We start from the raw sequence: 72,089 nt of genomic DNA, 5'->3' as shown, positions 1-72,089 counted from the left end.
AAGCAGCAATGCGAGTCACAAGCTCCACGTCTTGGAGGAAGAGGGCAAGGGGGGAAGCGAGACTTATCCCTCTTCATTTGCTACATTGATCTCAAAGTAATACCTCTCCCCCTTGATGTCACATTATTTCTCTCAGGATTGTTAAATGTCTGTGTGAAGCCATTTAACATCATCCGCAAGTGGCTGTGGTCACTTTGAACCCAAGACTTTTACTGGTGCCTTGTCTGTATGTTTTAACTGGCCCGGAAAAAAAACATCAACAGGCGTTTCAGTTTGCCTTGAACATGCCAAGGAATAGATCCAGTCTGCATTGTTGCGGATTTCATATGTGAGAGACTTTTGATGTCAGCTTAGCTTTTGCCCTCTTCCTCTGTTTGCTTCTTCCCCACTCTCATGGCCTCCTTCTGCCCTCTCATCTACTCTGGCCTATCCGATGCGTCTCCCTTCTCCCCTCTCAGCTGTTCTGGCCTCAAACAGAAAAGCATTCATATTTGTATCAACTAATGTAATCACTAGATCTAACTCACTGCTCTCTGATAGGCTATATCAACTTGACCGTGGTATTCTATATAGTCACAATGCTGTCTTGACAGCCTACAGACACACAAACAGGCTTGCAAAGTATGAATACAGTCTACACAGGAACCACTGTGCAGAAATGTGGTCAAAGCTAACATTCTGGTATTTTCAGACTGTGTATGAAAGCATTGTGTGCTCAACACAGATGTGTCTTCTCAGGGTTACCAGAGAGATGCCCCACGATGTCCCTGAAGGGCACAGACAGCAGAAACAGCTGAGTTCATGGTTTGGATGATGTTAGCTGGGACACTGACCTCAGAGGCTGCTAGGTATTGTATTTTTAATGAAGGCAATGACCCAGTGCTAAATATAACCGTCAGAAGAGTTATAACACACCTATAGAGGAAGGCCCCCCCCCCCCCCCCAAGCAAATGTATCAACTCTTCCTCTGTGTTATAATGTATCAACTCTTCCTCTGTGTTATAATGTATCAACTCTTCCTCTGTGTTATAATGTATCAACTCTTCCTCTGTGTTATAATGTATCAACTCTTCCTCTGTGTTATAATGTATCAACTCTTCCTCTGTGTTATAACTCTTCTGACTCTTCTGACTCTCTGACTCTTCTGACGGTTATATTTAGCACTGGGTCATTGCCTTCATTAAAAAAGTGTGGGCAAACACTGTCAGGCCATATTGCCATTTAGGTTTTAGCATGAAATTATTCCTCTTGCGTTTCAAGCAGCCACTTCTACAATGAAAAAAGGGTTTGTGAAATATGCAGCATACAGTATATAATGCTCACAGGCAGGCACGGACTTCAGTACTGTTTTGTACAAGGCTAGTGACGGGTCCGTTAGACGTAGGCTAACTGGGATTGGAAATGTGGGGATCAATTTGCGGAAGCTTTTCTTGGATTTAATGATGGGATGATGGGATCAATAGTTGGCTGTTCATTAACGTAATCCCTTGATTGTGATTGAGATTGTGATTTCTTGCATTGAAGGAAGTCACCCATTTCTTGATTAGAATTTAATCCAGCTATTCTTTAGTTCTTTCTTTTTAGTTCACATAGGACAGTAGAGATTGATTGGAAATGAGTGGGAGAGAGATACGGGAGAATTATTTTTTTTGGGAATGGGTTGAATCCGGGCCTGGTTCCCCGTGGGTACTTGGACCCGAATGAGGTTGGGCTGTTTTCGCTTGCTCCACAGCTCCCCAGTATTTAATCCAGCAGGTTTTTTTTTTTTAAGATTTGTTTTTGGGCTTTTTATGCCTTTAATGGACAGAGCAGTGACGATTGTGACAGGAAATGAGAGGGAGAAGAGGTGGGGAGTGGACAGGAGAAATGGCATTGGGCCAGATTAGAACCAGTGACCTCCTTGAGCGTCAAGCTCGAATGTGGTCGGGGCTACTGTTTAAGCCACCGTGCCCCCCTTAATCCAGCAGTTTGACCCCTTATGACAGCAGAACATTGCCAGATGACAGATGTGGAGGCGGAGCTGGTGAATCCATTCTATAATGCCACATAAGGATTGTGTAGATCAGCAGCATGACTGACAGCATGACATGCTTTCAAGCTCCTCCCCCACCCTGGGTCCTCAGGGATAGAAATAGCGTTTGATGTGTGAATGTCTTTGACTTGTGCATGTCTCATAACCAAGGGGATCTGCTTGAAGGGACTGGATACTTCCCCTACACTACACACACGTCACACTTTGGTATTACATGTCCATAGATGACGTTACATCCAAATGCTTAGTCAGTGCCTTTTGGACAGCAGCCCTACTGTCCAACACACATAGTCCACTGCTGATGGCTCTCCTCTCACTCCTCTTACCCCTCTCTCCCTGTCTCACACCCTATTTTTCTTTTTCTCTTTCTTACTATGTTGCTGGTGAATAAATAATGCTGAATGAATTATGTATAGGCTAGAATAGACTTAATTCCAGGGGTCTTTGCTCAAGGGATACAAAGAGAAATGGTTGCATCACATGGTACTTTGCAGAGGGTCCACTAAGAAGGCCTTCAGATTTCTTATCTGAATCTTTGCATTGTCTCTTTGTGCTTAGCCCCAAGTGAGGTACCCAACTCCTGCCTTGCATGTAGGGATAATGGGGACATTGCATATTAGTTGAGACCTTTTAAGTATAAAAAAAATGTACTGTCCTTTTAACCTCACTCACGTAGACAGAAAATGCCTTACTGATCTACAGGCCTACTCACTTATATAAAGGGGTCAATGATTTTCTAAAGGAAAAGATGTAAACAAAAATGTGTGTAATGTTCACTGATCTCTGTTTATCGAAATATATGACCATATTGAGGGCATTACAATTCTAAGGAATTAATAGACTTTGAAGTCGCAAAATATCATATTGGATAACAGTCTGGACCTGAGAAATGCAAAAAAAGCAAAACAAAAAAAGGCAAAAACATAGAATATACTCTCAAATAGGAATTATTACATTACGTTTCCATGTACTAAAATATAAAAAACTGATTGCATCCAGTTTATTGGGCCAATTGGCCAATGTTATCTGGTTTAATGAAGCATCTGGCTTCTTTTTCCAATGGCATGCTGCATGTGCATGTAATGCCGTTTCACGCCCACTAGCCCCATTTTTATCTTTGTTGTGGTTGTTAGGCTTTCACGATGACATACACAAAATAGCCAGTGGGTGGGCAAGGGAGTCCAACCTGTTGTTGGCTTCACACCAGTCAGATCAGAAGTACTGTCTCTCCAAGATATGAGGAATTACTGGTATTAACAGACGAAGGGGCTTTCTGACTAAATGTTAAAAAAAAAAAAACAGGATTTTGTGCAGAAACATGCCATATTTCTAACTTCATGTTTATGGCTTTTCAACTTTGAAAAGTAATTTTAAACTTTGACAACTGTGTACAGTATACACTATTTGCTCATCCAAAAAGAGCATCTCATTAATGGAGATGGTTTTAAAGCTCCTCAGAGGACAACAGAGGCCTCATTTTGAACAGTTTAATATCATACTCCGGTAAGCCCACAGCAACTTGGCCATTATTATCTGCAAAGTCGAGGAATCTTTTGATTGTCTGCCAGCAGCTCAGGGGCATGACACTTGCCACGCAATCTATTCAGGTGCTGGTGCTGCCCCAATGTCTGCGAGTGTTTGGTCAGCCATACACAGACATATAGAGGGCTATTTACAGTCGTGGCCAAAAGTTTTGAGGATGACACAAATATGCATTTTCACAAAGTTTGCTGCTTCAGTGTGTTTAGATATTTTTGTCAGATGTTACTATGGAAGGCTGAAGTATAATTACAAATATTTAATAAGTGCCACTGGCTTTTATTGGCAATTACATGAAGTTAATGCAAAAAGTCAATATGTGCAGTTTTGACCCTTCTTTTTCGAGACCTCTGCAATCCGCCCTGGCATGCTGTCAATTAACTTCTGGGCCACGTCCTGACTGATGGCGGCCCATTCTTGCATAATCAATGCTTGGAGTTTGTCAGAAATAGTTTTTTTTGTTTGTCCACCCGCCTCTTGAGGATTGACCACAAGTTCTCAATGGGATTAAGGTCTGGGGAGTTTCCTGGCCAATGGACCCAAAATATCAATGTTTTGTTCCCCGAGCCACTTAGTTATCACTTTTGCCTTATGGCAAGGTGCTCCATCATGCTGGGAAAGGCATTGTTCATCACCAAACTGTTCCTGGATGGTTGGGAGGAGTGGCTCTCGGAGGATGTTTTGGTCCAGCAAGCGCCAGGACCGTCTCCTAAACATGATTCAGCTGCGGGATCAGGTCACCTCCAGCACAGAGCTTGCTCAGGAATGGCAGCAGGCAGGTGTGAGTGCATCTGCGCGCCCAGTGTGAGGCGAAGACTTTTGGAGGATAGCCTGGTGTCAAGAAGGGCAGCAAAGAAGCCATTCTCTCCATGAAAAACATCAGGGACAGACTCATATTCTGCAAAAGGTACAGGGATTGAACTGCTGAGGACTGGGGTAAAGTCATTTTCACTGATGAATCCCCTTTCCGATTGTTTGGGGCATCTGCAAATAAGCTTATCCGGAGAAGGTGAGAGCTACCATCAGTCCTGTGTCAAGCCAACAGTAAAGCATCCTTAGACCCTTCATGTGTGGGGTTGCTCCTCAGCCAAGGGAGTGGGCTCGCTCATAATTTTGCCTAAGAACACAGCCATGAATAAAGAATGGTACCAAAACATCCTCCGAGAGCCACTTCTCCCAACCATACAGGAACAGTTTGGTGATGAACAATGCCTTTCCCAGCATGATGGAGCACCTTGCCATAAGGCAAAAGTGATAACTAAGTGGCTCGGGGAACAAAACATTGATATTTTGGGTCCATTGGCCAGGAAACTCCCCAGACCTTTATCCCATTGAGAACTTGTGGTCAATCCTCAAGAGGCGGGTGGACAAACAAAAAAAAAATATTTCTGACAAACTCCAAGCATTGATTATGCAAGAATGGGCCGCCATCAGTCAGGATGTGGCCCATAAGTTAATTGACAGCATGCCAGGGCGGATTGCAGAGGTCTTGAAAAAAATATTGAGTGCACATATTGACTTTTTGCATTAACTTCATGTAATTGCCAATAAAAGCCAGTGACACTTATTAAACATATTTAATTATACTTCAGCCTTCCATAGTAACATCTGACAAAAATATCTAAAGACACTGAAGCAGCAAACTTTGTGAAAATGCATATTTGTGTCATTCTCAAAACTTTTGGCCACGACTGTACATTCAATGGCTTGCTAGGATCTACTTGAACCGAGTACAGATTGGTTTGCTTTGCAATATTTTTTCCAAAGCTTCTCTAATATGAAGACCTTGAAAGTAGTTGATTGGCTTTGATGAGAACTGGAAGAATAGTTTTCCTCCTTTACCATTTTAGTTTTTTTTAGCCTTATCCACTAATGGAGGAGCCTCTAATTCCTTCTCATCTGAAATGGAAATGTGGATTAAAAAGCCATAAAGGCCAGATTATCGTTCTTAAACTTCCCACTGTCTTTCACACTGTTGCACCATCCATTTCACTCAAACATGCATGAAAAACACCTGTAACCTAAGTGTAATAGAGAATATACCTGTCTCTTCCTCCACTGTCAGTTAAATCTGACTCTCCCTCATCTTCCTAATCTCTGAACCTTAACTCACCCTCAGTTCCAATGGGAGGCATAGCCACCTGTACCCTACTCTTGCATGAAGGGGCCTTTAAACAACATCTGTTCACAGTGAAAAGGTAATTAGCTCAGCAGAGAAGAAAGATTAAAGACTGACTCTGGTCGAGCTCTATACCTTGTATAATGAAGAGGTGGGGAAAGAGCTGATCATGTCTTTAAGTTTGTACGTCTGCAACCCTTTTTTTGTAACATATCCTAACTTATCCTGATACAAAAACAAAACTGAACACCTGTGCTTGACCTTATTCATGTAAATATTGAGCTGCCGGCACAAAAATGGTTCATATTGGGGCGGTGCACACCATAAGCGTCTCTACACCTCTTGACACGTGCAGCATGTGATTGGTCCGTGTATGTCTATGTTTCTGTCAGGATCAAACAACATGGCAGCAATGGACCTGGAAAAGGTGCAAGGACGTCAAGTCATATATCAACTTTGGGAAGAGTCACAGCCTTTAACAAAGGATTGGATTTACTGACAAAGCACCACTTGGGATGTATCAATCAGCCGGAGGAATGCGAAGGTTAAAATATAAAAAAAAATACTGTGGTTAAAAAAAACTTTCAGGCAACATAGGTATGAGACTGCAGCTTTATTCACGGCACCGTGGAAAGTTACTAAAACCACAAGGTTCCAGCAACAAGTCCAAAGCCCTGTGGGGCAAGGCCCCTTCTTATTACAAACTCAACTCATGTCACACATACAGTCCCTTTAGTTCAGTTAAAGCCACATGGCTCACAGACATATGACCAAACCAGTCACATAGGAAAGAGTGATGACTCAAGGGGGGTTTCACAATGCACCATACATCCTTCTGTTTTCCACTTGTTTTCAACACATGCTCCATTCCATGGGGTAAATTATGTATGTCAGCATCCTTCCTCTTACTGTTTAGGCCATGTATGTTACATTGAGGCTTATGGGTCCCCATGGTCCTGCTAATATGTTTGTAATGTTCCTCGTTAGGAATTTGTGTATGTAACAAAAGAAAGTTGCAGTCATAAGGCCTCAGGGACAGGAAGGAAGAGCATATCTTTCAAACTAACACACAATCTCCTCCAAACTCTTTAAGGTGTAATATCACAAAAATAAACCTACAGTACCTCCTCAGTTTCAGCAGTGATGCACTGCTACTGCCATGACCCCTCATTTCAGTTTCTTGTGTTTCAACAACAGTATTCATTATAACTACTGCACAGGTTAAGAGGGTGACATCAGTATTTACTATAAGTACTGCATAGGTAAAGAGGGTGACGACAGTATTTACTATAAGTACTGCACAGGTTAGGAGGGTGACAACAGTATTTACTATAAGTACTGCATAGGTAAAGAGGGTGACGACAGTATTTACTATAAGTACTGCATAGGTTAGGAGGGTGACAACAGTATTCACTATAAGTACTGCACAGGTAAAGAGGGTGACATCAGTATTTACTATAAGTACTGCATAGGTAAAGAGGGTGACGACAGTATTTACTATAAGTACTGCACAGGTAAAGAGGGTGACAACAGTATTTACTATAAGTACTGCATAGGTAAAGAGGGTGACGACAGTATTTACTATAAGTACTGCACAGGTTAAGAGGGTGACATCAGTATTTACTATAAGTACTGCATAGGTGAAGAGGGTGACAACAGTATTTACTATAAGTACTGCAAAGGTAAAGAGGGTGACAACAGTATTTACTATAAGTACTGCACAGGTAAAGAGGGTGACAACAGTATTTACTATAAGTACTGCATAGGTTAGGAGGGTGACAACAGTATTTACTATAAGTACTGCACAGGTAAAGAGGGTGACAACAGTATTTACTATAAGTACTGCATAGGTTAAGAGGGTGACAAATGGTGGTTGAAAAATGTTTTCTTAGGAATAAACTGGATAGGTGAATATATTGAAAGTCAATCAATCAATAAAATCAATATGCACACTTTTTATATCATTTATTGTCTATTGCAGAGAACCTTTGTTTACCAGATGATTATTCAAACAACATTATGTCCCATCTTGATCAGAATTATGATGATAGTTAATCAGAAATCAGTAATTTCCACCAGTAACAGCCATTTGCAACACCAGTTTAATGTTATCTTGGTGAATAAACATATACATTTCTGTCGAAGCCAGTAATCTCTGAGAGAGATGGACTTTTAAATACTAGTCAGTGCTATTGTTATTGCATGAGTGGAGAAAAGCATTTGAGAATGTGCCCTACGGACAGCTGTTTGCATACTGTGTTTGGGGGCCTGGAAAATGTTGTTTTTTTTTTTTTAGAGGTAAAGGCTGGCTAGTGCGTGGGTGCAGATCAAAATACACTGGAGGAAGGACTCCATTACCATAGTCTGGCAGAGCACATTGTGTGTGTGTGTGTGTGTGTGTGTGTGTGTGTGTGTGTGTGTTTACTGCTTGTATAATGAAGAGGTGGGGAAAGAGCCACAATATAGGCCACAATATTATAGAATAGCCTATTCTTAGTCCTGACATACATTTGTGCATTCCCTCACACACACACACACACACACACACACACACACACACACACACACTCACACACACAGACACATGCTTCCTTTAAGTTGTTTTGGTCTTTTGGTGTATGTACTACATAAAGAGATGCACACTGCGGGCAGCAAAGAAGGTCATTGCGTACCACTTCTTTGAAATGTAACCTGCATTTTGGTCTGGCAGGCACATCTGACCTAACACAGTTTCACAGCATAACATTGATCACTCCGTGGTCATTTAGCTCAACAAAATGTATTACCAAAAGGATACACAGGCTATGTCACTACACTGCACAGGCCTGATATCAGAATGAGTGCAATGGGATAATTCTGTAAAATAACTGTTAGATTTTCACTGTTCATTAAATATGTTTTATTGCTAACACAGGCTACTGTCACTAGCATATGAGTTGGCATTACGCAGCGGGTCTTTCCGAGTTCAGTAATGTTGTTTGAATTAGTAGGACCAACCCAGGGCTGTAGTCTACGTGATACGCAGGTATACGCCGTATTACCACCTAAAACGTTCGTGGGTTTGCGTATATCCACTAAAACCTAGGTCAAGATACGTATCAAAAGTCTCTGAAACCATCCAATCAGTCATCATTCATCAGTTAGAAGAGACGATGGATTGACTCAAAAAACGATCGGTTGACAACCAATCAATATTCTAGAATTCGTCTAAGATTTAGTTACCAGGCAGGAACTGAAAACACCATTTATTTGATTGGCTATTACCAGGACCTCTACTTTTTTCACTTAGCTACAACGAAATTGCCTGACTTTAATGGGGTGTCACGTTTAACGCTGATGTTAAACATTAAAAGCAACTGAATAACATGTTTGTTAGGTGTAATCTGTAGCGGTAAATAACAACATAAACGACAATAACGTGAGTGATTGATAAAGGACTTATGTTACACTTCACAAACACACATAATCGATGTTTTTTTATTTGAGAATAACGTAATTGGTTAGCTTATTTTATGCGAGGGATAATTGACCTAGCTGGCTACGGTGTTTTGGTTAGCTCAGGCTAGCTATATGGTGTTTTGGTTAGCTCAAGCTAGCAATCTCACAGATACAATAAGTGATAAACTCAGCCCCCATTGTCAGTAATCTTGATATTCTGTGGTGTTTACTGTTTTGTTTGTATTTAAGTGAAACACATGGTGTAAATGTCTATCCATTAAACTTCATTTCCAGATGCAGTAAGATAGTAATACATATACTATTGCATGCTTTTGAAATAAAGGCTTCAATTAATTGAAAAATGTATCCCTTCTGCTGAAATATTTGTGAATCTTTTAATCCCCACCCCTTTTTTTACAGTGTGTGGTGGATAAAATGCATCTAAATTGTGGTCAATATTAGCATGTGTATTGTAAGCTATTTTGCATCTTTATTTTCTAACATATTTATTTATTGGGGAAGGGCTTGTGGGCCGCGGGGGGGGGGGGGGGGGGGGGGGGGATGGCTGTGGCACCGACCCATCACAGACAGTATACCCACCACAGAAAACTAGACTACAGCACTGGACCAACCACATCAAAGCTGTGTTTATGTAGGGGAGAAGAGGGTACAGTTGTGACAAGGGGACAGTTGTAACATGTTTCATTTCTCAGCTCATGTTTAAACATAATGTGATGAAATTCATGACAACTCGATGTGATGTCAAAAATGTCATCTTGTGTCTCGAAAGTTAAAAACAGAAGTGAAGTGGGAAATTTGTAACTTTTTTTCGTTTGCTTTTTAAGATTGTCACTGCACAATTGATGCGTTTTGACAGGAACACAAGTAACGGTTGTTTTGTGATCAGTGATTTCTGATCTAGAAACTAGAAGCCAATTGTAACAACAAGCATTACAAGCAATCAGTCGCAAAAGCAAGCATAGCCAGCAAGTGTTTGCTGATTTTCCTCAGCCACTGTTACAACTCATAGCATTTAGATGAAAATTATAGAATGGGCAAGGCACATGCTTGAATTGAGTAAATGTATATCTGTTAAAATGAAAGCAGTCTTTTCTGCTATGGCCAAACAAAAAGTGCTACAACTATACCGAGTCCCCTCCACCTGTGTTTCATGGACGTCTGAGCTGTAACTCAATTTAATAAATTGGGAATTGTGGGATCATTAACTTTTTTGCGTTCTTCTGTTGGAGTATGGCTGGGACTATTACACTATAGTATTTTGTTCTGTATTTTGTGGGAATGTTTTGAAGGGGAAATTAAACAATCCATCCCTACTAACCTCTTCACTTACCGTTCCTCTATATTCTAAATGATTTCCGTAATGTCTCAGCCTACCATCATGCATGTTTATAAGTAGAGCTGTGTTGAAAAAAACATTTTCCGATTTTTAATCGATTCGCATGTTAATGACCGATTATCGATTCGTACGTCCAAAGATCGATTTTTTTTTCTTTTCTTTTTTTAAGGAATCCACTGTTGCAGATATAGTCACCTCAATGATGTCCTCCATTTATTGTCCTGAATTATCTTTCTTGAAGGTAGATTGACCCTTAACCTTTTCATCAGTCTTCCAGCCATCAGTAACTACCAATACTTGTAAGATTTGCTGTTTAATATTGATATAATACTAGTTTTAATATGTTGCTTCTCTACACAGTCATGAAGTGAAGGAAACGGTTCAAATACATTTTTCATTTTTAATAACATTAACCCCCGGATCGAATCGAAATCTGATCGAATCGGAAATCAGATCGAAATCGGATCGAATCGGATGGAATCTGAGAAAATCGCAAAAAATCGATTCTGAAACTTAAAAATCGGAATCGAATCGATTCTTGAAATATGAATGGAAACCCAGCTCTATTTATAAGGCCAATATCATTAGGCCTTTTACAGATTTAACATTTAAATATTTTGCACAGATGCATGATACATGCAAAGATGTCTGTTGGACTTGAACCAAACAAATGATGAGTGGCTGGCTTGTCATCACATCATGTCAGAATTCCTGCTGATATGATTTGGTCGGAAAAAAAACAAACTCAGCGGCACACCCAGAAATGACTATGCCGTTTCAACTGTCCCAGTACTCTAGCCTCCTACAATGAGGATGAGTACACAACTTATTTTCAACTCCTCCCTATGATGTTGTGCCCTTTGTGGATTATCATTACCACATGCACGCTGCACAGCTGTCAATGCCCTCTGAGGGCCCTGTGTTTTTGATTGATGAAGACACATGCATTGCATGCACACATGCATTGTTCATTGGTTCAGGCTCTGGGCTCTGTTAAGCGCCGAGAGGCAATTGTATTGTTATGGCGCTATACAAATAAAATTGAATTGAATTGAATTGAATTGAATTGAATTGAATTGAATTGAATTGTCTTTGAATATCCGTGTCCTACACAGACACGGATTGTGTTTGTAATAAGCTGAGATCTCATCCTTAGTTTTGTTGTTAAATAACATGGCTTTCCTCCATTTCAATGCATTTCTCCAGTGTGGGAGAGAGAGGAGCGAGAACCAGGATCTGACTTTGTTGTTGTTGTGCTTTTTACCTGTCGGATGAGGGGGTTTTCTCACCTTTTCTCAAAGACCCTTACGTCCCTTTCTAGAATACCAGCAATTCTGTATTTTCTTGGGGGGAAAAAGTTGTTGAGAGTTCGTAGATGTGCATATGTGTTTGTATGTGTGTGTAGAGAGAGTTTAAAAGTTATGTGAGATCACAGCCATGCTTATCCCTTGACCTTCATTCTCTAGTCATCTCTTTCTTTTCTTGTTCTCTTATACCTCCTCTCCTTACTCTTCTCTTGCCACCTTTTCATGATGCCTGTCCTGGTGATGGGAACGATTTTCTGTCTCTGTAATGCTCTCAGCCCACACACACACACACACACACACACACACACACACACACACACAGGTGCATCTAAAAAAAAAAAGTGAATATTGAGGAAAGTGACACCTTTTATATATTCTAGACTCATTACACATAAAGTGCCATGTTTCAACCCTTTTTTGTTTAAATCTTGATGATAACGGCTTATTAGATCCACCAGATCCAACAATACAGACGAGCTGAAGGCTGCTATCAAAGCTACTGGGCCGCCATAACACCTCAGCAGTGCCACAGGCTGATTGCCTCCCTGCCACGCTGGATTGATGCAGTCATTTGTGCAAAAGAAGCCCCGACCCAAGTATTGAGTGCATAAATGAACATACTTTTAAGAAGGTCAACATTTCTGTATTGTAAATGTTTTATTCAAATATTTTGAGGTTCTGGATTTTTGATTTCCATGAGTTGATTTAAAACAAAAAAAGGCTTGAAACATGCCACCTTATGTGTATTGATTCTAGAATATATGTCACTTCTGAATTAAAATACAGGGGGGAAAATGAACCTTTCCACGATACTCAAATGTTTTGAGATGCACTCGTGTGTGTAGATAAGCATCAGCAGCAAACGGGCATACTCCCTTTCTCTGCCCACCTACCCATCCAATCACGTCGTGCATTTGCGTGTTTGTGTACCCTACAAGTTAAGGCCGGGGATGCTGTAGGCTTATTTTGATCAAACACATGACCTTTCTTCAGCATTCATTTTCCGCCGCCTCGGCATGCCAAATGTGTCTGCTTTATGGATGTACAATGCAGGGGTGGGCTTCTGTATTGCCACGTAGCATGTAGTTGATTGTGCCATATCTGTCTCTCTCACACACACACACACACTTATACTGTTCTTGCATACAAATTTGTCCATCTATAAAAAGAACTGCTGAGTCACAGATCGGCTTAATTAGCTTCCCTGCTTCAATATATAATTGTATGCATGTCGTGTGTATATGCATGCTGGTGTAGCCCATATTATTGATTGTGTGTATATGTGTGTGTCTGTGGTGTGGTGTGTCTGTGGTGTGTTTGTGAGTGTGTGTGTGTGAAGGTGACATTAACCTTGGCAGAGGATTGATCAGTCATGAAGAACAAATTGCTTCATCATGCCTCCCCATCATTTGGTTATATCTTTATCAATGTCACCCATCGTAAAGCTTTATGACCACTCCCCCCAGATGCTTGCAACCTGTTTTCATTTGTGTGTGTGAGTGTGTTTTCGCGTGTTTGCGTGTGTGCGTGTGTGCGTGTGTGTGTGTGTGAGTGTGCACTTGCAGAAGCAGCTCAGGCCAAAGCTATTGTGATTCAAATCACTGTTGTTTGCTCTAATGTCATGTCTTGTATCTTGTGTATGTTGTGCCTTACGCTTTATGAGTACAACCATGAATACACACATGTTTTTCCAGTGGTGTTGGACATTCTAGAAGTTTTGTGTGGGGTTGAAGTGTAACTTCTCCTCAGGAAGGGATATGAGGCACAATTGTGTTTGTTTGTCCAGGGTATACGCAGGTATATGGAGTACCCACTTATTTTTCAGTCAGCATTGCGTATACCCACTTCTCAAAACAGGGCGTTTATTCTTTGCTGTATGGTCTGCTTAGAAAAAACTTAAGAGTATACCCACTTCTCCAGGGACCACTACACCACTGCCTACGGCCAATGAGGCTCTGCCCGGTTGTGTTGGACATTCCTATACATTTTACTCATCAGCCTAAGATCCATGAGCGGTAGAGAAGGCTTTGAAGTATGTATATGTGTAGGTCGCAGAGAGCTGACTAGTCCAGGAAGCCACAGACGTGCAACACCTAACATGGAAATATAACCACAAGGCAAAACTCCTCACAGAATTAGCTTTCTTATAAATATAAGGATTGAATTGGTAAATGTAGTCTATATACCTTTCAAGCAGAAATACAAAGCATCTCCATTTGATGTTGAGGTTCAGCAAATGTCAAGAATAACAGAAAACGGAGTTACAGACATAATAGGTTCTTTCTGACTGTTTACTTAGATGCCCTGCCTCGTTTTTCATTTAAATAATTTCAATAATCTAGACTAGAGGAAATGGTCCCATTTGAGCCTACGATGGTAGTTGGGTACTGTAGGAATAGATGCGCTTTGCGGCACGCATGTCACCACCACTTGAGAGAAAGAGAGAGGAGTGTTCTCTCCTCATCCATCCTCATTCCCATTCGCTGCCTATGTGTGCAGCCGTCAGCCTCCTCGGTGTTCTCGAGTTACATCTCAGCTTGCGGTTGCCAAGACGATCTCGGGGCGGCTGTCCACCATAGAATTCCATCTTGTTCCGTCGTGTCACTGGATGGAATGTCGAGCTCCAGAAAGGAGTTCGATGTGAAGCAAATCCTTCGAATCCGATGGAGATGGTTCGGTCACCCCACATCACCACCACCACACAACCAGCCCCCTTTGGGAGAGTTCTTCACTGGGAGAGGAACGGCAGGAACCTCTGGCGACCTACCTTCCGTTAGTGGCTGTTCCCCTTCCACTGGTGGTGCCAGTAACAGCAACGGCACGGGCTCGAGTAGTGCAAGCAACGGGGGCGGCTCTGCGGGCAACCTTAACAACAACAGAAAGTTTGGAGACACGAGAAGGCAAAGTAACGGGCCAGTGCCCACGGGCGCCACAGCTTGCCCTCGCTCTCTTAGTCAGCAGGAGTGTCGAAGTCCCCCGGCTTTACCCTGGATGCCTCCGCCACATTCTCGCTCGGTTCTTGGTGTGACTACTGAGGTCGCCGCGACGTCTTCATCGGTGGAAAACGCCACGGGTGTGGAGGAAAACAACAACAACGTGGATTCCGATAGCAGTTCATGCAAGTAAATGGGCCAGTTTGTCTAGTAATAAGACGTACATTTTCAGTGTTATAAACCGAGTCATAGAGCCTTGCGGTCTAGGAACAGATGTACAGGCAGATGTTTGCAATTGAATCTTTGTTCAACTTGGTTTTATGTTACCTCTAGCGTAGGGAAGCAGTAGGCTATGTATCAAATTTCAGATATTAGACGGATATTGTCATGGCACAGGGCGTTTAGAACGTCTGGGCGTGAACTTTTAGCTACTTTAAGATAAGCTTGAAATGCAATCATTCTAGTTAGTGTACATGCGTTTCAGCATATCGTTTTTGCTTGTCTGAGGCTTTCAGCATTGGGCATACACCCACCTTGTTTAGCAAATCGTTTCATATTAGAATATGCCATCTGTTATCAGAGAGCGGGGTTATGGCATGCATATAGGATCAAAACCATAGACTATGTCTGAGAACTGAGTCATAGTCTAAAACTGACTTCACAGCCTGAGAGACAACGGTTGTTTTTCCATATATCGTGACGAAACACCCTTCGCAGCCACCCGGCAGGAAAGCCTTCATACTTTCAACGCAGGCATATCTTTAATGTCTCAGCGGCGTGGTTTTCATATTAAGTCTAGTGAGTTAATGGATCATCTAATGGGTGTGGCGTTTGCAATTCCATTCTCACCTGATTTTCATTAATCTAGTTACTTTTGTAGATTAAAATCTTCTTAAAATGGAGGGTGCGATAGGGTGCATATTTGTGCTGTGTTTCGAAGTAATGATTTATCCGCTATACTCTTGATTGAAAGTGTTTTAATCAGGTATGAGTGTCTGACAAGGCAGGGTCTTGAAATCCAAAGAAAACGAAGAGCCATCGAAATGTTATGTTCCTATCAGGAGAAAAAATATATTGTAACGATATGATCGCTATGAACACAAATCGGCGTCCTCATTCAGCATTTTTACCACTTGCCCTGCCCTCGACGGTTGCTTCCCATATGTACAGGCAATTCATCCAGTCACAAGAGTCACATTCATACGCTGTCACCTCACACACAGGTCCTATTGCACCATACGGAACCTCTAAAGCCTGACGTATTTATAGCGGACTCATCATGGCTGAATTCAATGATTTATTGTTTGACCATTTGAAGACATGGCTTTGTACTGTATTGCTCCACATTGCCTGTTTCTTGTCTGAGCTGTTCTCTTAGATACATGTTTACTCTTAGATTATGTTTGTATCCGTGCAATGTACAGAAATAGACATCAATTTCATTTTTTTAGCATCAATTTGTGGAAAAGGTAATACAGCAGATTATGCATATACACACAGGCTACAAATCCTAATCACAAGGCTACTCTAATCTCCTGCATTTTATCTATATGATTATATTGTATGTTATCTGTGTTCTTTACTGTAGACTACAGTTCATTCATGCAGATTCATGATATAAGTGAACTGATATCAGCATGTAGACAGAAGCAGAAGCCTCTCTGTGAACAAAGCCCATTGGAGGACCATTGGGAGTGTTTGTGTATCAGTCTTGAAGGGAATCATTAGTCACTATGTGATTGACGGCAGAAGCTTGAGGACAAGTGTGACTAGTCTCTGACCTCATTAGGTCTCTGACGCTCAACACTGATTTGCATCATCTCTCCCTGAGTGTCTGCATATTTGTGGGGTTGGTGTTTAGCTAATGTCATTTGGGCGTGTTCATGTAGGGTATGACACAGCCTAATGGTCCTTTAACTGATATGAAGGAGTGCATCAATCAGCAGGGGGTCAGCTTGATGTAGTGAGAGTGACTGAAAACTGTCAAACACACAGACCCATTATGTAGCAGCAGTGCTTTCTTCTTTTCTCTGTGTTGTGTTCAATGATGGTAGAAGTCAAGTGATGCCATAACTGGACTGAACCTGCTGTGCTTTTTTTGCTCTATGATTATAAGAAAAGAAAGGAAATTCACAGAGGGAGTATGCCAGTCACACACAGTACAGGTCCTCTACAACAGGAGGGTCCCAAAAGAGAGAGATTACTCGTGTAACGATACGACTGCTTCTCACCACAAACGCAAACGCACGTTAATTAGCTATATACACAAATACTCATGAACAATTACAAATTACTAACAAATAATTATTAAAACAAATAATTCAAATACAATACATTTGTGGCATACCAGATTTCAGGATTTCAAAATACGCAATTATACTATTTGTACAGCTCATGCATCACACAGAAAACCACAATATAGACCAGTATGTAAAGGGTTCTACCTCTTTAGTGGGACAAAAGTGGTAAAGCAGGGGGTAACATCAAAACAGGATTATTTAGGCTATTTCTTTTTGTGAAAAGGAGCAATATGTAGACGGGACACCAAGCGGGATTCCAAACTGAGAGCGCTGTCTCACTCCCCAGACTCAAAGCTCAGGCTGGTTTGATTTTTTTTATACTCTGTCAGTGTTAGCTAGATGCATGGCTGGCTATGTATGTTAAGCAATGCCAAGTCTGTACTTCCAAAAACAAGACCACTGCTCTGAAAATAGGCTACACACTGGTGTTGGAGTTGAGACCTGACGGGTATGGTCCTGGTCCAAGATGCAGAGTAGAGAAGCACAGTCAAACATGATCTCTGTTGGTCCAGTTCGTTTGCTTACTTTCTTGGCGGTCGCACGCTGTGTTTGTGTCGTTATCTGGCAACCCATGGTACTGGAGAAATGGGTTTGTGTCTTTATCTGGCAGCCCAGGGTGACAAAATGGTACTGGAGAAATGGACCGTGGACAGAATCCCTCAGGCCAAAACATGAACAGACATTCTGCTCTGGAACAGAAACTTCAAAGTAGAATATACTGCCTGTAGCATTGTTGTCAGCGAATCCAGTATTTCAGTTTAGCATGTTTCCTTAATCTCTGATGACATATCATGTTGGTTTTATGATTCAGTACAGTACATTTATTCTGCATTGGTCCTGTAATCGCTGACCTGTATTGTGTTCACTGTATTGAGTCTGTTTAACATGTTAAGCTGACTGAACTGATCAAATGTTCTCCTTCTCATGGTGTAATGATGATAATAATAATAATAATAATAATGATAATACTTTATTTATATAGCACTTTTCATGCAAAAGAATGCAGCTCAAAGTGCTTTACAGCAAATACATGTGATGTGAAGTGTAAGACTAGGTGTGTATGTGTAATTTGGCTGCTAACGTGTGGCCAGTGTGTCTGATAGTGTATGAACAGTAAGTCTCATAAAAGAAGGAGCGGTGGTTTGGGGGGAGACTAATTTGTTTTCATAGATAGTTTCCTGCGGATTTGCTGTACCAGTGAGGCCATAATCAATCAAGTTCTTTGTTATTAAGGTTATGTGGAGCTCATAAGTTGTGTGTGTGTGTCATGTCCTTCCCATTACTTTTAGTGTGTGTATCCAGGGCTTTAGTGTGATTGTAATTGGTATTGTGCTTTTGCTCCCAGGATGAATTTTGCATTACCTTCAGTATCAAGCCCTGGCTTTTCAAGGGAACCAGGACATTTGTGTCGCTGTGTGTGTGTTAGAGATGCGCGGATGGGCTATTATTTCATCCGCAACCGCATCACAAAACGCATGATCCGTCCGCTATCCATCCGCACCAATTTTTTTGACCAATTTTCAAAACCGCACCCGCCCGCCATCCGCCTGTTGTTTTTAGATATAGGCGCTGCTGACGCGAGGCCAAAAAAGTTATTGCCTGTTCTTGAAAGGAGACTGATCCAATGCCGCAAAGATATTTAAAGGATAAAGTCCCTAGTATGAAAGCCTATTGGCTATGTTGTAGCCTATCCCCAGAATATCATCAGTGAAGTGACGTCTGTCTCCGATCGATGCACAGGGAGAAACTTTAAAATAGCCAAGCACATCGGCAAACCTGACCTTACAATAGGCTAGTAGGCCTACACTTTTTTATCATTGTAATAAAACGCAATTTGGTATACCATTTTAATATGGTAATATAGCCTACTGTTTTTTTTTTTCAAAATGAAAGAGAGCCTATTAAGGAAACGCCGACACGAGTCTATTAATTCCGAAATTCGACCGCATTGTAGGCTTTATACTGTAACAACCCCAACACTTGCCTGCTTGCCTTGCAAATCAAAGTTTTCCGACTACTTTTCTTACCTTCTTTCTTAGCTGGTGATGTTACTGAGCTAGAAGTTTAACTTGCGCTGCCAATGCCCAATGACACTTCTGAATCAAATCACTCCATCATCTCTTTGAAATTCCTTATTCCACGAGTGGTAGGCTACAATGACTGGCTGTTTTAAAATATAACTAATAGCCTAACGAAACAAAATAACCCAGGCAGTTCCATCTACGACACGTTAAGGCTTCTTCCAATACTGACAGCTGACTCAAAGCTTGCAGGTTTGCGCTGCAAGGAGACGCGAAATGAGAGGGAACGTCACTTAATTTAAACTTTTTTTAAATCCTTTGCTTGCTTTATATGCACGGAACTAGGCCAATTTACTGCCTGATGAAAATTGGATTATTTCAAAATGTGCTTGAATGTAGGTAATGACATTTAACAATGTGTAGATATTTTGAATTTCGTTGGGTAAACCGCCACCCGCCCGAATTTAATTAAAATATTATTTTTTGTCACGTCACCCGAGTCCGCGGGTGCAACCGCCAACCGCGCATCTCTAGTGTGTGTGTGTGTGTGTGTTGTATCTGGTGCCATATGCTAGCCTATTTTATGAGGGGAACCTCATTGCACAGTGTAGAGTGCAACATTGAGTGTGCAGACTGTCACCAGAGTAGAGAGAACCAGTGATTATGAAGAGAGCGATGAAAGGCTGTAGAAGACAATGGAGATGGCAGGTGTTCCATTCTGCAGCGAAAGATCTCTTGAGAGGTAGAGAGCCCAGCAGTGTTGTGACCTTCTAAGAAAGACTACTGGTGTATTATGCTTCATCCCTGACCTTTTGTACTGGTCACCCAATGATCTCCCAGCCCTTTGACATGGTACTCTCTCACCTTCACCCAATGATCTCCCAGCCCTTAGACATGGTACTCTCTCACCTTCACCCAATGATCTCCCAGCCCTTAGACATGGTACTCTCTCACCTTCACCCAATGATCTCCCAGCCCTTTGACATGGTCCTCTCTCACCTTCACCCAATGATCTCCCAGCCCTTAGACATGGTACTCTCTCACCTTCACCCAATGATCTCCCAGCCCTTAGACATGGTACTCTCTCACCTTCACCCAATGATCTCCCAGCCCTTAGACATGGTACTCTCTCACCTTCACCCAATGATCTCCCAGCCCTTAGACATGGTACTCTCTCACCTTCACCCAATGATCTCCCAGCCCTTAGACATGGTACTCTCTCACCTTCCTCCACTGATATCCAGCACGTCATTCTTCCTCACTTCCTCTTGTCTTCCACATAGTCCAAACACATGCACGTTTAGAGTGGACATATTTGAAAGGAATAAAGAGGAACATTAAGGGTTGTTGTGCTCTCATATTGTTCCTTCTGGAGGGCCCATAGAGTAATGTGACCTTTTACATACAATTGTAATGTCCCTGCCTCTAGCAGCAGTCAGTGGAATGACTCCGCTCTTCATAAATAATTTACTAAGGATGATCATTAAGACATTTTGCAGAGCATCGGAATGATGTGTGAAGTGTGTGCTTAAGTATGAATGAACGATAGCATGGGAATGAATGGGACTTAGCAGTGGAGGATGTGATTTGAGTGAATGTTGGCCTTGGGTGCTACTTTGATGTGACGTCTGTAGGAGTCAGACAGACTCATTGAGCCATTAGGGAGGTGTGCTTCTCCATCTCAGAGCTTTTAGCACTAACACAGCCCAGAAGGAAGACACTGGAAGGGCCAGACCCCCCTCCCATCCCTCAGCCCTCGTAGACTCAATTATCACTTTCTCTCGCTACCCCCTCTCCGTCTTTTGGTCTCTCTATTAGTCTTCAATTGTCTTTAAATGGCTGGCACTGAATCATGCAAGAAATTAACTATCTCTTTGACTTTTATGTCTTAAAGATTATGCTCATTTTCAGTGTCCATAAATGTGTTTTAGGGTCTACTATAAAATATTAACATGCTTCAATCTTGATGAGCCTAGTATGCTCTGTTTGGTCAGTTAGGTGGGCAATAAGGATTGTGTTATGAGATTGCGTCATCTTGTAACACAGGTTTCAGGCAGCTGACTAAAGTGGTTTCTGTCAGCCAGACTGAGGGGAGGCATGTTGGGTTGCTTTGCCCGCCCAATCCATCAGAATATCTTCTTTTTATTGCCAGATCATCTGATGTATTTCATTGCTGTCAGGATTTAAAGAGAATTTCAAGAATGATATCAAAAATGCGTCTACCATAAATCGCCTACCCTGCCTTTAGATGTTTGTGAGCGTGGGTCCATAAATAGAGTAGCTCTTCACAGTGATATTTTATTTTAATGCAAATGCAATTTGTGTGTGTGTGTGTTTTGGCCCAGGACGTCCAACAGCAGTCAGACGCTGTCCTCATGCGCCTCGATGGAGCCGTGTGTCCCCGAAGAGACGTTCCAGGCGCTGAGCCACGCCGAGCACACCTTCAGACGCATGGAGACGTACCTCAGGACACGGCAGCTGTGTGACGTGGTGCTGATCGCCGGAGACCGCAGAATACCGGCGCACAGGTAGCATACAGACACACACACACACACACACACACACACACACACACACACACACACACACACACACACACACACACACACACACACACACACACAGGATACGAAATATATTACACCTATGTGACGGACCGAGCCTCGGTTGCCGTCGAAAATGTGGGTTTGGCCGAAAGCTCAGAGACAGAGTGATTGTTTAACAATAAATGGTTATTTAGGCATCCAATATCCTGGAGGACTGCTAAGCCTCTGAATTAGTAGAAAACTAAAAGCAACAGTCTCCATATATACATCACCTGCTAAGCCTCTATATGCAGAGGAGAACATTCTGCAGGCTAAAAACACAACAGAACCTGCTAAGCCTCTATATGGGTAGAGGACAAAATGCAGCAGTAAAACAGCTCAATTAAAATACCTGCTAGCCTCTAAATGGGGTAGAGGACAAAAATCAGCAGTACACCAGGTCCACATAAATGCCCATACCTGTCAAGACTTATGTAGCTGAACAAGACAGAACAATGAACATTTATACCCCTGGCAGCCAGCACCATTTTTACACACGGGGGTAGACACAAAAACTGAACAATACAAAATGACAACACAGACCCCGAGACACAAACATAGCCCCTCCTCACCATCATAAAACAAAGAGAAAGCTATGTAATAAATAATGTCTCATGGTTTGTAAAAAACCAACCACTTTATCCAGGTGGTCTGGCCCAAACCGTTCTTTGTGTCCCCTCTGCCAGTCTAGGCGATAAGCCATCTCCATCAAGTGGATCCAATTGCAATCAGTGGTATGAGTGTTTGTGTGTGCGTGTGTGTGCAAACCATGTCTGTTTGGGTGCGCTAGTGGTTGCAATGATGGGGAGAAGTGAGAGTTCATGTGCGGGCGCACCACGGCCGTCACACCCTACAGGTGTGGTCCTGCACTCTCTCAAGCAAACACGTGCATGGGTAGTGGGAGGAGGCCACCTTTAACTCACAGACAGGACTCTCTTCCTAACGGGGTTCACTGGTCAAAAACAAGATCTCTTGCCTGATCAAAAAATTATGACCGCTACTGCAACCTCTTTCCCCGATCATCATAACCAGTTCAGTAACACACACACACACACACACACACACACACACACACACACACACACACACAATTATTTTGACTAGTCTGTTTTTATGTAGAGTGGATAATGCTGTATTGTAGATAAAAACATTTTGTCTCAAAGTGTGCTTACAATGTAGCTTAGCAGTGCACAGGTTTATGCAATCAAAATTTACTGAGAAGCAGTTTTAAGGAGATCAGTACTTTTAAAATGGAAGTCAATTAACTCAAAAAACAACAACAACTCACATCCATTGAGGCATTGTGAAGCTCATAGAGCAGCAGCTGGTGCTCTACAGGCAGGAACACAGCCCTGGGGAGTAACAGCTTCAGGAATCAAAGAACTGATGAGGGGAGAGGAGAGGAGAGGAGAGGAGAGGAGAGGAAAGAGGGGGAGAAGAGAGGAGAGGAGAGGAGAGGAGAGGAGAGGAGAGGAGAGGAGAGGAGGGGAGGGGAGGGGAGGGGAGAGGCTCTCAGCTCGTGCTCCAAATGGCCTAATGTTTCACTGGCCAGAATGTTGGTGTGCGGCCCCTCGGATCCAGCTACTAAAGCTCCAAATGATTCATCTTTTTTTTTTCTGTCAGTTGAAACGATACAGACCGAGAGCGCAACAGTGCGTTCTTCATTGACAGCACGTGCAATGCGTTGATTATATGGCAATAGCTCTGTGACTGTGTCTGCTGACAAAGCATCTGGTAACATGTGACATTAGAACAGAGTTGACCTCTGCAGGATGTCGGGTCTCGGCAGTTTGATGTGGCTTGCAGAGAGTCCAAACCGCTCCAGTGGGGAAGAGATAATGGGTTAGGTTTATCTAGCCGTGCTCTGGAAAATGTGTATACATCCTCCTTGTAAGTCGCTTTGGATAAAAAGCGTCTGCTAAATGACGAAATGTTTGTCATTATTTCACACAGGCTCATATTCATAGAGAAGATTTCATATGCATATATCGGCACATTCTGAACCTAAATTCTGTACCTAAAAACTACAAACACACTTTTTAGACCACTATGGAGTTTTTTCCCCCTATGTTAAACCAATGTCCCAAATCTATAATCTCTCAATTTGAGAGCGTTATCTATTCTTTTCATGTTCAGATTTTGTAATGTTTTCCCTCAAAACCCCTGTTCGCGTTTGAATGTGCTCTGCAGTTGCACAAATGTCCTTGTCCTGTCATTTAATAGGGTCATTTCACAGCAATCTAAAAGGGAGCACAGAAATCTGTGAGCAGAAGACGTGCCTGAGTGTGAGGAGGAGGGTGAGGACTCAAAAAGAAGACATTTGTGCAAGCAACGGCATATCCGAGTGCAGACAAACAGTTTTGAGCAGGAACAGAGAAAATATGCACGCAAGCAGGGCTTTTGAGGGGAAAGCATCCGAACATGGAATAAATAAATAATGCTCTCAAATTGAAAGACCATGCTCTTGATTTAAAGATAGGACAATGAACTCCATAGACCACTAGCTAAACATGGTTCCATATTGCTTGATTCTTTGTAGTTCAATATCATTATTCATTATTCATTATCATTATTCATCATTATCATATTCATTATCTACCATTAATTCATTATGTATTTTAATTATTAAGTTCTACACATTACATGTCGGCATCTCATGACACACAGACACTGAGCAGTAGTGAACTCTCTCTTCCTTTACTTCTTCCCTCTTTCTTTTCTTCCCTCTTTCTTTTCTTCCCTCTTTCTTTTCTGTCTCCCATTCCCACGTACAGGCTGGTCCTGTCCTCCGTGTCCGACTACTTTGCTGCCATGTTTACCAGTGATGTGCGCGAAGCCAAACAGGAGGAGGTTAAGATGGAAGGTGTGGACCCAGATGCATTGTGGGTCTTGGTTCAGTATGCCTACACAGGTAAGGCTTCAAAGCTCAATCGTCAGCAGTGTCAGCACAAAATACATTTTCCACTGTTATGAGGTCAAGCACACCAGTTATACTGAATATAAATTCAGCAGTTTAAGAGAGTTAAGATCAGTCATTCAGGGGGATCAGGACACCCTTCAGACTTGAGATGAAAAGAGCCCCCCCCACCCCCCACCCCCCTCTTCCTTTTATTCCTTTTATCTCCAACCAGAGCCCCATTTCCTCTAACATGCTCCACCTATAATTGCAACGGCAGACTTCTGCGAGCAGTGAGCAAGCAAACATGCCCTCCTTTTTCTGCAGCTCACCCCAGTCATTAGACACAACCGTCTTACATATGGAACATGTTCTGCTGCATACGCATACATATTTCACACACATGTTAACGAGAAGACGCATCTCATCTCTTCAGGCAGGAATTCAGAATTAAAGCTTTTAATCCGTTGGATTTATATCTAACTGTTCTCTTTAGCAGAGAGGCATGTTGATGCCATTTTGTGTACAGATACGTTTCTATGTAACAGAGTGGGAAATATGTTTACACATTCAGAAAGACTGAACAGGGTAAAAAAAAAATGTCAAATCAATATTTCGACTACATTATGAATCTTTATATAAATGTTTACTACTTTATAGGTCATTATTGGCAATACAAAATCTACACTTACATTATTGAAGATTTTAAAGATGTGACTATTTTCCATAGTGAAACAATAGTGTTTGTCTTGCTGTAGACTGTTTTAAAGTCCACACACACATACACAAACACAAACACACACACATACACAAACACAAACACACACACACACACACACACACACACACACTCACACACACACACACACTCACACACACTCACACCCAGTGTGCTGTGTTTGTGAGCAGGGCGTCTGGAGCTGCGAGAGGACACCATTGAGAGCCTGCTGTCTGCCTCCTGTCTGCTGCAGCTCTCTGCAGTGGTGCAGGCCTGCTGCTCCTTCCTCATGAAGCAGCTGCACCCCTCCAACTGCCTGGGCATCAGGTCCTTCGCCGACGCACAAGGCTGCCAGGACCTGCACAAAGTAGCACACAACTACACTATGGTGAGATACACTCTCTATGGTGAGACACACTCTCACAAATACACACACGCAAACACACACACGCATGCAGGTCAAATGGCACCCACAGTGATGCAGCCGAGTGAATTATAAATGGTACATTTCCACTTGACCCTTGCTAATGTGAGGCTGTAAAACTGTGATAAACATTTTCCAGTGCTCAGTCAGTGGAACAGTGCTGCTGGCTCTGTGTAATATGTCAAAGCAGCCAGGGTTTCTTCTCTCTCGCTGTGTGTGTGTGTGTGTGTGTGTATGTGTGTGTGCGCATGAGTGAGTTTGTGTATGTATTTTGGGTCAGACAAGTCTGGCTATGTCCTGTTTGATGTTGTTTTGCTCTGGAAAGAATCTCATTCAGAAATATAACACATAATAGCACACTCAGAGTTACCAGTGGGGTTACCATGGAAACTGTGGGGGGGGGAACACTTAATTTACCCTATTTCTTCTCCATCTCCTCTGTTTTCTCCGTCTCGTGTCGTGGCTGTTTTTCAGGCTTGTATTTTAATGATGTGTGTGTTTCTTTTTTTTTTCTTTTCCTGTTTTCTTACCCTATACTTGTTCTGTATGTATTTCTGTCGTTCTCTCTCTCTCTCTCTCTACACTCTCTTGTTTACACAACAGCCATGTCCTTTCTCTCCCTCTCCCACTATGCTTTCAGTTCTGGTGCTGTAACCACTGGAGTTGCACGTCACATTTAAACTCGAACATCTCAGTTTGGCCACCACCTCTGTTCCATTTTAAAACCTTGCTGAGGGGTTCCATTTATATATTGATTGTGATTGTACTCTGTAATACTGGCTGGTGGGGGGTGGGGATGTGGGGGCTAGTTCTGGGGAGCATTGTTGGAGTGTGCATGGTTGTGTCTGTTTGTGTTTGTCTCTGTGTTTATGTGTTAGAATTATGTGTAGTACTTACTCCCGACTATCTTTTGTATTGTTTGTTAATATTGGAAGGACCCCCCTCGAAAATGAGATGGTACATCTCAAGGGGCTATCCTTGAAATAAAGAATAAAGAATAAAAACCTATTTTCTGTAAAGGCCGTCACTCCAGCTAGATCTCATATAAATGCGCCCAGAAACCTGATAGTCTTGCTGTCTCCGTCTCCGTCTCTGCAGGAGCACTTCCTGGATGTGATGCGTAATCAGGAGTTCCTGCTGCTCCCTCCGTGTGACATTGAGAAGCTGCTGGCGTCTGATGACATGAACGTGCCGGAGGAGGAGACCGTGGTCCAGGCCCTGCTCAGCTGGGTGCGTTACGACTGCACCGCCCGCCAGCACCACCTCCCCAACCTGCTGGCCCACATCCGCCTGCCGCTGCTGCACCCACAGGTCAGACAGGAGGAGAGGAGTATAGCATTCACTTCAGCTCATAAAACACACTCATTTACACAGCCTATACAATCAACACCCAACCACAGATCTCAGGTCAGACAGAAGGAGAGGAGTATAGCGTTCACTTCAGCTCATAAAACTCACTCATTTACCCAGCCTATACAATCAACACCCAACCACAGATCTCAGGTCAGACAGGAGGAGAGGAGTATAGCATTCACTTCAGCTCATAAAACTCACTCATTTACCCAGCCTATACAATCAACACCCAACCACAGATCTCAGGTCAGACAGGAGGAGAGGAGTATAGCATTCACTTCAGCTCATAAAACACACTCATTTACCCAGCCTATACAATCAACACCCAACCACAGATCTCAGGTCAGACAGGAGGAGTCAAGTTTCAGTTTGTTTATTTGATGAAGAGGGACAGTGTACATTAATAAACATAAAAATGTAAATGCACCTAATTGTAGCCAAAAGGCTAGTTTCCATTGGCAGTCCCCCTGCCAGAGTGAAAATGGCTAAACAACTTAAAAAAGCCAGTAACATATATATCAAACATAACATTGACATTGAGTATAGCATTCACTTCAGCTCACAAAACACACAGGGACTCACTCACTCATTTACCCAGCCCATACAATCAACACCCAACCACAGATCTCACCATCTCATGCAAATTCAACATGAATTCACACTATATGATCAGCCTTCTGTGTGTGTGAATGGACGTGATTTTTATTTGATCACATCCAGATTCATACCTTTACACACCAGAAAATGAGACGTCTGATTCGCACCGGGGTGTGTTTATGTCCTTAGAAAGAGAGATTATGTGCGCGTGTGTGTGCTTGTGTGTGGATTTTGCTTGTGTGTTGTGTTTTGGTGCTTGCTGTGTTATCAGTCTTTTTGAAGGCTTGAGAGGATGGTGTACTCTACTACCCCGTTTCCTTTCTCTGTTGCTCTCTCTCTCTCTCTCTCTCTCTTGCTCTCTCTCTCTCTCGCTCTCTCTCTCTCTCTCTCTCTCTCTCTCTTGCTCTCTCTCCCCCCCCCCCCCTCCCTCATCTCCCCACACCGAACCCAAGCAGAGACACTGTGCTAACCTGCTCCTGCTCTTTCATCCTCCACTGGAGGTCTAAAGAGGATTTCCTTATCATGCACACTCACTGCCTCAGGAATCTATCAAGTGCAGAGCTAAGAAAACAAACCACACAAACACACACACACACACATTTCACGTTCACCACACACACAAACACACACACAGCTTACATTCACCCCCCACACAACCACACACACAGTTTACATTCACCACACACACAGTTTACATTCACCACACACAAACACACACACACACACAGTTTACATTCACCACACACACAGTTTACATTCACCACACACAAACACACACACACACACAGTTTACATTTACCACACACACAGTTTACATTTACCACACACACAAACACACACATACAGTTTACATTCACCACACACACACACACACACACACACACAGTTTACATTTACCACACACAAACACACACACAGTTTACATTCACCACACACACACACACAGTTTACATTCACCACACACACAAACACACACATACAGTATACATTCACCACACACACAAACACACACACAGCATACATTTACCACACACAAACAAACACACACATACAGTATACATTCACCACACACACAAACACACACACAGTATACATTTACCACACAAACACACACACACACACACACACACACACACACACTGAAAAGGTTGCAGTATACAAATAAAACTCACTGGATCTGCATCAGCAGTATGAGTCACATTGTCATTGGAAAGCTCCAAGCACACTGACCATGTGTCTGTTTTACCACACTAGCGTTTAGAATTGATGCGGGTTGCACTCCCGCCACAGCATCTCTGCACTGATGGACTGATATGAAGTTTTTCCACATTGACCTTCACTGTGTTGACAGTTTTTGTGACAGAGAATAAATGGAGGTCAAGCAAGACTGCTGTCGGCTCTGCACTGCCTCTCTGTCATAATGTGATTGATCCGTGGGGAAGGTCACCTGGAAAGTAAACAAGTCTCATAGCTGGAACTCCCAAAAAAATATAAATGATGGCTTTCTGAGGCCCTGTGGCCCACTGCTGAATGTTGTGTTTGCGTGTGTGTCTGTGTGTGTGTGTGTGTGTGTTTGTGTTTGCGTGTGTGTGTGTGTTTTTGTTTGCGTGGTGTGTGTGTTTGTGTGTGTGTCTGTGTGTGTTTGCGTGTGTGTCTGCGTGTGTTTGTGTGTGTCTGTGTGTGTGCAGCGTGCGTGAGTGTGTGTGTGTGTACAGCGTCTGTGTGTGTGTGCAGCGTCTGTGTTTGTGTGTGTGTGTCTGTGTGTGTGGTTTCCAGTGTGTGTGTCTTTGTTTGTGTGTGTGTGTGTGTGTGTGTGTGTTTGCCAGTGTGTGTGTCTGTGTGAGTGTGTCCAGCGTCTGTGTGTGTGATTGTGTGTGTGAGTGTGTCCAGCGTCTGTGTGTGTGAGTGTGTCCAGCGTCTGTGTGTGTGTGTGTGTGGTTCGCTCCACAGTGCAGCTCCAATAAAAATGTAAATCCACTGTTCTCCGGTCCCTGGCTGGCATGGCAGCTTTATATTCTCTTCTGTAGCCATTAGATCGTTTCTCATTTCTCCTGTGTGCATTATTTATGCATTATTTATGGATTCATATATATTTATGTTTGGGCTGAAGCCGTTCCTCCGTGGAGCACAGCTCTGAAGGTGACAGCCTCTGCTGCTGCGTAGATGCTAATGAGCATGTTCCGTGGGCCCCGGCTACGTGACCTCATCACATTTGGGTTTCAAAAGAAAGGGATGAGAAATGAGGAGAGAGTAGGGTGGAGGGGGGGGGGGGGTGATGGATGGATGGGTCGACAGAACGGCTGGATGGAGTGATGGATTAATGGATAGATAGACGGGGGGTTGTAAATATGACAGTGTGACAGAGTGAGGAGCCGACTGACGAGCTGACGGAAGAGATGTGTGATGTGACTATGTTGGTGGTGAATAGAGTAGATTGGATGAAGAGGTTACGTTAAGGGAGTGGAACATGACATAGATGACTTGCTGAATCAAGGGACTGAGGAACAGAGGGCCCAAATGAAGTGACTGGCCACTGTTGAGAATGGGAAGGGACAGAGACACTATAGGAGCCTGAAGGGACTTGGGCCGAGGTTGTTTTTTACAGCTTTAGATGGATAGATAGATAGATGGATGGATACTTTATTGATCCCAAGGGAAATTAAGGTCATCCCGTAGCTTATACACTTAACTCACAAACATACATGCATGAATCACAATTTTAAAAATTAAAAAAAAAAAATTATAATTGTGAAACAAAAGGATGAATAGAACCATTGCATTCACCAAATGACTGTTTTTCTCTCACACACTATCTCTGTCCCTCAGTCTGTCTGTTTATCTATGTGTCTGTCTACCTATCTATGTTTTCCTGTCTCTCTGTAGCCCAAACTAGAGGTGGAAGGGCTAGTCTGTGTGTAAAGGTTGTTATTCATTAGGAGAGGATCAGAGCAGCAGAGCGGCTTTTCTGTAATTAAAAGCAGCCGCTTAGCAGCCTTGTGTTGGAGCGAGGGATGATAAGAGCAGGGGAGGAAAGAGAGAGAGAGAGATTGCAGAGAGAGAGAGAGAGAACCTTGTGTTGGAGCGAGGGATGAACAGAGCAGGGAAGGAAAGCGGGAGCAACCAGCGGAGGGCTCATTAATGGGGCTTGAGAGGTGTCATTTTCACATGGATTAGACGGCTGAGCCACCAGGGGACACACTGATGTTTATGTATGAGGCAGGCTGGGATAATGACCCTGTTTCTTCCTCATTCTCCTGCTTTCTCTTGCTTTCTCTCTCTCCCTCTCTCTCTCTAGCAAGATTGAGAAAGCGAGAGAGAGAGAGAGAGAGAGAGAGAGAGAGAGAGAGAGAGGAGAGAGAGAGAGGAGAGAGGAGAGAGAGAGAGAGAGAGAGAGAGGAGAGAGAGAGAGAGTAATCTCTGTTGCTGCACGTCAGGTTACCATCCAGCTTGGGGTGTCTGGGAACCTAGGAATTGTATTTATTTGTGTCTGTGTGGGTGTAGGATAGCTTGCTACCCTCCCCCTTTAGTTGGTATATTTTCTGTGGTGTAAGTAGGTGACTCCTTCCAGGGAAAGTATGCGCTGTGTAGGGCTCAAGGGTAATGTAGTGTGTTTCTGTTTGTGGTTTTGTAGTTCTTGGCCGACATGGAATCCAACCCGCTGCTGAGGGACAGTGTGGAGTGCCAGCGGCTGGTGATGGAGGCCATGAAGTACCACCTGCTGCCTGAGCGCCGCCCCCTCCTGCAGAGCCCCCGCACGCGGCCCCGCAAGTCCACCGTGGGAGCCCTGTTCGCTGTGGGCGGCATGGATGCCACCAAGGGTATGAGTAGAATAAAAACCGCACTCTCAAGCTTTTCTCATTAATATTAAGAAGACCAGTTTATTTTGCACAGACGCGTTTCGGCCTTAAGCCATCGTCAGTGTGTGCCACCAAGGGTAAACACAAGCAACACTTACAGTAGAGTACAATCGCAGGGATGGAAACTAAACTTGTATGCCTGTGTCGCTCCCTGCTTTACACACACACACTCACACACACACACACACACACATTATCTCTCTCGCTCCATCTGTGCAGCCAGGCTTTGGGAGTATGACCTTCATTACCCATGGGAGAGATATTTAATCTTTTGAATTAAAGCTCAAATTAAAATGGAAAGAGTTTAGTACACACTGTTCATTTACTGGATCCACTTAATCTGGCTGTGTCTCTGTGTTTTGATGTTGTCCCAGACGCGCCTCTATTGCTAAGCAAGAGGCTTCAAAAGCATCATCTTAACATCCCCGATCACCTTGGGTGATTCTCATTTCCTTTATTCCTCCGACCGGTTCCTTCCTTCCGTTCTAGCTCCTCTAATATAAACGTGAAGGAAGTGATGAGAGAATGTTGCAACGAGGATGGAGGAATCAAGGGCAAACATGAAAAATGAGACGTACTTCTAGATGTCCCAGTACATTAGTTTGGAATTGCTGTTGCAGTACAGCAGAGTCCTCTTTGTCAGCGGAATCCAGCAACAGCATGCCATTAGAAGCTGTTATTAAGTCGCAGACTCAATATCACATCACTGATAGTTCCTTGCTTCCACTAAGAAATACCATTTTTATACTTAATTTTTGAGTTTTTGAATGTGTTTTGTTTATTTATTTGGTCTGTTTTCGTTTGTTTATGTATATTTCTTCTGCATTCTGTAGCCTCAGTCAGGGCGTTGCTGCAAAAGAGCCCTGTGCTCAGTCAATTCTCCCTGAATAAACAATGATGAATGGTGTGTGTGTGTGTGTGTGTGTGTGTGTGTTGGTTAGGTGCTACGTCTATAGAGCAGTACTGCTTGCGGAGGGACACGTGGAGACAGGTGGCTGTGATGAGCGGCCGCAGGCTGCAGTTCGGGGTGGCCGTGCTGGACGACCGTCTCTACGTGGTGGGGGGCCGGGACGGCCTGAAGACCCTCAACACAGTGGAGTGCTACAATCCCCGCAGCAAGACCTGGAGCGTGATGCCCCCCATGTCCACCCACCGCCACGGCTTAGGTACGCTTAGTTCTTACGACTCCCCTCCATCCCCTCACACACACTCTCCTCCATCCCCTCACACACACTCTCCTCCACCCCTCACACACACTCTCCTCCACCCCTCACACACACTCTCCTCCATCCCCTCACACACACTCTCCTCCATCCCCTCACACACACTCTCCTCCATCCCCTCACACACACTCTCCTCCATCCCATCACACACACTCTCCTCCATCCCCTCACACACACTCATTCTTCTGCACCGCTTTTCCACTGTTCATTTATTCTTGGCTGCCACTGCAAAGGCTTTTGAGGAGGGAATGAAAGGAGATTGTGTGCCGTCTTCTGTTTGAATTTCTACAGTGGGATTAGGTTCTGACGCGCGCGCGGACAGATGTGCCAGTTTGCTTCGGGTAGTTGTGTATGTTTGAGAGTGTGTTAATTTGATTTCCCATGTGGTGGAATCAGAGCTCAAGCAGCATCTGTGTCGTGCAGCTGTTCTCACCACTAAATCCCTCAATCACTGACGTGTCAAAAAGCAGTTATCTGCCCTGTAATCACTGGATTGTGTGTGAAGGCTTGGGCGTGATGATGGAGAGGGAAAGAGGGAACGGTAAAGTCAGAGAGAGAAACGGAGAGCGGGGTTTTGAAGAGTGGGATAAACCTGTGAGTCACATTTACCGAAGGCTCCTTCTGTTTGTACACACGGTATTAGCCAAAAGCAATCCCCCTTCACTGTTTGAATTAATCAGCAGCTTAGTGTCATTGTCTGAAATTCATGTTTCCTAAAATATGTTCACCAAATTGGAGTAAACAGCTTCCTCTTTTCACGTGTGTGTGTGCGTGTGTGTGTGCGTGTGTGTGTGTGTGTGTGTGTGTGTGTGTGTGTGTGTGTGTGTGTGGTGCTGTAGGTGTAGCAGTGTTGGAGGGCCCTATGTATGCAGTGGGGGGTCATGATGGCTGGAGCTATCTAAGCACTGTGGAGCGCTGGGATCCTCAGGCACGCCAATGGAGCTTTGTGGCCTCCATGGCAACACCTCGGAGCACTGTGGGGGTTGCAGTCCTCAACAGCAAGTAAGTGCCTTTGTTCGGTGTGTGTGTGTGTGTGTGTGTGTGTGTGTGTGTGTGTGTGTGTACGTGTGTGTGTTATTCCACCAGAGAAAATACGGAATGTGAGGCTTAAGTATATATTCTAATTTTGAAAATGTAAGGTATACGTGCACAGTATGAAAGCACAGTATGCTTACACAAGATGTTAAAGTATGGATATAGAATATGACTCTACTGTATGTGTAATCTGGTTTGGTGTGTCTATGCAGTCTCTGATTGTGTATGTGTGTGTTGCTCAGGCTGTATGCAGTTGGGGGCAGGGACGGAAGCTCGTGCCTGAAGTCAGTAGAGTGTTTCGACCCACACACCAACAAGTGGAGCAGCTGTGCACCCATGGCCAAGCGGCGTGGGGGAGTGGGTGTAGCCACCTGGAACGGCTTCCTCTATGCCATCGGCGGCCATGACGCTCCCGCCTCCAGCCTGGCCTCCCGTCTGTCTGACTGTGTGGAGAGGTGAGGGGTCGGAGGGCAGCACGGGGTCAAAGAGCGCATGCAATGCCACAGTTGGAGGGAAATTAGGCTTTCGTAGAAGGAGCTGTGTTTTTTTTCAGTGTTTTAGTTCACGGACACCAAGAATGGTCAATTGTATATGCCTGCTAAGAACTCCTGTGAGCAGCTGCACTACTCTAAGATTAACTCTACTGGATGCTTAGTTACTTGTGTGCATAGAATGTAAGTCTGAATGTTAGGTTGAATGAGCAACACTAAGAGGATGGTTGCCTAGGTGATTCTACCAGGAACAAAGTGCCCAAATATCCACTTTCCCAGTCCATGGTTTACAGGTGACCGCTCCACTGGGTAAATGTCTAGCCTGGCACTGAGAGACCACAACTCAGCTTTGTTTTCACTGGAATTATGATCTAGGAGCCAAGTGAAAGCTGGTATTGTATTTGTATTGCACTTGACGCCCATGTGTCCCATTAAGAGGGTTCTGACAAATAAATCATAGTAAAAAAGAAAAACAAAGTCCACAGAAATCCATACAGAGATGAAAGAAACCTCCAAAGACAATCTTTCATTCAGACTGTAAAGATATGAGTCAAAAATAGGCAGCCAGCTCCTCTGATGACAACTATCCACCATTCATCCTTCATCACAGGCCTTTATATCTCTGGTTTGCAAACTGAATGACATTCAGGTGGCATTGAGACTGTGAGTACTTAGGTTTCTTTGTGTGTGTTTGGAGATGAGGTTTTTTTGTGAATCTGTTCACACCCCCCACCATCATCTCTCTCCAGGTATGACCCAAAGACAGACACCTGGACGGCGGTCGCTCCCATGAGCCTCAGCAGGGATGCAGTGGGAGTGTGTCTCCTTGGTGACCGTCTCTATGCAGTGGGGGGGTACGATGGGCAGTCCTATCTCAACACTGTGGAGGCCTACGATCCCCAGACCAATGAGTGGACACAGGTAACCAGGGGAACGAGTCATCACTTCTATGTCTAACTACTTCTCTGGGAGTCATCTCATATCTCTGTCTCTCTCTTGCACTCTCGATAATCTGTCTCTCTATCATCCGTCCGTCCGTCTCTCTCTCTCTCTCTCTCTGTCTCTCGCGCACTCTCGATCATCTGTCTCTCTTGTCATATCTCTATAGTCACTACAGTGTCAGAGCCTGCTCTCTTTCCCTTTTGCTCTCTATCCATGTCTTCCTTCCTCATGGCCATGTCTCACTGCAATTGCCAACATATTTTATGTCTGGCTGTGCCACCCCCTCCTGTGCCACCCCCTCCCTCCTTCATGCCATGGTAATGAAGACGAAGCTGTGTTGTGTTCATGCCCTGTTATTATGGAAATGGAATTCATGCTGCTGACAGTAGGTAGACAACGTTAGTGGTAGCCTCTCTTTTGCTCTCGCTCTCTCTATCTCTCTCTCCCTCCAACAGTCCCCTGTTTTTTTTAGCTTTTCAAATTGGGCCAGGTACTGCTGAGCCATGTACATTATTAAGATGTCCTGCACAAGAAGTCCGTCTTTTACATTGACCTTGTACTAAAATATCTCTTTCTCTCTCTCTCCCCCCCCCCCCCCCCCCCTCTCTCTCTCTCTCTCTCTCTCTCTCTCTCTCTCTCTCTCTCTCTCTCTCTCTCTCTCTCTCTCTCCCCCCCCTCTCTCTCTCTCTCCCTCTCTCTCTCGCGCTCTCTCTCTCTCTCTCTCTCGCTCTCTCTCTCTCTTGCGCTCTCTCTCTCTCTCTCTCTCTCTCAGGTGGCCCCATTGTGCCTGGGCCGGGCTGGTGCGTGTGTGGTGGCAGTCAAACTCTAAAACCATGTTCAGCCTCACAACATTTTCTTCGTAGCAGTTTCCAGGGATCGGTTCAGCCCTCCCACAGTACAGAATGTAAACTCCTCCTCACTAAGACACTAGGTGTTGACATGCAGTCAAACACACACACACACATAACACGTGCAAACGGATCTGCTCCTCGTGAAAGAAGAGGTCTTAACTGTAGTGGATCTTAATTGGGTTGCAGTGTTCTACATTCCTTCAGGCTCTCAGTGGTTCTCTCATTCACATGGTCCGTCACCCAGCTCACCCTGGGCACATCCAGGGCAGGCTGAGTGGCATCCAGGGCAAGCTGAGTGGGTGCTGGCTCTGCCCCTGTTTCCAGCCTAGCTCGAGACGCCAGCTGCTCAGCACGGCATAGAGCATCTAAGAGGAGCTCACCAGCTTGAAAGGAACCGCCACTGTCCTGTATCTAAGAGGAGCTCACCAGCTTGAAAGGGCCGCCACTGTCCTGCATCTGCTGGAAGAGGATTTCAGGGGTCGTCCCCAAAAGATTTTCTGCATATCAACTCTGGATTAGGCTGGCAGTAACCGATGAGGATGACAGTGAGATGAAATGATTGTTGAGGTTATATTTAACTGATATTCAGCTGTATGTGTGTCCCTGTAGGCAGCTGCCTCTGCTGGACGTTAATTGAAGTGGAGGGTAGAAAAGGAAGGCTCAGCCTGTTCTCCACTCCCTCTCTCTCTCTCCAGCAGTGGTTATTATACATTCCAGTTGCACTTACTCTTTCATATAAGCCACTTCCATTACCCTCCAGCAATGCGCACACACACACCCACACACTTAGACACACACACACACACACACACAAACACACAGGCTCACTTCTCTCGGATCCACACACACACACACACACACACACACACACACAAACACACATACACTTACACAGTCTCACTTCTCTCTGCTCCACTTGTCATCTTTTCAGCTGTCAGTGGTAGGGAAGTGGGACGGAACATAAAAGCCAGAGATGAATTAGTTATTGCCAGTGCTCCTCACAGAGGCAGGGAAAACAAACGGATAGTGAGAGCCCAGAGGTGTGGTCATTAAAGCACCAGAGTGCTTCAGCAGTGGCTGACAGACTTAAGACAGATCACCCAGCCCTCATCCGTTTGCTTAGTTTAAATGGGAGGGTGTGAAAGGGAACTATGACATTTTCTTTTATCACAGACAAAGCAAGGAGTTGGGACTGGTGGAGAAGAAAGGAGTGATTGGATGTAATGAACATGTTTGGACTCTTAAATATGGATGTAAAATATGGAAGTACAGCCAGGGTTGTGCTGTTCAAATACATCTGAGCTGACCAAGCTTCAGCTACTGTCGGGGGGTACAGATGAGCAGAAGTCCCTCAGACTCACTGTCAGAACAGCATAGAAGCTGACGGGCGTTTGGCAGATGTCTACATCCTGCTGTTAGGCAGGTAGGGTGTTCACTAGGCTCGGAGGGCATTCAGTTTTACTTTCTTTCCATGCTGTAGGTCTTATATACCACACACACACACACACATATTCATACACACACACAAACACACATACACACATATTTATGTATGCTTGCTGAGGATTGGACTGGGGAGAGAATACCAATAGCAGGGATGCAAACAGTAACTAAACCTGATGTTGAAACTGGGAAAAAGAGAGACTGGGAGGGAGAGAGATGAGCAGAAAAGGAATAGCAAAGACAGTGTCTTTTTTTTTTTTTTTTTTTTTTTACAACAGAACAGAATAACAGAATTTCATGATTGACAGGTGGACCACTCTGTGCAGGGGACTATAAAGTAAAGAGCTCCGGGAGGCCTTCAAAGCATAGAGAGACTGACTGGAATTGTAACTGGAAGGAAATCTAGAAAAAGTCATTTTTTTTCTGCAGAACGAAAGTCTGTGAAAGGCAACATTTGACGTTGGATTCCCCTCTTCCAGCAGCTTTTTACACTGAAGGATAAGTGTGAATGATATGGACACAGCCTCTCTGCCCCGGGGAAACAGATTTATGTTTGTCCATGATGAGTCAGCATGGCTGAGAGACGCTGCCTGTGGGATGCCCCATCCATCCAGACCCCTCTGCTTGGAGAAACCACAGAACCACTGAAGACCAGCTCTTTGACTAAGCGTACCGGAAACAGGCACTTTCAGACATTCTGCCTAACTGCATTTAACATGCCATGTTCGGGGCATATCACAGATGGTTGCTATTCAAAGACATCAAACAAAACTCCATTTGTACATTTGTGGCATCCAACAGCTGCTACAGTCTGGCTGGATCAGTGGGGGTTTTTTCTGGGTGCAGATCCAGAATGGATAACTTTTTCATGACTGCTGGTGGTCATTTTCCCATGCATACAGTATACATCAACATAATCTTCATTCCTAAAAACAGCTAAGCTTCTTCATAAACACTTAGAATGTACATAATGCTATTGTAAAATGTTATGTGGACATGATCTGTGTAGTTGGTTATTTAATGTTCTGTTGTTTCCGTTTACTCTCTCTTTGTCTGTGTGTGTGTGTTTATGAGTGATTTGTTATGCATTTTTTTATTTGACAAGAGGCTCTCTCAGACAGTTGTCGTGTATGGGTATTTTGTTTTATTTCGTACATTCCAATGTGTATTATTTTATTTTATTGATTTTGATAATAAACTGGAAAAGAAAATCGATCCTTTGTGTTGTTTGTTGTAATATTCTTAGGTATATGTACAATATTTTGTCTCAGATCCGTGTACAGGAAGGAAACATAATTTTACATGTCCACACTACTACAACTATCTCTAAAAATTCCAATGGCTTGTTCAGTTGGACCCTTAAATGCATACTCAGTTCTGCCAAGTGAGGGAGTTGCACCTGAATAGTCTAAGACAAAATGTGATCTGCAAGTGTGTGTGTGTGTGTTCAGGGCTGAGTAGCATACACAAATACGTCTCTTTGTGGGGTGCAATTCAGTTTGTAGTCTCAGAGGAGAAGTCAGGGTAGATTGCTGCAGTGTCGTGAACCACTTTTCCCCCAAACACGTTTTATAGCTGGGCGCTCAGCCATTCCAAATATGATTCACCATGCTGTTGACAGTGCAGGGCTCTTTAAATCATCGAGGCCATATGAATTACCTGCCAAGCTTGACGTGAGAAATGGGTCACCTCGGATACTGTGGTGGGCATCTTTCATCTGAGCTCTCACCGTAAGCATCGGAATTGATCGATGAACCTATGATCTAAAATCAATGGAAACGATAACATATTATGTGCATGTCATTTCCTATTTATGACTGATTCATGAATAGATGTTTGTCGCCCCCCACTGTTTGATTTTAAAACAAATTTGAGGCGTAGATCTAGGAAAGTAGCTACCTCCATAAAGTAAACTTATTATTGCACATGAGTTGCCAATGTTCCCACCCGACCCTTAAAATATGGGGTCGTCCTGTATTGGAAAATTAAATCCTGTGTCGAATTGAAATTGTTGTATTGAATCAATAAGGGACGGGATTTGTCTAGGGTGTTGTAGTCGTGCACAGCATGTTCACCCTTTGTGTCAAAATATTGAGATAATGCCCCGCAGTGTCGTTTTATTACAAACGACACAGTCATAAATAAGAACTTTGATATAATGTAATCACCTATATTTTATCCTCTAGTCAATTCCACTGCACAGCAGTTAGGCCCAAAAGAGATACAGGCTACATATTTTGCTATTGCTATAATAACATATAAAAAGTAAACATTTACCTTTATCTGCAAAGTTTGTGTACATTTTTGTAACGTAGTTCGCCGGCCCCATGTCTGCACCGTTTGATTGACGGCCGTTTCTGCTTTTGTATGAGCCAGGTTAGATTTTGACGGAGCACTATGAAATGCAGTAGAAACTTTGTTGCAACTGCATAAGAGGCTCATGTGACATGAGGGTAAAAGAACGCGTCCACGTGTTGTTATTTCTGACATAAACAAATTACCAATTAAAATGCGGGACATAATCGGAATTTACAGGTTGCAGGACAAGTGGTCAAATGCTGTGCAGTTCCACGCAAGGCGGGACACCTAGTTACCCGTGAAGGCCAGCCAGACATCAGTTAGGCTAATTTACCATTCGCTAGTGTAACGTTGATGTTTTCAAAGCTTTTCAATGAAATATGCTACTTACGCAGCTCGGTGGTTGATTGGCTCTGAGGTCGCTATGGGTGACGCCGACGCTTTAGACCGACGAATCCTGGGAAATGTACACAAGTTCATATGCAGTGGAGTTTAGCCTTTAAACGATAAAATGAAGGTATGTAATTAGTTTTCTGACCACGCCACATCACCTTTTTTAGTCGCAATAAATTAAGCACGCCATACAATTGACGCATACGTTGTAGAATTATTCAGGTGGGAGGTAAAGCTCTTCACGTACTTAGCTAGTCCGTTAGCTCACAGGCTAGCAACAGTTAGCTAGTCAGTAAAGAGCTTAAAACGTTTTTATGTTGATTCACACTTTGGTGATAATTCATCCACTTGTTAAGTACCCCTATGATCACTTCTCCTCCTATTTAATTACAACTGATATACATGTGTGAGGTGTCCTTGTCCAGCTAATATGCAACAGGCAATATCAGCAGTAACATCAGATTTTAGGTTAACCTTAGACTAAACAGTGGGTATGTGACATAGCTAGCTATTGCAATAGTTTGGTTGTTACTCTAGTTAATAAGTATTCTGTATTAGACGGAAAACCCAATACCACAAATGATCAAATGTATTTTTGCTACAGCGCATATTCACCATCGCAGAAAAAAATTGGCAGGGATCCTGCCTGCAGTACAAATGGCAGAAAACTTTGGGGAATTATCTTGCCGTCGCTGGGTGAGTAACACTAATGCTTGTTTTCTATGAGGTTGATGCATGTCCCGAACACCGTATAGTATAATAACAAAGTGAACAAATCTTTCAGGGCTTATTTGTTAAGGACAACTTCAGCCAGAGGGTGTATAATCTAGATAGTAGTAAGCAGTTGTTTTTCTTGTATTTTGTTTTTCTTTAGGTGTGACAACACCGTAAAAATCTTTGATCGGCATGGGCAAAGGATGAATGAATTGAACCTACCAGGGTACGTACAAAGAGTAAAAGCCACTTAGCTGACAACTTCAATCAGTGGTGTACTTCAAGTTCCTAGATTTAGATTACTTCATCAAATGTATCTTATACTTTTATCTGTTAGTAGTAGAAAGGTATTACAATTCATACATGCCTTGTTGTGGAGACTCTTATTTTCTGGTAAGGAATCTGTAGAAGCCGCTGTGGTGCATCTAATTAAAATGCCTGAGAATGATGTTGACTCCAGTTTGATATTTATTAATAAATTGAATGGAATGGAATGGATATAGGGTGTGATTGTGTGTGTCTGTATGTGTGTTTAGGTCATGTAGATGTATGTGTTTGTGTGTGGTTCTGCAAAGAAACAGAATACAAACATACTTAATACTATATAATAATAATATAGCAATAATACTATATGAATCTCTCAATATACAGCTAGTCACAGCCTAACATTCACAATAGCAAGTTTGTAATATAACTAAATTCACACTACTACCTACATTAATCACTTACTATTACACTTATAATTACATTATATCTGCTAAACAGCACAAGTTACACTAAACATATCCCTAACTCGCTAACGAGGATTATACTGTATACATTTATAATGTAACCGCGACCGGCATTAATTAAATATACACTCGCGATCGTACAACGGATTTAAATATCAATGCTCGGTTATCTAAACACATACTGTAAGCAGAATAAACTAAGCATAATAAAGGAACATTATTAATACTTACAAGTATCTGAACGCACACGATTTAAATGATACTATTTAAACGGTAAACTTATGCAAACAGCCTTCACACACCAACTCTCCATCCACTGTTCTCCTCTTCCCGCGACTGGGTACCTTAAGTGCAAACATCTTCCTGACTACACTCTGATTGGGTGCACGAGTGTAGCCATGAGTGTGCATGCACTACAGGAATGACCCAACAACAGCGAGAGGGCTGTTCATGTAAATAATCTTAGGGCAGATCATCAGTCCTTTGTAACATGCCTGATAACTGACTGACTTCTATCTGTGTTGGTCTTTTTCTTCTTCAATAGGAAGTGCATAGGAATGGATTGGGATAAAGATGGGGACATCCTGGCAGTAATAGCAGAAAAGTCCAGTGCCATCCATCTGTGGGATGCAAATGTCAACAAGACATCACAGTTAGACAGTGGAATGAGGTAGGTACATATGTGTGTAGGCTATGTTCACATGTTTCTGTGTTGTGTTGAGGATTGTGGCTTGAATGTTTCAGTGATGTTTTTTGCCATAGGGATCAGATGTCTTTCATCCTGTGGTCTAAGACTGGGCCTCTGCTAGCTGTGGGAACAGCGAAAGGGAACCTGCTCATCTATAACCAGCAGACTTCACGCAAGATACCAGTCCTCGGTAAAGTAGTCACATAAAAATGGGAACCTAATTTTATGTGATCTCCTAAAATGATACAAATGTGTAGGTTGATTGATGTTGGTCCATCTGATTCATTATGCCAAACACATAACATAACATGCCACTCTGCTCTGATATGGGGAACCCAGAGCTGTTTGTTACACACTGTCCCGTCATCATATAAAACCCTAATGTGTATGGATGTGTATTTGTAGGTCAGCCCGAGAGAGGTCACCTTACTGGGTGTACAGTGTGTCCCTCATGTCTGGTTGTGATTGAGACAAAATAGAACATCCCTGAAGCAAACTGTATAGATACAGAGCATTCATACATACAAACTCACAGGTGGCAACGGTCAAATAAGGGAAAGGGAGACAAAAGCCTTGCAAAATGGCAGATGTAAATGTCAGTGTGAGCCAATTAGCAACAGGCAAGTTATGTTATCGTGGAAGTTATCGATCATGACTATATCACTTAATGGAAAAGCTTAACTCTGTTGTTGTGTTTGTGTTTAGGTAAGCATACAAAGCGCATCACCTGTGGCTGCTGGAGCTCTCAGAACCTGCTGGCCCTTGGCAGTGAGGATCGGAGTGTAACAGTCAGCAACCATGAAGGAGACACCATTCGACAGGTCTGAATGTTTGTCAGCATTTGTCACATCAATGTCACTTTGGTTTCTGTAAAGGTCCTTGACAAAGCAGATTGCTGATTGTTTTGCAGTAGTATATGACTATTGCATAAATGAAAATTGTAAAATGAATTTGTCCTACCTGGCTCCTGTGTTCACTTTCTCTCACATTCTCACTCTCTCAGACGTCAATGCGATCAGATCCTGCAGATATCCAGTTCTCTGTGATGAAGACAGATGAGAGATCTTCACCAGGCGAGAGCACTGTACGTCAGTTCGGGGGGGGGGGGGGGAGAAAGTGTATAAATTGAATGGTCAGACAGGTGCGGTCACTAACTCTGGGATATGTTACAAATTCTGCATTCTAAAGTACAAACACAGCTTCCCGTCTCCTTTTCTTTTTTTATTAGCCCAGACCTGTGCACACAAAAACCTTTGGCGTGTCCTTAACATGACCAGAACCTTGATGTTCATCTTGAACATATGCTGTCCTATTTGAGAAAACATTTTAAACACTGCGTCGTCATAGACAACTGAAATGTATTTTCTGAAATGTACTTAACTAAAACATATTTCAGCATGCAGGTTTTGTAGGAATTCTGTTATTTGAAATAGTCACTACTGACAAATGTGCTGTGTGTGTGTGTGTGTTGTCAGATGCATGGTATAATATACTGTAGCGCTGAAGTCAAAGTCAACTCCAGGGAGAGGCAGAGAGAGAGCAGATCGCCAGTGGAAGTAGATGTGGTGAGAGAGAAAAGAAGGAAGAGGAGGAAATGGAAAAGAAGGGACGGACGGAAGGAAATGAAATGAGAAGCAGGAGTGATTATAAAAAAGGATAGTTAAAGAGATAGTTAAAGGGATAGTTAAAGGCCAGGCATAGCCCATGTCGGGGGAACCCTAACTAAATGGAGCATTGGAAAGCACTGTTTGCCAATGACTAATCTTCTGTCCTGTGTGGCGAAGGTGACTTATTTTTGGTCCTGTGTGTTGTACATGACTTATCTTTGGTCCTGTGTAATGTGGGTGAATAATCTTTTGTCCTGTGTGGCATTGGTGAATAATCTTTTGTCCTGTGTGGTGTAGGTGACTAATCTTTTGTCCTTTGTGGTGTAGGTGAGTGTTGCGGTGGGAAAGAAGACTCTCTTCCTGTTTAACCTGAATGACCCTGATAACCCCATTGAGTTGGCCTTCCAGCAGCGCTACGGCTCCATAGTCTCCTACCGCTGGTACAGCCCCACTTCCATCTTTACAGTGTTGGACACGGCTTGTGTTTGTTTGGCTGGATGGGTAGTTCATCCATGTGAGGCCGTGAAGTTGCATATCAGAGAGTTATTGTAAAAGAGGAATGATGTATACAAAGGAATGTATCAGTTGTTGTGCTGTACAGTGATGGAATGACTATTTAGGACGTCCTAGTAAGCATTTGAACAATGTAAAAGTACTGTGAAACAATATTTTTGATTTCTGAAAACTAAGATATATACGTTGTTTTGTATGAATACAGTTTTCAGTGCTTGCTGATGATTTTTTGTTTGTTTGTGATTAACTATTTCTATTTCTCTCATTATCTCTCTCTCTCTCTCTCTCTCTCTCTCTCTCTCTTTTGTCAGGTATGGGGATGGGTATATAATGATAGGATTTTCTCAGGGTTATTTTGTGGTCATTTCCACTCACATCCGTGAGATTGGCCAGGAGCTCTTTCAAGCTCACAACCACAAGGACAGTCTGACCAGCATGGCCATCTCTCAGTCTCTCAACAAGGCAGCTTCCTGTGGAGACAGCTGGTAAGTCAGCCCTGGGGGCCTCTTTGGCAATATATACACCAGTCATTTATGAGTACATCAACTCTGTAGCATCCTAATCTGGATTTCTCCAATAGAATTCCATCTGGGCCTAAAAGTAGAACGTGCTTTACAAACTTTGTAAACTTTTCTCCAGCATAAAGATCCATGACCTCACAGAACTCAAGGAGATGTATGCCATCATCAATCTGGATGAAGAAACCAAAGGTGAAGTCAATACGCTCACATATCTCTGTTTTCTAAATGTGTTCATGTAGTTTTCTGTGTAGGTGTGTATAGAGTGGGTAAGGTGGAGATGTACAACACACACACACACACACACACACACACACACGCACACACACACGCATCATACAGTGGCTGGATCAAGGTGTGTGTGTGCTCTGTTCTATTTGCCAGGTCTGGACCAGCTCTCGTGGACAGATGACGGGCAGCTTCTGGCCATCTCCACCCAGCGCGGCTCTCTGCACGTGTTCCTCACTCGACTGCCAATCCTAGGCAGCAGCTCAGGCACGCGGTTGGCCTACCTCACTTCACTGCTGGAGGTCACAGTCGCTAACCCAGTGGAAGGGGTACGTAGACGCTAACGCAGTGGAAGGGGTACGTAGACGCTAACGCAGTGGTAGGGGTATGTAGTCGCTAACCTAGTAGTAAGGGTATGTAGTCGCTAACCCAGTGGTAGGGGTATGTAGTCGCTAACCCAGTGGTAGGGGTATGTAGTCGCTAAGTAACCCAGTGGTAGGGGTATGTAGTCGCTAACCTAGTGGAAAGGGTATGTAGTCGCTAACCTAGTAGTAAGGGTATGTAGTCGCTAACCCAGTGGTAGGGGTATGTAATCGCTAACCCAGTGGTAGGGGTATGTAGTCGCTAACCCAGTGGTAGGGGTATGTAGTCGCTAACCTAGTAGTAAGGGTATGTAGTCGCTAACCCAGTGGTAGGGGTATGTAGTCGCTAACCCAGTGGTAGGGGTATGTAGTCGCTAAGTAACCCAGTGGTAGGGGTATGTAGACGCTAACCTAGTGGAAAGGGTATGTAGTCGCTAACCTAGTAGTAAGGGTATGTAGTCGCTAACCCAGTGGTAGGGGTATGTAGTCGCTAACCCAGTGGTAGGGGTATGTAGTCGCTAAGTAACCCAGTGGTAGGGGTATGTAGTCGCTAACCCAGTGGTAGGGGTATGTAGTCGCTAACCCAGTGGTAGGGGTATGTAGTCGCTAAGTAACCCAGTGTTAGGGGTATGTAGTCGCTAACCCAGTGGTAGGGGTATGTAGTCGCTAAGTAACCCAGTGGTAGGGGTATGTAGTCGCTAACCCAGTGGTAGGGGTATGTAGTCGCTAACCCAGTGGTAGGGGTATGTAGTCGCTAACCCAGTGGTAGGGGTATGTAGTCGCTAACCCAGTGGTAGGGGTATGTAGATTAGAAGCTAACCCAGTAGAAGGGGTATGTAGACTAGGCATGAGTAACAGTAAGTTCATATGAATCACTTTTTATTTCCATTTCTGTGATACCTTTTCATATTTAATAACTTCCCATGATTATGACTCATGTGTGTTTGTACAGGAAGTACCCGTGGCCGTAGCAGTGGATGTGGAGCCTAATTTCATCGCTGTGGGTCCATATCATGTTGCCGTGGGGATGAATAATCGGGCATGGTTTTACATTTTAGGAGAAAATGGTATGTGTGTTCATGAGATTGAACCACGATTTTGGCTTCTTCAAATGCTTAGTTTAAATGTTAGTTTAAGTGCTTTCTCACTTGTGTCTTTAATATGATACGTACCATGTACTTTAATCCTATTTCATCCCCATGTGTTTGTTGTTATTCTGCATGTGTTCAGGAATTGAGAAACTGAAGGACACAGAGTATCTGGGCACGGTGGTGAGCATGTGTCTGAATGCTGACTACGCTGCTGCACTGTTTGAGGGGAAAGTGCAGTTACACATGGTGAGAAGTGTGTGTGTGTGTGTGTGTGTGTGTGTGTGTGTGTGTGTGTGTGTGTGTGTGTGTGTGTGTGTGTGTGTGCGTGTGTGTTTGCATATTAAGGCTTTACACAACATTACATTGGTATTGAATGGGATTCATGATTGAGGTCTCGAGGTCATCATTCCTCAGACAGAAACTGATGGTTCTTGGTTACGCCCGTTAACAGTTAGAGAGAGGCAAAGATACTGTGGAGCCAGATTGATGAGGGCCATCGTGTCAAGCATGTCTAATGTGGTTGTGTTTTGTTTTGTGTCGGTACGTGTGTGTTCATCAGATTGAGGATGAGGAGCAGGGGGACAGGCAGACTAAACTCTTCTCCGGTGGGGATGATAAATATCGCATCGTGAGCCACGCACTCACTGCTGACTTCCTGTTCATGGGCACTGATGTAAGTCAAGCATGTAATCGATTACTCTAATACCTACATTATAATAACAACTTGCATTCTTATAACCTCTTGTGATCATTTTGAGCTCTGCTGCCACTGATACACTCTCCCTCTCTCTCTCTCTCACCCTCTCTCTCACCTTCTCTCTCTCTCTCTCTCACCGTCTCTCTCTCTCTATCACCCTCTCTCTCTCTCTCACTCTCACCCTCTCTCTCTCTCTCTCTCTCTCTCTCTCTCTCTCTCACCCTCTCTCTCTCTCTCTCTCTCTCTCTCTCTCTCTCTCTCTCTCACCCTCTCTCTCTCTCGCTCTATCTCTCTCTCTCTCTCCCTCTCTCCCCCCCTCTCTATTTGTCATAGACGGGCATAATCCAGTGCTTTTACATAGAGGACTGGCAGAACATAAATGAGTATCGCCACCCAGTGGGTGTGAGGAAGGTTTTCCCTGATCCCAGTGGAACACGTCTCATCTTCATCGATGACAAGAGCGATGGATTCCTTTACTGCCCGGTAACACTCACACTCACATGTGCATGCCACACTCACACACAGTCAGAAGGGCACAGACCAAGCTGTTGGTTTCAGCATAGCTCTACCACACAATATATATACTATATATATTGTTAATATATACTGGAGTCTGCAATGCCACTGGAAAAATAGTCACAGGATTTGATTAACTAAACTGTATATACATTTGACTGATTAAAGTTTACATATACAGTATGAGATTTGTAATGTACAGTTTGTCTTCATGATACCATTTTTCATGATAAAAATGTTCTGTATTCTATCTGCATGTTATAATACACACACTTTTGTTATTTTTACAATTAAAGGTGGTTATAGTCTGTATGAAGGACTGCTGCACCTTCACTTAGCTTTTCTAGCTTTTGAGATTCTCTCTTTTCTTCTGTCTCTTTGATCAGGTGAATGATGCAGTGCTTGAGATCCCTAACTTTTCTCCAACCATCACTGGTGCTCTTTGGGAAACTTGGCCAGGGGATAAGGGGGTCTTCATTGCCTATGATGACGACAAAGTCTACACCTATGCCTTCCACAAAGACACCATACAGGGTAGAGTGCTACACACACACACACACACACACACACACACACACACACACACACACACGCACACACACACATGAGTACAACATTAATCATCACCATCAGACCATGTTTCTCTCTCCCTCTGCTTGTCTAGGCCCCAGAGTCATCCTTGTGGGCGGCACCAAACTGCCATTCTCCCATAAGCCCTTGCTGCTCCATAATGGGGAGTTAACGTGTCAGACACAGAGTGGGCAGACCAACAGCGTGCCCCTGGCTTCACACAGCTTCCTCAACACCAACTTCTCCGAGGCCTCCAAAGAGCAGCTCACACAGATGCTCAGGAAGGCACTGATGCTCAAGAGGTATGACTGAATATCTGAGCAGATTTTTCTGTTTCATTTGAAGTTTTTTTTAAACAGACATACACTGTATCTACTATAACTATGTACTATTAAGCGCCTTGAGAGCATTTTATTGTTCTGGCGCTATGTAAATAAAATGTAATGTAATTGAATTGAATAACTGTATCTCTGTATGTGGTGTGTGTTATAGGTTCCAAGAGGCATGGGAGATGTGTAAGCTTCTGAACTGCACCGAGTCGTGGGTGGAGATGGGACGGACGTGTCTGCATCACATAGAGGTGGAGCTGGCAGTGCAAGTGTATCGCATGACGGGGAATGTAGGCATGGTCATGTCCCTGGAAGACATCAAGGTCAGTACGTCCCCCTGTGTCTTCCTCTGTTTATTTATTATAAATATTTATTTATTATTTATATTAATATTTATTCATTTGTTTATTTATTAAGTATATAATAACACATCTGCTGTGGTTCATTCTCACTGATAGGGTATAGAAGATCAGAATCTGCTGGCGGGCCATCTGGCCATGTTCTGTAACGACTACAATCAGGCCCAGGACCTCTACCTGGCCTCCTCCTGCCCCAGTGCTGCTCTGGAGGTATCAGCACACGTCAAACATGTAGTCATGCTGATGTAAACACACACACCTGGGATACACTCACACTCACACCTCCACACAGATCCTGTCTCCACACACACACAGTATTCATTTGAGACATATCGTCTTCATATTGGTTCATTGTGTGTGTGTGTGTGTGTGTGTGTGTGTGTGTGTGTGTGTGTGTGAAGATGAGAAGAGACTTGCAGCACTGGGACAGTGCGCTGCAGCTGGCCAACAGGCTGTCCCCAGACGAGAAGCCATTCATCTCTAAAGAGTACGCCATCCAGCTGGAGTTCATGTGAGTATGCTCCGGACTCACTCACTCATGCGTCAGACTGTAGGAACAATGAAAGTAGTGCATCTAGGGTCATATACTATTGTGTTTGTAGATAATTCACCTTGCTATATTTGTTAATGTTGTAAGAGATGTCTTGATAATTGAATAATAATAATAATATATTATTATTGTTGTTTGAGGTAATGGACACTCTGCTATTAATAAGGCAGACAGTGATGTTGTATTCTATGTTCTATCCCCTGGCAGTGGAGACTATGTGAACGCACTGGGGCACTTTGAAAAGGGAAACTCCAAAGATAAAGATAAGGTCAGTGTGTGGCTGCAGAAAGGCCTCTCTTGTGTAACATCAGTTCAACCGTCTTACATTGCCATCATTGGTTATTTTCACAAACACACATACATCATTGGTTATTTTCACAAATATACATACAGCTAGTGTTCACTTGGGTGAATCTCCTCAAGATCCTGTTGTATTTCATGTAAATGTTTTCATGATGTGCGCTACATGTGTCCCGTACCAGGACCATGATGAGGCATGCCAGGCTGGAGTGGCACGCATGTCCATCCGCATGGGAGATATCCGCCGTGGTGCCAACCTCGCCATCAAACACCCCAGCCGAGCGCTGAAGAAGGACTGTGGGGCCATCCTAGAGAGCATGAAGGTGGACACGCACCGCACCTCCTCACTCCTCACTCATCACCTTCTTATCTCCTCACCTCCTCACTCCTTATCTCCTCACCTCCACACCTCCTCACTCCTCACTCATCACCTCCTCACCTCCTCACTCCTCACCTCCGCACCTCTTCACCACCTCACCTCCACACCTCCACACCTCCTCACTCCTCACCTCCTTACCTCCTCACTCATCACCTCCTCACCTCATCACCTCATCACCTCCTCACCTCTTCACCACCTCACCTCCTCACTCATCACCTCCTTACCTCCCCACCTCCTCACCACCTCACCTCCTCACTCCTCACCTGATCACCTCCTTCCCTCCTTCCCTCCTCACTCCGCACCTCCTCACCTCAGCACCTTGGCACCTCCTCACCACCTCATCCCCTGACCTCCGCACCTCATCACCTCAGCCTCTATCTGTGTTTAGTCCCATATAACACAGAGTTGAGCACTGACCTTGTCCATGTGTTGGTGTGTTGTAGCAATACTCGGAAGCTGCCCAGCTGTATGAGAAAGGCCAGTACTATGACAAAGCTGCATCTGTCTATATCCGCTGCAAGAACTGGTAAGAACTGGTCACTTGTGCATGTCATGTCTCCCTCTCTCCCAATTTCTCTCTGACTTTCATAAATTGAATTGTACATTTACAATTCAGCATGCAATTCAAATATTGAATTAGCAAGAGAAAATGACCAAATGAATGCTATTGTCCAAAAAAGGGACAGTAGACAAAATCAGAAGGCTCTCTTGACTCAGACTCAAATGATTACATTGATTAAATCAGCCCTTGTGTGCATGTCAGTAATAGATAGACAGTAATAATTAATTAAAGTAATTAAAGTGATAGCTATTGTGTATAGTAGAATATTTGGCACAATTCACTTAACAGTTTATGCCCCACCATTTTCTTTTTTAAGGAAGTGAATCAGATAATTCTTTGTACTTTTAAGCTCTTAAGTTACGGTCTGTGTAACAGACTTGTGGAAGACTGTTTAGCTACTAAGTGGAAGTGTGTGTGTGTATACGTCCTCAGGTCAAAGGTGACTCTTCTGTAGCTACTAAGTGGAAGTGTGTGTGTGTGTGTGTGTGTGTGTGTGTGTACGTCCTCAGGTCCAAGGTGACTCTTATGTAGCTACTAAGTGGAAGTGTGTGTGTGTGTGTACGTCCTCAGGTCAAAGGTGACTCTTAATTAGCTACTAAGTGGAAGTGTGTGTGTGTGTGTACGTCCTCAGGTCCAAGGTGGGTGAGCTCTTACCCCAGGTGTCGTCTCCCAAGATCCACCTGCAGTATGCAAAGGCAAAGGAGGCCGATGGCAAGTAAGTGAATACACAGCAGTGGCCATACTGACTGTGTAGTACACGGAAGCAGTGCTCTGTGCTGTGTGGCATACTGTCTGAGTAGTACACTGAAACAGTGCTCTGTGCTGTGTGGCATACTGACTGTGTAGTACACTGAAACAGTGCTCTGTGCTGTGGCCATACATAGTTGTCATTTTAGATGGTTGTGAGCAGCTGAGTGGGTATTCTGTCACATTACTTACCCACTGTTACTGTATGGACAGATAGATTGGTTGTTTTGAGATGGTTATTGGTATATGAAGGTATATGGAGACATATGAAGAATACATCAAGGATCTACCTGACTTTTGGGTACTTTCATGTAAATGGATATCATGATGGACAGTGAAGTGATGTTTTGATTGGCTGTGGTCAGATTTAAGGAGGCGGCGATGGCCTATGAAAGCGCCCGGGACTGGGACAACGTCATCCGCATCTTACTGGAGCATCTCAACAACCCTGAGGAGGCCGTGCGCATCGTCAGGGAAACACAGTCCATCGACGGCGCAAAGATGGTGGCAAGGTCAGAACAAAACCCCCCGGTACAATTATACTAATGTTGCCAAAAGACCGCCATTAAAGAAAATAAAAGACATGGCACGGGGCTGTCCCTGAATGAGGGGCGACATTGGTACAGGAGGTAGAGAAGTCGTTTAGTAATCAGAAGGTTGCTAGCGCCTAGAGGCAATTGTATTGTTATGGCGCTATACAAATAAAATGAATTTAATTGAATTGAAAAAAATTGAATTGAATAGTTCGATTCCCTGTCGAAGCGTCCTTGAGCAAGACACTGAACCCCTAATTGCTCCTGATGTGCAATGTGCCATCAGTGTAAATGTAAAATGTGTACACATCCTTGTAAGTCGCTTTGGATAAAAGCGTCTGCTAAATGACTAAATGGTAAATGAATGAAACTGCTTGTTGTGCTTTTCTCCAGGTTCTTCCTGAGTCTCAATGACTACGGCTCTGCCATCCAGTTCCTGGTGCTGTCACACTGCAGCGACGAGGCCTTCCAGCTGGCGCAGCAGCACGGCCAGATGGAGGTGTACGCAGACATCATCGGTCAGAGAGCTCCTCCGCCTCACGGCTCTCCTCTCACTCACGTTGAGAACGAGCTCCTTCGTTGAGATATTCTGTTTCGGTTGATGTGTTTTAAGATGTGTTTGGCTGATGATCTTTATGTGTGAATGTGTGTTCCCATCAGGCCCAGATGCCACCGCTGAAGACTACCAGAGCATTGCTCTGCACTTTGAAGGGGAGAAGCAGCACCTCCTGGCGGGGAGGTTCTTCCAGAAGTGTGGCCAGTTCAGCAGAGTGAGAGAAGACATCACTTGCTCACACACACACTTGCTCTTTGATCATCCCTTGTGAAGGAGGTTCATGTAACTGGTCAAAACCAAATGACAAATGATTCCTCATCTGCTGTTCATGATGTGTAACACACACTCTGTCTGTCTGTCTGTCTGTCTGTCTCTCTTTCTCTGTCTCTCTGTCTGTCTGTCTGTCTCTCTGTCTGTCTCTCCCTCTCTTGTTTGTGTGAATCAATCTTTCTTTCTCTTCTTCTTTTTCCTCTCTCTATCACCCTTTTTCAGGCTCTGAAACACTTCCTGAAGTGCCCCAACACTGAGGACAGCTTGGCTATAGAGAAGGCCATAGAAACAGTGAGACATGTTCAATTCTCTCTCTCTCTCTCTCTCTCTCTCTCTCTCTCTCTCTCTCTCTCTCTCTCTCTCTCTCTCTCTCTCTCTCTCTCTCTCTCTCTCTCTCTCTCTCTCTCTCTCTCTCTCTCTCTCTCTCTCTCTCTCTCTCTCTCTCTCTCTCTAACATGACATGCATAGAGACTAAAAGCAGCGGTTATCATGATGACAAATAGTGATTCTAATGTGTGAAGGAAGATGGCTAATGGCTATGTCTTACAGGTGGGAGAGGCCAAGGAGGATGCTTTGACCAATCAGCTCATAGACTATCTGATGGGAGAGAGTGATGGCATGCCAAAGGTAGTAGAGCCTATAAGAACTGCTTATCTATTCTCTACTCACTCCATATGATCTTACCTGTTTTTTGCTCTGTGCACTCTACTGAAAAGTGTCTCTCATCTTCGCTTCCGCCCATCCTGCATGTTTGCTGTGCATAGACTCTCACAGTGAGTAAGGCACTGTGCAGTGTGTGCACACTAAGTCCCCCTAGTGGTGATGTACAGAAGGTGCTAGTGCTAAAAAGCTGGAAATGAGCCTGAGCTAGTCAGCCCCTGTCCCTGTCACCAGTCCGTGATGTGAGCCGTGACTCCGTACTGATCCCAAACCATCTTGCTCGCTTAACGTGTCTGTGTGTGTGTGAGCCTTCATTTTAGTCTCAAGCCGGACTGCTCTGAACTCAGGAGTGTGTGTGTGTCTGTGTCTGTGTCTGTGTCTGTGTGTCTGTGTTTAAGGCATTCACCTTTCTGCTCTTCATACTTCTCAGGACGCCAAGTATCTGTTCCGGCTCTACATGGCTCTGAAACAGTACAGAGAAGCAGCACGGACTGCCATCATCATTGCCAGAGAGGAGCAGTCAGCAGGTGTGTGTGTGTGTGTGTATGTGTGTGCTGTGTGCTGTGTGTTGTGTGTGTGTGTGTGTGTGTGTGTGTGTGTGTGTTCTGCCCCCAAAATGTATATGTGTTAAAGAAATGTATGAATGAATGCATTTATAAATATTGTTTGGATCGCTGGTACATTCTGTGGTTGTAGTGCCTCTGTTCTATGTAGTGGGAGGAGCACATCAAGGCAAATCAAAACAACAATGAATGAACAGTTTTCTATCTTAGAGTGTTTTGTGTGTGTGTGTGTGTGTGTGTGTTTGTGTGTGTGTGTGTGTAAATATTGTTTGGATCACTGGTACATTCTGTGGTCGTAGTGCCTCTGTTCTATGTAGTGGGAGGTTCACATTAAGGTAAATCAAAATAACAACGAATGAAGCAGCTTTCTGTCTTTGGCACGTGTTGAGAGTGTTTTATGCCGTTTTTGACAGGAAACTACCGGAATGCTCATGATGTGCTGTTCAGCATGTACACAGAGCTGCAGGCACAGAAAATAACAATTCCATCAGAGATGGCCACCAACCTCATGATCCTACACAGCTACATACTGGTGAAGGTGAGAAGCAAGCGTGCGCCCTTGCAACCTCGGTGACGTACAAGTTCACACACAAACACACATACACACCATAGTGGGTCCCAAACTGGAAGCGCCAAAACACTGTTGACGTGTGTTGGTTTTAAAGTACACACACAAACACACATACACACCCAAGTGGGTCCCAAACTGGAAGCGCAAAAATACTGTTGACTTGTGTTGGTTTTAATAAGGCGTGTAGTGTTGACCTGTATTCCACCTCATGTTTTTAATCTGTAGATCCACGTGAAGAGGGGAGATCACCTGAAGGGGGCTCGCATGCTCATCCGTGTGTCCAGTAACATCAGCAAGTTCCCCTCACGTAAGCAGACACTAACACAAACACTAAATATACACATACAGGTAGGTAGACAGGTGTACGGGGTCGTCATAGTCCTGATACACATCATGAGTGTGTTAAGTCGGTTAAAATTATGAAGGAAATGTATGTTGTGTTAGAAGTGGATGTAATTTCTGTGTGTGTGTGTGTGTGTGTGTGTCTCTGTGTGTGTGTGTGTGTAGACATCGTCCCCATCCTCACGTCAGCTGTGATCGAGTGCCATCGTGCAGGTTTGAAGAACTCTGCCTTCAGCTTCTCCGCCATGCTGATGCGCCCTGAGTACCGCAACAAGATCGACCTCAAGTACAAGAAGAAGATAGAGGCCATGGTCCGGTGCGTGCCTTCTCACTACCCCCACCCACACACACACACACACACACACATACGCACACACACACACCCCTCCGTCTTCAAGTGGCTCCCTCTTTTTTGCATCATTTTTAACATTTACCTGGCAGATGTCAAACATTCAATCTACTGTAATCTAGTGACGCCTGTGTGAGACTTCTGATTTTTTATTTCTTCCCTTCCTCCCTCCCTCCCTCCCTCTCTCCCTCCCTTCCTCTCTCTCTCTTTGCCCCTCAGGCGTCCAGACACCTCAGAGTTAGAGGAGGACTCCACTCCTTGCCCTTTCTGTGGGTTCCAGCTGCCCGAGTGTGAGCTGCTCTGCCCCGGGTGCAAAAACAACCTGCCCTACTGCATAGCCACGGTAGGTAGTACCACAGGAACACAGCAGTACCCTTATAGAGGAACACGCAGTCTCTCACACTGGACACACCTTTACCCAACACAGTCTCTCACACTGGACACTTCAGTATCCATATAGAGGAACACAACAGTATCCATACAGAGGAACACGCAGTCTCTCACACTGGACACACCTTTACCCAACACAGTCTCTCACACTGGACACTTCAGTATCCATATAGAGGGGACACAGTCTCTCACACTGGACACAGCAGTACCCCTATAGAGGAACACGCAGTCTCTCACACTGGACACATCAGTACTCATATAGAGGAACACACAGTCTCTCACACTGGACACAGCAGTACCCATATAGAGGGGACACAGTCTCTCACACTGGACACATCAGTACCCATATAGAGGGGACACAGTCTCTCACACTGGACACATCAGTAACCATATAGAGGGACACACAGTCTCTCACACTGGACACAGCAGTACCCATATAGAGGGGACACAGTCTCTCACACTGGACACATCAGTAACCATATAGAGGAACACACAGTCTCTCACACTGGACACAGCAGTACCCATATAGAGGGGACACAGTCTCTCACACTGGACACATCCATATAGAGGGGACACAGTCTCTCACACTGGACACATCCATATAGAGGGGACACAGTCTCTCACACTGGACACATCCATATAGAGGGACACACAGTCTCTCACACTGGACACATCAGTAACCATATAGAGGGACACACAGTCTCTCACACTGGACACATCAGTAACCATATAGAGGGACACACAGTCTCTCACACTGGACACATCAGTAACCATATAGAGGAACACGCAGTCTCTCACACTGGACACAGCAGTATTAATATAGAGGAACACACAGTCTATCACACTGGACACAGCAGTAACCATATAGAGGAACACACAGTCTCTCACACTGGACACATCAGTAACCATATAGAGGGACACACAGTCTCTCACACTGGACACATCAGTACCCCTATAGAGGAACACACAGTCTCTCACACTGGACACATCAGTAACCATATAGAGGAACACACAGTCTCTCACACTGGACACATCAGTAACCATATAGAGGAACACAGTCTCTCACACTGGACACATCAGTAACCATATAGAGGAACACAGTCTCTCACACTGGACACAGCAGTACCCCTATAGAGGAACACAGTCTCTCACACTGGACACATCAGTAACCATATAGAGGAACACACAGTCTCTCACACTGGACACAGCAGTACCCATATAGAGGAACACACAGTCTATCACACTGGACACAGCAGTACCCATATAGAGGAACACACAGTCTCTCACACTGGACACATCAGTACCCCTATAGAGGAACACACAGTCTCTCACACTGGACACATCAGTACCCCTATAGAGGAACACACAGTCTCTCACACTGGACACATCAGTAACCATATAGAGGAACACGCAGTCTCTCACACTGGACACATAGCAGTACCCATATAGAGGAACACACAGTCTCTCACACTGGACACTGTCACCTTGTGTGCAGGGTCGCCACATGGTGAAGGAGGACTGGTCGGTGTGTCCTTACTGTGACTTCCCAGCGCTCCACTCCCAGCTCATGCAGTAAGTACAGCACTCAGCAGTCTCTTCATCTCCCACTGCACCCACAGCTGATCACATCCTGCTCATTCTCTCTGTGTGTGTGTGTGTGTGTGTGTGTGTGTGTGTGTGTGTGTGTGTGTGTGTGTGATTGACAGGTTACTGGAGACGGAGTCGGTGTGTCCCATGTGTTCTGAGAACCTGAGTGTGAACCAGGTGAAGAGAGTCTCTGACTGCTCCGGCTACCTGCAGCTGAATGAGCTGGAACAGTGAAGACAAGACGAGCCTCAGCAGAGTGAAGAGAGCCGGCGGGAAGAAGACGTGCTGTCAGGGGGCTTTTGAGAAGCATGGATGCATGACAGTGAATTGGCATGGTGTCAGTGAGAGCTGCGCTGCGTCGGGGTTCAGCAGTTAGCCGCCTGAGACCCCCCAGTGGCTCGGGCGATGATCAGGTGATGGAGCTGACCCATCCCTTAACCGGCAAGCCTGCCCTTGTAAAAATTATACAGTGCCACTTGAAAGTATGTGAACCCCTTGAGCACTAAGAGTTTTCTGTTGTTTTAGCATGATTTTTCATTTTTTTTCATCACCAATTTTTCATAGATGAAATGTCAGGTTTATGTTTATCATTTGCATGTACTTGTTTGGAGGGAATTGTTTGAGTAGCCAAAAAACTACATGAAACACGGAATTAGTCTATTTCAAAAGTAAGTGAACCCCCAGCTGAACTGGTAAAGTCAAGCAGGTAACAGATTCGGTGAAACTTATTTGGGTGCTTAATTAGTCAATTAAGCAAACCGATCAACTGAGACATCCTTAGGGAAAGGTTTGGGCAACACAGATTAAAAGGGAGAGGAAACCAACCAAACTACTGTAGTGCCAAGGTGTACCCACACAGATCCACCATGCCGAGAGGAAACGAGATATCCGAGAACATCAGGAAGAAGGTACTGACAGCCCATCAGTCTTGGGAAAGCTATAAGACCATCTCCAAAAGATTCCAGCTTCATCTATCCCTCCAAGACAAAGAATTTAGAAATGGAGGGCATTGAACATGACCGCATCTCTGCCTAGAAGTGGACGCCCATCAAGACCATCACCAAGAAGCACCAGAAGAAGAATAAATCAGGTAAAAGTCAACCCACACATCACCTCTAAAGAGTTTCGGACCTCTCCGGCAGCATCTGGGGTAAATGTACATGGGTCTACAATCAGACGAAAATTGTTGGTTTTGATCGTGACCAAATAATTCTATCTCGGACTCATCTGTCCAAAGAAGGGACTTCCAGAAGGCCTTTGGTTTATCCAAGTGCTCTCAGGCAAAGTTGAAACGGGCAGTTTTGTTCTTTCTTGAGAGCAGAGGCTTCCTTCTAGCAACCCGATCATGAATGTCATGTCCATTCAATTTCCGTCTGATTGTAGACCCATGTACATTTACCCCAGATGCTGCCAGAGAGGTCCGAAACTCTTTAGAGGTGATGTGTGGGTTGACTTTTACCTGATTTATTCTTCTTCTGGTGCTTCTTGGTGATGGTCTTGATGGGCGTACACTTCTAGGCAGAGATGCGGTCATGTTCAATGCCCTCCATTTCTAAATTCTTTGTCTTGGAGGGATAGATGAAGCTGGAATCTTTTGGAGATGGTCTTATAGCTTTCCCAAGACTGATGGGCTGTCAGTGCCTTCTTCCTGATGTTCTCGGGTATCTCGTTTCCTCTCGGCATGGTGGATCTGTGTGGGTACACCTTGGCACTACAGTAGTTTGGTTGGTTTCCTCTCTCTTTTAATCTGTGTTGCCCAAACCTTTCCCTAAGGATGTCTCAGTTGATCGGTTTGCTTAATTGACTAATTAAGCACCCAAATAAGTTTCACCGAATCTGTTACCTGCTTGACTTTACCAATTCAGCTGGGGGTTCACTTACTTTTGAAATGGACTAATTCCATGTTTCATGTAGTTTTTTGGCTACTCAAACAATTCCCTCCAAACAGGTACATGCAAATGATAAACATAAACCTGACATTTCATCTATGGAAAATTGGTGATGAAAAAAAATGAAAAATCATGCTAAAACAACAGAAAACTCTTAGTGCTCAAGGGGTTCACATACTTTCAAGTGGCACTGTATTTATCTAAACCACATTATTTTGTATATCCTTCTCAAATAAAAAAATATTACATTTCTATTTTACAATTTTTTTGTATCACAGTTTATTAAAGAACTGCAAGAGCAAAACATTTTATACACTGTTTAAAACATTTTATTGAAGAACAGCTCCGCTGTTTAGAGAAACATTCAATAGATACAGTTAAAACGTTTTTTTACGGGAATTCGAGTGGGAGAAAATAGCATTCATTTCTTTGGTCCAAGACTAATCTGACATGACTATTTGTGATGAACCTGGTGTTGGGTAAGGATGAGGAACAGCAGTGGACCGTCCAGTCCACAGCAGATGAGTGTAGCGGCTCTCTGATGCTGCAGTCCTGAGCAGACTAGCATCAGGTCACCATGAGCCTCACCTGGTCCCCTCAAGCTAGCACTGTGCAGGTAAGCTAAGGCTGCCCTGCACTGGAGTAGGATGGAGTGTCAGGTGACCTCTAGTGGCGGATGAGACCCCCCCTGTGGAATCATCTCACACCAGGATGCGAGTCCCTCTTGTTGCCACGGGAACAGGAGGCGCAGCAGGCCGTGCGGTAGTAGTTGTACACACACAGCTGTGCCTGCACCACCACCTCACAGTTGAAGTAGAGGTCTCGGCAGGACTCGTCTACGGAAACACAACAGGTCAAATGATTACTTTATATTATATTATTATATATTAATATATTATACTATTGTATTATTATTATTAGAGCTGTGAAAAATAACGTGTTAACACGTTATGATTAGATTACAGGATTAATGCGTTATTTTTTTTCCTTTCACAGCCCTAATTATTATAGTTAGTTTCTAATATGTAGGCACTCTGAGATTCTTTTGAATGAAAAGTGCGTTAATAATACAATTCATTATTATTATTACTTCAGAGTCTCTCCTTAGCAAACCAACACCACCCTGAGAGTAAGTCGTATCATAGACCCACTGGTGGACTCACCGCTGTCAGACGGGCAAGGCTGTGTGTTGCACTCCTCACGACTCTCTGGAGCCAAAGAGGGGTCACAGCCATCAGTCGGGGTCATGTCATCACCCAGGCAACGCACCTCCCGCACTCGATAGCCGCCCTCACAGGAGCGAGAGCACTAAGAGACAAACAGGAAGTTTGTTTGTTTGTGTGTGGTGTGTGGTGTGTGAAACAGGAACAACACATTTTGATGTCTGAGCAAGGAACCGCATTTGTAATGTTTCCATTGCTGTGTGTGTGTATGTGTGTGTGTGTGTGTGTGTGTGTGTGAGAGAGAGAGAGACTCACACTGCTCCAGTCTGTTAGGTACCACTGTGCTCCGCACGAGCCCAAATGACAGGTCTGTGTGTCGGGAGGGCGGGGCAGGTGTGAGCAGTTGGTGTCAGAGGTCACTTCCCACTGGATGTGACTCTGCAGAACACACAGCACACCCCGACTCTGGGTGCCGTTGCCACACTCTGATGAACACTGGTGGAGTCAAACAAGCACAGGAGAGAACCAAAGAATATTAATGATGTACACAACTGATTCTGAAAAACGGTATGTGTGTGTGTGTGTGTGTGTGTGTGTGTGTGTATGTCTGTGTTACCTGTCCCCAGGGTCCCGTGTACCATTCGACTCTGTGTTGACATGACCCCAAGTCACAAACGCTTCGCTCAGCTGGCCTCTCTCCCTCACAGCCATCTAGTGGCAGAATGCTCACAGCACTGTCAATACACGCCACTGACCTGCTGTGCCAGCCAGAACCACAGTCCGCAGAGCACTGGAAAACACACGCACACACACACAAAAACTCATGCATGTATGTACAAACACACGTCCATTTTAACATCTCTGTAACACATAATAGTCTTAATACTGTTCTCTCCTTCAACGCGCGCACACACACACACACACACACACACACACACACACACACACTAGTAGAGGGCTTACTCTCTGGCTCCAGGTGGAGTAGTACCAGCTGCGAGCGCAAGATCCCATGTCACAGTTCTGCAGGTGGGGTGGTTTAAGGGCTAGATTGCACTGGTCATCATCTTCCACATCACCCAGGCTGGACACACACACCACCTCTCTGCTGTGCTGGCCCACCCCACAGGGCACTGAGCACTGACCAGGGATGGAGGAGGAGAACAAATGAAATGCTGCTTCCACCACTCGCTGATGGTCATGGTGATGGTTCTTGCCAAAAACACATTCTCTCACCTGTGTCCATTCCGTTTGGATCTGCCACTCACTGCAGATCTTCAGCTGGCATGGCACAGCCGTCTCGGGCACCTCAGTGTGGCTGCATTTCTGCATCTCCACGGTTACGGTGACAGTGGCGTTCCCATGGTGACCCTGAGTCTGGCGACAGAGGACCTGGCGATTCTGGAGTCCCAGACCACATGTCCTACTGCATTCAGACCACTCACCCACATCCCAACTGCACACACACACACACACACACACACACACACACAAGCCATTTATGAACACATGTAAGAGAAAAGGCAGATGAAAGGCAAAGTTATTGTTTTTTACTTTTAAAACTAAAATGTGCTGAAACGACACACACAGCAGGACCAGTAAACACAAACAGACGTATGTATGTGTGAAATAAAAGAGGGCTTCATACAAAGCAGGACAGTGTTGGAGGGAGCACTTCTCCTCTTGAGGTGCGGGGCGAAGGGTGTGGTTACAGAAGTCTCCTGGGACACTGATCTGAGTTGCCCTCTCCACACAGCTAAACCATATCTGACGCTTACCTGACACATACACACATGAACACACACACACACACACACACACACACACACACACACACACACACACAGCTGTTAGCTGGGAATGTTGTGTACACAAACACACACACTCTCAAAAACAAAAACACAGTAGGTAACCCTTACCTATCCCACAGGTGGTGCTGCAAGGTGCAGTTGTCATGGCAACCCAGGTGTAAAGTGGGAGGGGCTTTGGAGTGATTGGGTCTGAGGGCAGCAGATTGTCACTTCCATCATCTGCACGAGCCTCCACTGAAGAGAAACAGAGAGCACAATAGAGCCGCTAAAATGGACAGGAGAATGTGTGTTGACATGAGAGATGTTTTGAAATGGGGGATAAAGGTAATATTTATATTTCTCTGGTAACACCCAAACAGCCCTCATTCACAACCATCCTAATTGCACTTAGATGTAATTCTGACCAGAACAGCCATGTCGTTCATGTAAATACAACAGAAATATAACTGAAAGTATTGTGGATTAAAATATTGCTGAGAAACATTTTTTGGCAAGAAATCATTTTCTGCCCATGTGACAGGTTCAGACTGTTAGACCCGTGTTCCTCCATTCCCTTAAATCAGAGCTGGGTATCGGTATACTGTATTGCATTTAATATGAGACAATATTTGGGTCCCAATAAAACCATCAACCAAAACCAGCTTGGGAAAGGCTTTAAATGTACAGCAAATGACCACATACTGCTTCATTCCACAAAGGTAGCTGATGTGTCTCATGCATTTACCTACCAAGAGGAAGTATATGAGAGGGTGTGTGACTATCTGTGCTGTGTGTTCTCAGGAGGTGGACTTTTGGCAGAATGTATTCATAGCTAATGCTGGGGTTAGGCTGCTGGTAGATTACCTACAGGAGAACGAGAGATAGAGAGAGAGATGTGGTAAACCGTAGAGTCGACATTTAAAAAAAAAAAACAATGAAACTTATAGCAATCACTGAATTAAATGTTATAACGCCATAAACAACTGACACTGTGTAAAGGCACTTTACAGAGCCCACTGCCTGAATCACACAGAGCAAGCACGTAGGCGAGAGTAGCAAGGGAAAAACTCCCTTTTAGCATGGAAGAAAGCTTGAGCCGAACCCAGCTCAAAAAGGGTGGGGGATATCTGCCTGAGGCTATCTCGATAGAGAGATACAGAGGGCTAGAGCAGGAGGGACAGGAGGAGAAGCAGAAGAGTCAGAAGTAAACAGATTAATGCATAGATATGTCAGTCAAGGGAAAACATATTAGCATACATGTGGACTATACACTCATGCATCTATACAAGACTGTCAGTGGGTAAAAATGGAGTGAATAGCCGGTATTCAAAGGAAAGTGTGCTAACGGGGTAACTCTTATAAAGGAGAAACGGGAAGCAGGGAACCACATCAGTAATGACATCAATGGCATAATTAGGGGTAAATAGGCTGGGATTCAGTACATGTATATTACACAAGCAGAGTAGAAGAAATGCAATATAGTCTGGTGGGAATGGCCAGCAGATAGCAGATGGTTTCTGCAAGCAGATCATCATGTGGAAACTGCAGCTGCATCCCAGTTTCATCATCAGGCCTTATTCAGTGGTGTAGTAGTCCCGGGAGAAGTGGGTATACTCTTATTTATTTTTAAGCAGCCCATACAGCACAGGATACACGCCCTGTTTAGAGAAGTGGGTTTACGCAACGCTTACTGAAAAATAAGTGGGAATACTCCGTATACCTGCGTATACCCTGGACTACATCACAAGCCTTATTATGAGATGAGTTTCTTCATTCTGAAAGGGTTTTTAAGGCTGTCTGTACCATAGACATATATACAATACATGTCTATGGTCTGTACCCTTAATATAAAGACTCCTGTCTCTCAGGGTTACATTTAGGACCTTTTCACTGCTGGATTATCCCATTGTAATGCTACTCAGTGTAAAATCACCCCTCCCCAGTCTCTCGCCACGCTATAAAGGATGGGTGACTCACATAGAGATGTAGATCCTGACTCAGTGGCCCGTGAGCAGTGATGGATTCTCCAGCACGGCTGCGGATCTCATTGGGCCGCTGGTATGTGAACTGGGTCCCAGCAGCCTTGAAGTGTCCCGGGCGATCGATGGCCCAGTCCCCATTAATGACCGACTGACCTGTAGGAGTCCTGAGAGCTGAGGCAGAGAGGAGGGGTGGGGATGGACAAGAGGACCGTGAGAAAATATTACTAAATGATACTGTCTTAGAATCCAGTTTTTCAGCTGTAACGGTATTTTGACACAAGCATATAAATCAAGCTTATAAAAGCTGACAACAAGAGACATAACTTCAAGTTCAAACTGCAACATCATAATTGAGTTACTATGACGACTGTTTTATTGTTTTATTTTGTCTGTTGATGCTTGTCTCACCGAGGTAGTTCCTGCTCTTGACGGTCTCCTGTATTTTGATTCGCCGTGCTCCTGAGGGGATCTCTAGCACTTTATGGTACCCCACAGGAAGCACGGAGCGCCAGAACGTTCCACTGACCACCTCACAGGAGGAGCCATTGCCGGCACACACTCCACACACATCATGCCGTGAGCCCTCACACTCCTAGAAAAACCAGAGGGGTAAAGACACACACACACACTCACTTTATACAGTCACGATATACACACGTACACACATCTCTTTAGGGCCCTATCACTAAATATAGCACACACATACAGCCATCAGGATACACATGTTAACCTGCTTGCATGGGTGGATACATACGCACACGCACACACACACACACACACACACACACAGAGAGCACAAACACAAACTCAGCAATCAGGGCACAAGCAAACATACAGATACACACAACAAACATACATGTTTTGAAGCCATAAAATAAGCACAAATTCAAACACGCACACACATCCTCCAACAGAGTTACACTCTTCACTGTAATGCACACAGACAAATACTCTCAAATACTCACAGCCCAACCACTACAGCACTGACCCAATCAGTGATAAAACTAAGCTTTAGCATTTTGCTGGAGAGGCCGTTAAAGGATAAAGGACGCAAGTTGATGTTCTTTTTTTTGTCTGCACGGCACTGGGAAGACAACACTATGATAGACAAATGTTATTTCTGCAAAAAGTGACAAACTATGTCAGCCAATCCTTTGCTGTTCTGCTGCTGGCAAGATTAAGATCAGCCACGAGGAGCATGCTATGATTACCTGTGCAAGAAATCATCGGCAGGCCCGCCATTATCAGACACTCAGTAATAAAAAACAAACAAACTCGGAATTACAATGAGCAAGATAACATATTGACTTTCCTGGTTTTGTGTTGCGGTGGACACAATAAGGGGCATGCATAAATATAATATAATATAATTCTCACACAAAGGGATTGGAAAACCAGTGCCTTACTTGTGTGTTTTATGCCCTTGGCAGTGTGCCCTTGGCAGACAATAGTGTAAACGTCAGTGGATGGTTCCTATAAAACTTCAGAGACATATTTGTGTATCTGCACGAATATTCACATTCTTTTGGTCAAGTATTCTTTTACAGGGAATAACACACAGACAGACGCACCATCACATACAGAGAGACAGAACACACTCTTCATGATGATTTCTTAGGAGGCATTGTTGGCGTCCATTCTTGGCGTCCATTATATCTCTCATAAGTCCTCTGCCATGTTTCTGATTCTCTCCCCTCTCCTGGCTCTGGGCTTTGTAGCCTTGAGACAATTGTATTGTTTTGGCGCTATATAAATCAAATTGAATTGAATTGAACTAAAAATATAAAAATAGGATGATGTCTTTTTTAAAGCCCTCTACACCATCTACATCATACCAGAGGACATAACAGCAATCAAGAGAAGACTTCAGCAATACACTCCTTATGCAACATACTGTGTACAAAGTTCCACGTATGAAGGATTTCCAAACTCTTCATCTTCAAATAGAATCAAGAATAAATCAATAACCAAATCAAAAACAGTGTGTTGCGTATTTTTAACATATTTGGAGAATCGTGTCAAGTGTATTTCATGTACTACAGCTCAACAAATGAGGAACAGGATTTAGGATTGCACCAAGTCATGACACATGCCTCTGCTGTCATTAAGCCAAGCTGTTGTGTGTGTGTGTGTGTGTGTGTGTGTGTGTGTGTGAGTGTGTGTGTGTGTGTATGTGCGTGTGTGTGTGTATGTGTGTTGGCATCAAAACTCCAGTGATGACAAGGGACCTTCTATAAAAGCCTGATGTTATGAACGTCGCACACGCACGCATATCAAGATGTGTGAACACTTACTCACGAGACACACACTTCCAAAATACTCATGACAAACAAACTCAACTTCATACATTTCAGGCAAAAAATAACAAACAGTTGTTTGATTCTGAAAAACATTTATGAAATATCTTGCTCACTCTCTCACACACACACACACACACACACACACACACACACACACACACAATCACAGTGTGCCACGACTGTTCAGCTTTTGTAATGTTTCTCCCCTGCAGCTCGTGTTCTCTGTGAGCCAATAGATGACTCAGAAAAGCAGAGCAGCAAACGCTGTTATTCAAAGACGAAAAAACCTACACATTAGTTCTCATTTTTCAGTTTTGTTGTTCATTTCATTGAGGTTGGTCTCTGACATAAAATTCTAATAGTGCGCATTCTGAACCAAACTCTGTCTTTCTGGAGTCTCCCAGTGTCTTAATCTGCATCTAAAATGATTTGGCTCCAGTTGTACACTCATGCTCTACGGTTCTTGTATTGAGGAATACTGACTAAACATTAACATTCCCAGTGTTACGACTGAATTGCTGCGTTGATTATACTGATAAAAAAGGCCCTGAAAAAAAAAAAAAAATTCTAAATCACTGAAATGCTGACTACTTATTTATTATATAGTGCAGATATACATTCTTATAAAATAAAATGAATAAGCCTTATTCTGTTCTCCTATTATAACCAGAAATAGAGTCCCTTTCCCAGGTCTAATAAACATTAGGTTTGTGTAAGCCTCCCCTCTGCTGTGTTATCCAACTGCTCCAGAGTCTTACCTGTTCAGGGGTGGGGTGGAGGCTGGCGTCCAGAGGAGGAGCACCTTCAGCGGGGTAGTGCAAGCATGAGATGAGGGTGAGCAGGAGGGAGCACCACAGCCTCACGTGTTGCTGCTTCACTTGAGCCATGGAGAAGTCTGAGTCGCAGAATCAGTGGAAGTCTGAGTGTGTGTGAGTGTGTGTGTGTGGGGGTGTGTGTGTGCATGCTAGGGTGGTAGGGGGTGTGTGTGCTTTTGAAGAATTCCCACAGAGATCTTCCTCTATCAGAGTTTGGGGTATGTCTGCAAATGTTACCACATGCTGGCATACAGACACTCTTGTTGGCCATTCTTTCAACAACACACACACACACACACGAACACACACACACACACACACACACAAACATGTCTCCTCACTCTCTCGCTCAGTCTTAGTACTGTTTGGAGAGGGCTTCTTCTTGCCTACCCAAATTCAGCAAAGATCCTTGGTATTTGGCTGAGAAAAGCAGCTCTTGTATTTATTACAGATGTTTCAGGGGCACTTGGGAATGCATACATCTCTATAAATAAGGAAATAAATAAGAAATAGATAAGGATAAGAATAAGGTTAGCGCGCGCGCACACGCACGCACACACGCACACACGCACACACGCACACACGCACACACACACACACACACACACACACACACACACACACACACACACACACACACACACACAAGACCCTTTAATTTTAAAGCCCTACATCATGTCATTTCTGTCAATAGGTCACCCACTATACACGCATAGTTTGGAAGGAGAGAGTTTCAAAGATGTGTGTGTGTGTGTGTGTGTTTGTGTTTGTGTGTGTGTGTGTGTTTGTGAAGGAGAGAGTTCCGAGGATGCTCTCAGCAGGATAATGATGTGTTATTGGTGGACTAGAGACAGCGTTTGTAGGAGTGCGATAGTGTATAATTTAGCAGTTGGAGGTGTTTGACTTCCAGGTGTCTGACAGTTTGGAGTCCTGGGAAACCATCTGCATTATATCACCAGAGCAACAAAGAGCTCAACCTTTGTGACCCCGCAGAAAAAAACGAGTGGGAGAACGAAAGAGACAAAGAGAGAAAGAGAGAAAGAAAGAGAGTTTGCGGGAGAATATTTTTTCAAATTGAAGATTTATATTCATCTGATAACACCCACCCATGCCCAAAACAAGCCTAATTTATAGTGACCCTAGCTACCTGCCAGTTCTGTGGAAATCAATGATCTCAGCATGAAGTCCATATGACCACAGCAGTCATCATTCGTGTCCAAATAATACGTTTCCTGCTGTCCTACTCTGTCACTGCAATGCATTTAATACCATACAAACACTCAGTATGCTGCAAGTTTACATACTGAAAAAATATCACAGCTATCCCAAAAACGTCCTGGATCCTGGAGTGAGCAGAAAAAAAACAAATGCACATTTAAGAAAGGAATTGATTTGGTGAGCGCGTAACCCTTCTAATAATACCTTAAATTAGCCAGGGTGTCTCAATTTAATGGACTTGTTTCTAAAGGCCCCCAGGCAGTGGTTCAGAGACAGAGTACTACACTCTGAGGAATGTGTTCAGGGCTCTGGTCATAGCTGTCTGTGGCTACACCAACAAAACCACCCACCACAGCCATGACTCACCACACAAGACCACAGGCGCAGCTCACTCACTCCACAACGTGCTTTGGCTTCATTATTCAACACACTTAGCCCCATCTGAAGCATTTCAATTACTTTATACCGTTCTGTTCTTTGATTTGGCTTGGGTGTTTCTGTTGATCTTAAATAAATAAAGGAAATAAAGTTTGTTTGATTTGCTTGGTGTTCATTGACCTGTGTTATGTATGCAGATTGCTCCAGCCTGTAATAGCCTGTCTGCATCAGATGGCAAAGATTGATTTAGATGTATTTGTGATGAGCTCCATTCTCCTGCAGTTAGTTTAAATCTTTATAAAAATCACCTAATCAAAAGTAGCCTTACGCTACTGTCAATAAGCTCAGTGCTTGTGATGTTATTCTATTGTCAGTCCATCACAGTTAGACTCAATGGGAAACCTAGTTATCCTGATTAGAGATAGGAGCTGGTATAGTTAATATTCCGGAGAACATACGCAGAAGAGCAACTAAGGCACTAAGCTGAGGCACCGAAACAGGGCTGAATTAGAATATATTTAGTATTTAAAACATAGTATTTCAAAAGATTATTTACAAAACTCCAAGCAACCAGGTCCTGTGACGTCTTCACTCTATGAAAGTGTGACGACAGAATGTGTTTGTAGAACTCTAGACCTGCATCTCACTGCTGAACCTCTGCTGGGAACTGCTGCTGTGTGGAGAGGTTACAGTAAACCTTAGTCACTTGCTCTGTGATCCAGTGAATCGGTGTGAATCATGAAGCTAGCGCGTGTGTCTTTGTTGACTCATTGCTATTGAGCTTGATGTTTGTAACGTGACTGATTAATCATGCTTCCCGTTATTCAAACATCACTTTCAAAACGTTTCTCTTGGAAAACATTCCTGAAGGCTATTCTTTTTGCAGTTCCATTTCAATATGAACCAGTACGGTAGCAGGCCCAGCCTTCTATATGAACCAGTACAGTAGCAGGCCCAGCCTTCTATATGAACCAGTACAGTAGCAGGCCCAGCCTTCTATATGAACCAGTACAGTAGCAGGCCCAGCCTTCTATATGAACCAGTACAGTAGTAGGCCCAGCCTTCTATATGAACCAGTACAGTAGTAGACCCAGCCTTCTATATGAACCAGTACAGTAGTAGGCCCAGCCTTCTATATGAACCAGTACAGTAGTAGGCCCAGCCTTCTATATGAACCAGTACAGTAGTAGGCCCAGCCTTCTATATGAACCAGTACAGTAGTAGGCCCAGCCTTCTATATGAACCAGTACAGTAGTAGGCCCAGCCTTCTATATGAACCAGTACAGTAGTAGGCCCAGCCTTCTGCTCCCCTGCATGACCAAGGGCCCAGTGCACTGTCAGTTCCTCACTTCTGTACATCTGTCAGATATGTAGAAACTATACGAGTTGGCTAGTTTTATGTGCGTCTTCTTATATTAAGACTGACATTAACATTCCCCTTATCTACCCATGAACGATATCATTCTATACAAGACTGCTGTGGTCAATGTAATGTGAGGGTGGTGATGTGTGTTGGGAGTAGAGCAGCCAAATACAGCACGGCCCAGACGGTCAACTTCCTCCTTCATATGGAAGCCCGCCGTGGCAGGCCTCTGAGAAAACATCTCTTTCAGGGGGCCGGGAGCCCAGTGTGCCAGCGTCATAAAACTGTCAGCTACAGATATGACTTGTTGAGCTAACACACACACACACACACACAGAGACACAGAGAGAGAGAGACACACACACACACACACACACACACACACACACGTTGAAATTAAATAATGACTGATGAGTGTAAAGTGATGTGTAATAGTGGCATAATAGAGGTAGAGGTGTAAATCTTAAGCTCTTTAAAAAGGACCTATGCGCATTTTCAATGTTTAGAGCTCCTGTGTCCCAGCGTGTTGATTGGGCAGCTAAGCAGGCACTAAGGGTTATTATGAGTTTGTGTCATCTTGTAACAAAGGAAAAGGGATGGAAATCCAACCAGGCATTTCAGGCAGCTGAGAAAAGTGGTTTCTATGTGCACTTTGGGCTTTGTTACTTTGCAGGTCGTTTACATGCACTAAAAGCTAGGACAGGGGGAAACCAGGAAAGCATAAATAGGTCCTCTTTAAAATGAAGTACTACCCTAGCCTTCTACTATTATTCAAAGGCTATATTACAGCTGTCCTGCACTGTTTATATTTTCTATTCATCCACTTTAAAGGCAGTAAAAAAAAGAACCTGTCAGTCACACCATACATTCTAAAGTAAGAAGCCCCTGGGACAATCATTGGTAGAATGATCTCATGGCAGATGGCAACAGTATGTTATCTATCACTTGGTTCTTATCAGGAGCGAACAAATGCATCCATCTAGCACACCTCAGTGAGTCGATGACATTTATTAGCTAGCTGGCTTCATTTAGACTGCATCTGCAGTGTGTGACCAGATCAATGTGACAGCATGGTAAAGTGCCATAGTTACTGTCTGCAAGTGTGAGTAGAAGGACATCCATTTTTGTCTTTCGTCTTGCCAGCATCTGTTATTTGTAAAGTTATTACAGACAGCAGAAACATATGAATTAAACCAGAGTGGATCTCCATTATTGGCTGCCTCTTGGTAGCAACAAATAAGTGGCAACATGACTAGATATCAATAAAACGGGACAGTTCAGATATTACAGCATTGATGGCTTGTTTCCAGTTATCTTCTCTAGTTATTTTGCAGTTCTACATGTTTGTTAGAGTCCTGAACAAACTGAGTATTCTGTTGCACTGGCCTATAAAACACATGCATTGGCAGGAGCAGCCAAACTGCACCTGTAGTGACCTGCTATTAAGAGTGAGAGGAGAGAGTGAGGGGTTAAGAGTGAGAGGAGAGGAGAGAGTGGGGGGTTAAGAGTAAGAGGAGAGTGAGGGGTTAAGAGTGAGAGAAGAGGAGAGGAGAGAGTGAGGGGTTAAGAGTGAGATGATAGGAGAGAGTGGGGGGTTAAGAGTGAGAGGAGAGTGAGGGGTTCGAGTGAGAGTGAGGGGTTAAGAGTGAGAGGAGAGACGGTGACAAGGGGAGAAGAGAGGGGGAGGGAGAGGGAGAGGAGAGACCAATACGAGAGAGAGCGAAACCCAGAGGCAGCAGAGGTGAAGATATGAGCGGTTA

The 72,089-nt window shown here is 44.0% G+C and overlaps 2 protein-coding genes across 2 annotated transcripts; both read left to right on the top strand.

Annotated features, from left to right (window-relative positions):
- Positions 1–14,405: 14,405 nt before the first annotated feature.
- Positions 14,406–36,218, top strand: klhl5 (kelch-like family member 5; the record flags this gene model as incomplete). The annotated part of the gene is made up of 11 exons (XM_080859102.1): positions 14,406–14,914; positions 21,392–21,574; positions 24,406–24,542; positions 25,437–25,633; positions 26,768–26,980; positions 31,251–31,437; positions 32,418–32,642; positions 33,539–33,701; positions 33,977–34,189; positions 34,975–35,146; positions 35,940–36,218. 11 exons carry the CDS (start codon positions 14,406–14,408, stop codon positions 35,994–35,996), a joined length of 2,256 nt encoding a protein of 751 aa, XP_080715228.1. The 3' UTR covers positions 35,997–36,218.
- A 3,998-nt stretch (positions 36,219–40,216) lies between these two features.
- wdr19 (WD repeat domain 19) lies at positions 40,217–57,871 on the top strand. Its single transcript, XM_080858809.1, has 36 exons — positions 40,217–40,276; positions 40,757–40,848; positions 41,027–41,092; positions 42,142–42,267; positions 42,360–42,475; positions 42,991–43,106; positions 43,289–43,369; positions 44,220–44,332; positions 44,717–44,890; positions 45,045–45,115; positions 45,308–45,480; positions 46,466–46,580; positions 46,744–46,850; positions 47,164–47,277; positions 47,635–47,784; positions 48,204–48,351; positions 48,482–48,689; positions 48,880–49,039; positions 49,175–49,285; positions 49,477–49,586; positions 49,833–49,893; positions 50,108–50,248; positions 50,748–50,830; positions 51,498–51,581; positions 51,979–52,125; positions 52,540–52,664; positions 52,807–52,916; positions 53,195–53,263; positions 53,522–53,599; positions 54,063–54,159; positions 54,609–54,733; positions 54,992–55,073; positions 55,274–55,424; positions 55,677–55,800; positions 57,343–57,419; positions 57,554–57,871. Exons 1-36 carry the CDS (start codon positions 40,271–40,273, stop codon positions 57,666–57,668), a joined length of 4,026 nt encoding a protein of 1,341 aa, XP_080714935.1. The 5' UTR covers positions 40,217–40,270; the 3' UTR covers positions 57,669–57,871.
- The last annotated feature ends 14,218 nt before the right edge of the window (positions 57,872–72,089 follow it).

Source organism: Sprattus sprattus (genome assembly GCF_963457725.1).
Source record: "Sprattus sprattus genome assembly, chromosome: 20".
In the NCBI taxonomy this organism is placed as follows: Eukaryota; Metazoa; Chordata; class Actinopteri; order Clupeiformes; family Clupeidae; genus Sprattus; species Sprattus sprattus.
Note: the sequence above shows the minus strand (reverse complement) of the source record. Positions and strands in the feature narration are given on the sequence as shown.

Excerpts from the sequence above, each read along its gene's own strand:
- wdr19 (XM_080858809.1), top strand. Across the intron at positions 40,849-41,026 it reads AATTATCTTGCCGTCGCTGG|GTGTGACAACACCGTAAAAA; the intron begins GTGAGTAACACT and ends GTTTTTCTTTAG. Across the intron at positions 52,126-52,539 it reads GGCGCAAAGATGGTGGCAAG|GTTCTTCCTGAGTCTCAATG; the intron begins GTCAGAACAAAA and ends GCTTTTCTCCAG.